The sequence below is a fragment of the Papaver somniferum genome, chromosome 2 (assembly GCF_003573695.1).
Source record: "Papaver somniferum cultivar HN1 chromosome 2, ASM357369v1, whole genome shotgun sequence".
NCBI classification, from domain to species: Eukaryota; Viridiplantae; Streptophyta; class Magnoliopsida; order Ranunculales; family Papaveraceae; genus Papaver; species Papaver somniferum.
The window spans coordinates 45,990,714-46,062,802 of NC_039359.1; the positions used below are offsets into that span (position 1 = coordinate 45,990,714).

At 38.7% G+C, this 72,089-nt stretch overlaps 2 protein-coding genes across 5 annotated transcripts; one reads left to right on the plus strand and one right to left on the minus strand.

The window, feature by feature from the left end:
* Positions 1-26,260: 26,260 nt before the first annotated feature.
* Positions 26,261-30,151, minus strand: LOC113347535 (carbon catabolite repressor protein 4 homolog 2-like). The gene is made up of 11 exons (XM_026591220.1): positions 29,918-30,151; positions 28,829-29,510; positions 28,629-28,715; positions 28,091-28,171; positions 27,933-28,004; positions 27,699-27,779; positions 27,562-27,615; positions 27,379-27,470; positions 27,007-27,121; positions 26,693-26,819; positions 26,261-26,550 (listed from the first exon to the last, which is right to left on the minus strand). The coding sequence occupies exons 1-11, from the start codon at positions 30,034-30,036 to the stop codon at positions 26,411-26,413; spliced, it is 1,650 nt and encodes a 549-aa protein (XP_026447005.1). The 5' UTR covers positions 30,037-30,151; the 3' UTR covers positions 26,261-26,410.
* Positions 30,152-58,693: 28,542 nt separating this feature from the next.
* Positions 58,694-61,180, plus strand: LOC113353183. Of its 4 annotated transcripts, none has more exons than XR_003361130.1 (3): positions 59,341-59,773; positions 60,315-60,634; positions 60,911-61,145. XR_003361130.1 is itself a non-coding variant. In XM_026596869.1 (3 exons), the coding sequence occupies exons 1-2, from the start codon at positions 59,513-59,515 to the stop codon at positions 60,480-60,482; spliced, it is 429 nt and encodes a 142-aa protein (XP_026452654.1). In that variant the 5' UTR covers positions 59,341-59,512; the 3' UTR covers positions 60,483-60,488; positions 60,911-61,180. The 4 variants fall into 4 exon arrangements, 2 of the variants coding, with proteins under 2 accessions (XP_026452654.1, XP_026452653.1); XM_026596869.1 differs by having other exon boundaries at positions 60,315-60,488; positions 60,911-61,180; XR_003361131.1 differs by lacking the exon at positions 59,341-59,773 and adding an exon at positions 58,694-59,018 and having other exon boundaries at positions 60,315-61,145.
* Positions 61,181-72,089: the final 10,909 nt, after the last annotated feature.

The following is a 72,089-nucleotide window of genomic DNA, read 5'->3' on the forward strand; positions in this document are numbered from 1 at the left end:
TATTGTCAAAATGGTGAAACATTTATTCATGTCTGGCTATATGCTAAAAGAAATGAATGTAACCTTTATATCTCTCATCTCCAAAGTGTCAAACCCCACCTCCCCAAGCCAATTCAGACCTATCAGTCTTTGTAACACTACCTATAAAATCGTTTCCAAACTCATGGCCCAAAGATTGAAACCCTATCTCAACAAATTAATATCACCCTACTAATCTGCTTTCATACCTGGAAGACAAATATCTGACAATATTGCTATTGCTCATGAACTTATACACTCTATGAGATTCAAAAGAGGTGTCAAAAGTGAGAATGGAAGTATGGGCATAAAGATTGACATGGCAAAAGATTTTGACAGAGTGGATTGGAATTTCCTCAGCACTATTATGACAAATATGGGTTTCAATGATCAGTGGTGCAACAAGATTATGCAATGTATCACCACCACCACTTCTGTTGTTCTCATAAATGGCTCACCAGACTCCTTCTTCAACCCTTCCAGAGGATTAAGACAGGGAGATCCTCTATCACCTTATCTCTTTCTTCTTTGCATGGAAACCCTTTCTAGAACTCTTATTCATGCTGAAGATTTTGGTATCATCATTGAAATAAAAATTTGTGGAGGTGCCCCCTCTATCAATCATCTACTCTTTGTTGACGATTGCATGGTTTTCTGCAAAGCTAACAAAGTGGAAGCTCAGAATCTCAAGGACATTCTTAATATCTTTTGTGAAACCTCTGGACAACTTATCAACTTCAACAAATCAGGAGTATTCTTCAGCAAAAATACTGATCATAACCTCTTTCTTACCATCGGCAACGTCATGGGAGTTCAAGTTCTGCAATTGGATGACAAATATCTAGGTTCTCCCATGTTCACTCACAGAAGTAAAATCAAGTCTTTCAAACCAGGGGTGGATAAACTAAAACTGAGACTATCAAGTTGGAAAAATGTGCCTCTAAACCCTGCTGGCAGGGAAGTTCTAATCAAAACTGTTACCTCAACAGCCAGCATCTACCAAATGAACTGCTTTAGAATTCCTAAACAAACTTGTCATGATTTAAACAAGCTTCAAAGAGATTTCTTCTAGGGCAAAAATCTGGAAAATCCCAGAGGCTATTATCCAAAGGCTTGGACTGCAATATGTAAACCAAAGAATATGGGTGGATTAGGTTTCATGAATATGAAACTCTTCAACAGCTCTATGATCACAAAAATTGGATGGATGCTTGAACAAGACAAGGACTCACTCTGGTATCAATTTATGGATGCCAAGTATCTTCTAGGAAGAAATGTTCTAAATATGGATACAAAAGCAAAAACTGGAGACTCTTGGATTTGGAAAGGAATATTGGAAGGGATACAAAACATACAACAACACTGCACCTGGAAGATAGGCAATGGAATGAGAATCAACATATGGGAGGACTACTGGTTACCTAACTCTACAACTAAGCTTCTCAAACCCATTCATTGCCCACAACAAATAGAGATGATGACACACCTCATGCACCCTGATGGAAGCGGGAACTCTCAACTCACCCACCATAGTTTCAACCAAAACATCGCCCAAGCCATCTTGTATCTCAATACTCATCCAAGAGAAGAAGACACAATACAATGGAACTTCGATGAAACTGGAAAGTTCTCTGTCAAAGCTTTATATAAGACAAAGATAGACTACCTGTACAGAGATGATACTCTGACAAGGAATTGGGGGGCTATCTGGAGATTGAATACTTCTCCAGCTATCAAAACTTTTATCTGGAAATGTGCTCATGAAATCCTACCCACCAATACAAAGACTGCAAGTATTCTGCACTATATTGATCATATCTGTCAAATATGCAATAGTGGGGGGGGGGGGGGAAACCATGACACATCTCTTCTTAAATTTCCCTGCTGCAACAGAAGTTTGGAATGAAATTATTGGAACAAACCATGGAAAGTTTGATAACACCACAAACTTTATGGACTGGTTTAACTCTTGGTTTGATACTGGAGCTACTTCTAGAAAAACAATCATATATGCTACTACTTGCTGGCACATTTGGAAGGATAGGTGTGACCTGATCTTCAATAACACAAATCCTAATGCTAAACACACTTCTCAGTGTATCTAGCAATATTTATGTGATTATAACAGAATGCACAATATACCAACTCATGCTTTAAATGATCTTTACACATCTATGGATGTGTCAGATACTGAGGCAGACATCATAATTCCTTATAATCTAAACCACACTCCACATGATTTTGGATTCATTATAAGGATTTGTACCATACAAGATCCTGAGAACCTTAAATATTTCTCTGCACTAACTATATTGGATGTTGCAGGAAACATCATTGATAACAGAGGATACTCAGGCCACTTTGGAGAATGGGGAGAAACAGGAGGTGCAGATCTAGCTTTCAGCTGGGCCAAGGAAAAGCAGCATATGAATATTGAGGTACAAGCTGAATCAAAAGAAATCCTATTAAGGTTTCACTATCTCTACCATCAGGCAATTAAAGGAAAGTTCAATATCAATCATTATGATAACCCCAGAAGCAACGCTGAAGACAATAGTTCAAGAATCAAGCATATTCTTTCTTGTTAAGTAGTCTAAAATTTATCCATAAAATGCAAAATTCGGAAACTCTTAATATAACTATTTAATGTAAGAACAATGAAAGCAGACTTAGCACAAGTGCTGCTAACACCTTGTATGGTCCTTAGTTCTTTTGCCTAAGGTTTTTCTATAAAAAAAAATATGAGAAGATTTGGTATACTTCCAACTTTGGGATCATAAGACGATTTAATTAAATAGTTTCGTATCTACCCTCCTAAGTTCCCCAACAAACAATGTTATCAATTAATCCAAATTCAAGAATCCGGTGTAGCATCTAGTGTGATCATTCCATATGCTGAAGACATTGCAAAATTTATATGGAAGAAGGATGTCTCGCCGAAATTGTTAGTATTCCTTTGGTCAGCCTTCTACAAATCAATACCAATTTATAACAATTTGACTCATATAAGAATTCATGTAGCTGATACTATGTGCAAACCTTGTGGTTTGGAAGATGAAGACCACTTGCTCTTTCACTGCCTATTATCAAGAAAGGTTTGGTACTACTTTATTGAAGCCTTCAAAATCCCTTGGATAATGAATAAATCTCTACTTCATAATGGTAGAATCAAATTTTATATTTTTTTAGTTAAGCATTTGGTTTTCATTAGTTTAAATTTTATCAGTAGATAGGAAATAAGTTTGAATGGATTTGCCAATTCAAACCGGTTAGAAAAACGTCTTGTTAGTATTCCCTATTTTTTATGAGTCTTTTAGTCATGAGTTTAGTTCCTAGTTTGTAGGATTTATTGATTAACTGGCTACGTGATCAAGTTATGGTATATCTTTTGTAATCAAGATATGTAAATCAATAAGAAAGATAGGATTGAAATTATCAAATACAAATACATTTCCATTAGTTAAGCTAATGACAACGTAATGTTGGATGAATCAGTTCATACGCTTACTCAATCCACTCCACCTTAAAACACGAAGGAAATTCCCAGAAGTGTTTTCCGTATGTGTCTTCTTCTGGAGAAATGTCCAAATGCATAAAAAATTTGCAACCATGGCTTGAGCATTCACTAATCATTTGTTTTGTAAACTCTACTTCCCTGCAGTGGTCGGATTGTGGCTTATTCAACCGGACTTTAAGTTTCATATTTTTCCACGATGATGCTTCTTCACAGTGGTCGGGTTGTGGATTCTTAAACATGGCATGAAGCTTCAAGTTTCTCTAAGATGTTGCTACCTTTTCATTCTTCTTGCTCCTTCATCACATCAACTAACATTCGTTGTTCTTCAGAACCGTTAGGATCTTGACATTGCAAATACCTGAGATTTTCTGGTTGTGATTCAACGACCATTCTGTTAGCTGAAAAATCAACTTGTGGACACTTAGAATGCATCCAAAGATATTGCATCAGACTGTGGTCATCCATGAAACATAATGGGAAAACCTCTTTTGCTTCCACACATGCAAATTGTTTTCCTTTGCTTTTAGAAATCATGGTGTTGCTTGGGATCATTTTCGGTTGAGAATATTTGTGGATGTGTTTGGAAAATATTGGTTAAAATGTATGCTTTATACAAGGAAATGTATGACCACTATAATGAAGCCGTTATCTCGTCTCACATTGAGCCGATCGGCCTTGGTTGAGCCTACAACGGCTAGTCTCATCCGATGCCTATTATTTCACTCCCTATAAAATTCAACGATTTCATCTCCAAAACCACATATTCTCTGTCTTAATATTTCTTTCATTCACAAACTTTTGTACCAAAATTTGTCAAAAAAAAAATGTCTGCTAGAATTCGTGGTCCAAAATTTACTAAAGAAGAGGATTTAGCTATATGCAAAGCCTATGTTTTCCATAGGGTAGAAAATATTATGCGCGATCAAGACATGTCAGACGCGTCTTTTTGGCAGAACATTTTCGTCTCAGAAACGGGGAACTCTGGAAACCGAGATGATCGTGGTTTGTATCTTCGTTTTCATTCAATTAGTCGAGTTGTCACGCCATTCCTTGATCAGGTACGAAAAATTGACCGAGAAAAATTCATCAGTGTAATTTGGTACACGCCCGTTGCAATCTTCCATAATAGATGTCGACCAATATTCTTGAAAATAAAAAATTAGATTCAAAACACGGTGGTATTCGAGACAAGATTTAGATAACTTTTAAGTCATAAATGTGAACAACCTTGCCAAGCAGGATATATAAGAAGAAAAAAAATGGAAACATTTGAGGAGCCCAAGTTAGATTTCTCTCTCTTTCATAAACCCATTATTAAGATGGTATATATATGCAGGCCAAAATATGAAGTCAAGGGTTAAAAATAGAGGTTTTACCTATTTCCCATCCCCGCATTCCTTAAATCCCATCCCAACCACACAAAGCAGATTTTGTATAACCTATTTAAATTAGGTAAACAAAACTTACCCTTTTTCCCCTGCTAATTGACTTTAGTCACCGTCTTCCTTCTTCCCCTCTCTCTGGAATCTAATCTTAAAGTTCGTTTTAAATCCACCTACCACTGCTAACCTCTTCTTCTTTTTCCGGTTCCATTACTAACCTATGTAGCTTATGATACTGCTATATTTGTACTCATGTGATGATCTAATGGTTTTATACCAAAATTGAAAAGAACGATGACAATAATCAACCATTGAATCGGTAATTAAGTTTTTCTTTCTTTATTAAACTTTTCTATGGATCGAATGGAAACAGTGCGTATAAGTAAAATTGATATGCTAAGGAAACATATAATTGGGTTTTAAGTATTCAATTATCCAAAATCTTAATAATTTTTATTAATGGATTAATTTCCTGTCCTCTCGTTATGATATTATTTACAGAAATAAAAATAAGTTCTCCAATTTAATCTTCAGCCCTTATAAACATGGTGGTTTGATCTATAAAAATGAAAAATAAATGAGTGTTTTTTTTACCCAATTTTAAAAACGTTATACAAAATCTAGTTTGTGTGCGTGGAAAGGAAATTATAAAAAATGGGGATAGAAAATAGGTAAAACCAAAATATAGAAAGATCTAGATCGATTTGTACTTTCACATTTTTAGCATGACTAAATTAACCTTTATCCATTACACGTTATTAACAAAAAGATCTAAAAAAAATAGTCAATTCGTAATGAGCGTAATTTTTATGATCTAGTTGTTACTTTATTTAAAAAATCTAATAATGGACAACAAGAAGACTTTTTGAGAGAGATAAATATGTAAGTCTTTCAAAATTTATGGAACTAAAATTCACCGTTTTAGTCTCTCTCTAAGGCTTAGTCCTATGGTTGCTAATCTAACAGCTAGATTAGCAGTCCGCGTCAGATAGGACTACCTCCCAAGTCTTGTGGGAGTGCATTCTAACAACTAGATTAGCAGTGCACGTCAGCCCAACGCTGTTTGGTTCAGCGCTTTAAATCTCATCCGTCAGATCAAAAAATAAATCGCCCAGCGCTGAACCATTCAGCGAAAAGGTAGTTTTTTTAGCGCTGAACCATTCAGCGCTTCAATCTCGCTGCTAGTTCAACTGCGAGCACATGCTAGGAGAGAGAACTAGTGTTAACAAATAAACCATACTTTTTTTTTTGAACTGCAACACTTTTATGCTAATCTAACAGCTCAATCTAGTCCATAGGACTTAGTCTAAAAGACTTCCATATTTATCTCTCTCAAAAAGTCTCTCTCTTGTTGTCCATTATTAGTTTTTTTTTGTGTCCAGAATTTAGAACCAACAAGTGATAATTTGATGCTTTAAGTAAACAGGTGCAATCGAAGAAGAAATTTTAATTCTTATTATTTCCATGTAATTTGTATAAGCTGATTTCTTTAAAGAAATTATAGTTCTTGTTATTTTTATGTAATTCTTAAGGGTTGATTTGTTTGTTTGATCCTTGCATATGATTCTAATCTAATAGATTCATGGTTGGGGCTATACCCATTTTCCTCAAAGTGCACTAAAACTGAAGACCCGGCTGGAAGAGTCCGGTTATTATGAGGGAAATAATGGATACGAAGACGGAAGAATTTTGGCCAAGCTTCGGTCAACATGTATTCAAAGTCAAATTCAAATTCAAATTCAATGAATACAAGTAAATACTATCAAAATACCCATCGTATCCTTAATAACCTATTCTCGATCCTTAACTTCCTAAGAATCAGTTGTACCAGTGTTTATTTATTCATCTAAAAAAATACCGAATAGGACCAAAAAAAAAGTAAATACTTATTGGATATTTTTTTACTGTGGTTACTAATGTTTATTGATCTCATCGTTGATCAAGTTCAGTAATAGACTTTCTCTTTCCACTTGCGTTAATCCAATATGTTATGTGGTGCTGCCGTAGCCCACATACAGGTATTGAAGCTTTTGGTTTTTCTAAAATGGAGTTTTGTTTGTTTAATGATTCCCTGTATCTCTCAGAATCGCACTTCATATGTTGTTGTTTTCTATGTATAACAATTGATTTTCAACTGTAAAAACTACTCATCAAGTTATTGATACTAGAGATAAGTTTTTGCAATCAAGGATGTGATCTTGTTATGGGAAATCCAGAGACCAATGAATGTGGTTGACAATCATATATGATTTATCATACTTACAGGAATGCATAAATATGTTGTCAATCATAAGATCTGTAGGGAGGAAGAGGAACTGTATTTTTCTAGTTGTTTGCTTCGAAAATCCTAACTAATTAACACCAAGGATATCATTGGCATTTCATCATTTTCTGAAAATTCAATCCCTCCTCAAAATTTTTACTTCCCTCCACGTATCCATTCCTTCACTCCCAATAACAGGACTCGGCTGGAAATGGTTTCAAACGTGCACTTGTAAAAAAAGCTGTCTGAGCATTTTATGTATGGCTTCCACTCCAGGATTTGCAAAGCTACGTGTGTATTTTCTATACAAGGCTTCCACTCTAGGATTTGCAACGCTATGTGAGCATTTCTTTTTTTTTTTTTTTGATAAAAAACTATTATTACTTGAAACGTTAGTTGTAAGCCTAACAAGCTAAACTCCAACAACGCACTACTTTTAACAGGTTACCGTGCTAGTCTACATTATTTTTTTTATTTTTTTATTTTTGCCACACAATGAATCAATAATTGTGCAACTAGATTGGCAAAGATGCATAAGTTCTCACTTACTCTGCTAAATCTACAACAACGAAACCTCTATTAATGTCTATGTATATAGTATGTTGTTCGTTTTTTACGTTTTACATCTATATCAATTTTAAACAAAACCTCATATGGATGATTCTATTTAGCGAATGATTGATAGTGAGCCGGTTTTTCACGTTTTTACATCTATATCAATTTTAAACAAAACCTCATGTGGATGATTCTATCTAGCGAATGATTGATAGTGAGCCGGTGTAAATATTACTCGATGATCATTAGAGGTAATAACCGAGATTTTTACAGGTGACGGAGTGTGAAAAAAGAATTTTCTTGAATCTAGCCTAAGACTAATTATGTAAAATTTTCCACCTAACGTTTTGTGAAAACTAGAATTTTCACCAATTTTATTATAGTGCTAACACTATTATGGATGAAAATCAAAAAATTTCACCTGATATTTTGTGAAAATTAAAATTCTCACCAATCAAATTACCGTGATGTTTGAGGATGAAAACAGTTTCTGCTGGTTTCGGCAATTTCGTGTGATGTGAGTGAGAAACAAATCTAAACCATAAACGATGTACTGCAAGGGAGTAATTTAGATTCGAGATATCAATCTGTACAAGTCCGGCCTAAACCAAGAAATGACCGTTCCATACTTGCTTCGGTCACAAAGTGGAGGAGAAGGGTTGGTTTTGGGGAGGGAAGCGAAGAGAGTGTTGAGACCAGAATAGTTGATTCTGGAAGAGTATGGGAAGCTAACAGATGGGAAAGCTAGCAAACATTTTCTGAGTGTTGTATGCTCCTGACCAGAACTTGTTGTTCGGTTGAAATAGGTAATGCCTATTTGTACAAGTCGAAGTGAAACGTACTCTGGTCTCATTAAGAAATGGAAAAAAGGTGAGTAAATGAGAGGAGGTGGTAACCGGTAACGCCTGGAATTGATGTTCCATAAAAGAAAGCGTTTCACCATTACTCCCTGTATTTACTAACCGCCTCATCCTTATGACACTTTCTTATAACGGGCGTAGTGTACGCCGCATGCTGTAAACCGCCAAACCAATACCCAATGAGCATTCCCTAGTTTGTCACATGCGTTGATGTCTCGGGTGTTTTCGTGGAAAACATGTAGCGCGTTGTTGTTGTCTGGCAAGTTGAGCTTGGGAGACTTGTCGGCTCGGTGGTGACCTTCGACGGTCGAGATTTTGCATCTTAAGAGGAAAGGTAGCCGTTGATTATTGCAACCCTTCATTTGGTAGCCAGTGGCATGAAAGCATGATCAATATGGCTTTAATATGTCCTAGTTTAGGCGCGGCCAAAAGTTAGGGCCAAAGGTTGCCATGCGTTAGCTGGTAACCTTGGACGGCTAAGATATGCACCTTAGATGAAAAAGTAGTCGTTGATTGTTGCAGGCCTTCGTTTTGGTAGCCGCATAGGGAAAGGCGACATGGTATGGCGCGGCAAGGTGGTTGGCATGTCATTGGCACACGTGGCATGGCATGCCTTGGCGGGGTTTGGCGTGGCCAAAACTAGGGTTTTGGGCCAAAGGTTACCATGCGTTGTTTGGCGACCTTGGACGATTAGGATTTGCATCTAGGATGGAAGGGTGGCCGTTGATCGTTGCAGGCCTTCGTTTTGGTAGCCGCATAGGGAAGGTCGGCATGGTATAGCGCGGCAAGGTGGTTGGCATGTCATTGGCACATGTGGCATGGCATGACTTGGCGCGGTTTGGCGTGGCCAAAACTAGGGTTTTGGGCCAAAGGTTACCATGCGTTGTTTGGCGACCTTGGACGGATAGAATTTGCATCTAGGATGGAAAGGTGGCCGTTGATCGTCGCACGCCTTAGTTTTGGTAGCCGCATAGGGAAGGCCGGCATGATATGGCGCGGCAAGGTGGTTGGCATGTCATTGGCACATGTGGCATGACATGCCTTAGCGCGGTTTGGCATGGCCAAAACTAGGATTTTGTGCCAAAGGTTACCATGCGTTGTTTGGCGATCTTGGACGGCCAGGATTTGCATCTAGGATTGAAGGGTGGTCGTTAATCGTCGTACGCCTTCGTTTTGGTAACCGTATAGGGAAGGCCGGCATGGTGGGTCAAGGAAAAATGGCGCGGACGTCTTGGCATAGTGGGGCCAAGGGTTTGGCACAGACGGCTTGGCATGGTGGGTCCAAGAAAAGGTGCGGTTGGCTTGGCATGGTGGGGCCAAGGGTTTGGCATGCCATTGGCGCATGGTGCGGCTAGCATGGTTGGGGCCAAGGCAAGGTGCGTTTGGCTTGGCATAGTGGGACCAATGGGTTTGGCACGGGCGGCTTGGCATGGTGGGGACAAGGCAAGGTGCGATTGGATTGGGATGGTGGGTCCAAGGGTTTGGAATGCCATTGGCGCATGGTGCGGATAGCATGGTTGGGGCCAAGGCAAGGTGCGGTTGGCTTGGCATAGTGGGGCCAAGGGTTTGGCACAGATGGCTTGGCATGGTGGGGCCAAGGGTTTGGCATGTCATTGGCGCATGGTGCGACTAGCATGGTTGGGGCCAAGGCAAGGTGCAGTTGGATTGGCATAGTGGGGCCAAGGGTTTTGCATGCCATTGGCGCATGGTGTGGCTAGCATGGTTGGCATGCCTTGGCGCGGTAGATGTGGATGGCATGGTTGGCATGCCTTGGCGCGGAGATGTGGCTGGCATGGTTGGCATGCCTTGGCGCGGAGATGTGGCTGGCATGGTTGGCATTCCTTCTCGCGGAGACGTGGATGGCATGGTTTGCCATTGGCACGGTGGTGCGGCTGGCATTGTTGGAATGGTATGGCGCGGAGACGTGGCTGGCATGGTTTTCCATTGGCACGGTGGTGCGGTTGGCAGGGTTGCCATGCCTTGGCGCGGAGACGTGGCTGGCATAGTTTGCCATTGGCACGGTAGCGTGAGAATTAGGGTTTGGTATAAATGATATCGGTCAATGCTAAGGGTTCTGCCATGGAACATGACATATGTAGAAAAAAGGTATCCTGGTAATTCTTACGTAGGCATGTTGATTGGTTCAATAAATGCGCTAATGGTCATAGTGACGTCATGTCGGATGTGCAGTTTTACGATTTTAACCCTAAACTAAAAACCACCATCAATACGTGAAAATTAGAATTCTTCACAAATTGCACACGTGAAAAAATGGAATTTTCTTTGAAAATCCATGATAATTTGAAAGTTCACGAATTGCACTAGTAAAAAATAAAATTTGAAAAAATAAAAATTAAACTGAATTTTCACAAAATCTCATATACTTTAGGGAGATATTATATATATATATATATATATATATATATTACTTTTTTGAAGCATGAAATTTATTATTAAACTACTAAGGAACTATTACATGAGGGTATATAATACCCCAAGATTCACCGATTATAATAAGATTGGTAAGCCATGAATCTACAGTAACATGATATTGGAGTAAATTTACAGACTTCGAATCATGGTTGCATCGGGGGCGGATGTTGGTGTCGAAGGTGTTTGAGCATGGCTCGGTTGAACCCACCAAGCGTTGGTATGTCAAGTTTGGTTGTCATATTTTAGTGAATCAAAACTCATTTTAAGAGTCGCTTGATTATGTACTAGAGTCAACTTCGTATAAGTTAGCTTGAAAGTATTAGGATATGAGACATTACAAGTATTGTGAAGACTTGAAGAAGTGAAGAAGTAAGAAGCTACAACGACAACATCATCCTTCCACTTGAGGTTAGTGATATTTGACTTGAACTATTTCATTCCTTAACATATCTTTCAAGTCGTGCATATTGAAAACGAAATTGTGAAGCATGAACACTCTAGATAGACATAGTATTAAGGAATACAATATGAAGTTTATTGCTTAACCATTAAACTTTGAAGATAGGACATAGACATAATCGTTTAAATGCTATTGTGATTATGTATGGGTATGAGGTGAGGATTTCACCCTAGGAAACAATGTTTTTACATGTGTTTCAAGGAAGTAAGTTCATAAACTTGTTTATGAATCGAAAAGGAAATCGCCAGGCGTTATTGGGATTGTTATTCATTGCATATCTTGTGAACATCCAATATGTATGATTTAGTATAACCGCTCACGACATTTTTTTGTTCTTGGTAAAACTATTCACAAAGGCTTGACTTATGTATTGGTATGACTTTTATTAGTGAAACCGATCTTAAGTAATCACCTGAGATGGTATGATCGAGTTTGTGATTTGTTGAACTGAATCTGGGTAAAGGGGAACCGATCCTATGAAGAGGTGCAACACATCACAAAGGGGAATCGATCCTTGTATGAGGTGCAACAAGTTTGTAGCAGAAAGGGAACCGATCCTACGGACATGTACAACACGTTTTTAGGCTAAGGGGAACCGGTCCTATAGACATGTGCAACACATATAAGTTAGATACCATATATATGTGGGGAACCGATCCTAGTACCTAGTTAACCGAATTTTGGAAAGCAAGTGTGACTATGCACAGTACTCACATGGAGGTAGAACCGAAACTTGTTTTGGTAGAACCGTTAAACCCATGATTTGTAATTGAGTGTTCTTGATCAATCACATAGTTCTTGAAAGTCAGATGAACCAATTCTAAACTTGTTTGGAAGTTTGGAAAATCGGTTTCAAGGTTGTAAGTATGAAAGAGGACTTACAAAGTAAGGATGTCGACATACTTTGAACACGTACAATAATGTTTACCTTTTATTGTTCAAAGTTATTCCTTAATAGGTAGAGGAAGAAAATCCCAGGATCGAAATACAAATAAGTTAAGAATCTTTTAGTTAAGGTTGTTAATTTTATTTTAGGAAAATGAGAATTAGTAATATGGATTTACTAGTTGAGATTTTCCAAAGAGATTTTCGGTCATTATTTTGGAACGAGCATTTCCAGGAATTATGGGAACCGAATTTGGAATATACCGAATATCTTTGAGAATATATTGAATATCTTTAAGACTAAAAACTTTGTTCCTTTCAATAAGCATTGCTATTATTGTAGAGATAAAGGTCATATGCAACGAGATTGTAAAATTTGAAAGATACAAAGCGCTCTATCTTTTGTATCTAAAGAATTGAATAGTGTCATCTCCAAAAATCTCTTAGATCATCACTGTCCTGTGAGACAAATGAATTTTTACAAAAATTCAAAATCATATCCTAAAAGAAACTTTTCCAAAAGGAAAAATGATGGAAGAGGTGATACCTTTTTCAAAGGGGATAAGAGATATGATGTTTCGAGATGGAATGATGTTATGTCACAAGAAATGAAGAACCTTCATTAAAAATCCACCTACAAGTTGATACCAAAATCTGAGAAGGTATCCAAAAGGAAGTTATCTAAAATAAATTCTAAGAAAAACAATCATGTTTTAATCTTAGACAAAGATGACTATGAAAGTCTAGTGCTTAGACTCAAAAAGATCTAGAGATATCCACTGATATCAATGTGAAAGCATCTTTTGATGATTTGCTAAACTCTAGAAAAATAAAAGGGGATTTAACCTTAACTCTATGACTACTCAGAACTTTCGGTAGTAGCTTTGTAAGTATTAGGCTAGGTTTTTGTTTCGGTCGTTATGTAGAAAAACTTTCTTATTTTGAGTTGTTACCTTGAAAAAGGAAAAACAAGGGATTACAAATAGGTGCAATTATGCTCCTATGATATCACAACCCTGTGATACAATGCTTTAATCTTATGAAGGTAGTGAGGAAGACTTAATTGAAGAACAGAGAACCAATCTATGTATGGCTGCTCAGCATCGTGACTGGCTCAAAGAAAGAGTTATTCAAACAAAAGAAGTTCTTGTTGAACTTAAGGTTCTAATTGAAGAGCTTGAAAAACAAGAAGTGGTTGCTGACAAGTCTCTTGAGACATGCTTTAAAAGTTTGAACACTGAAGAAACCTCAGTGAACAACAAGAGCACCACTAGAGATTAAGTTATATGTTGAAATACTTAATCAAGAAAAATATACATCAATTTTTGATTTATTTAAATGATTGTATTAGGTCTATTATGAATAAAAACTATTATGAATAAAATTATTTGATTTATAATTTTTCTTGTGATAGTTTTGATTTACATAGCTTGTGATTTAATGGTTTATTATTTCTATGGATGTTTATGGGATGGTTGATTTCGGTTTTATTAGCTTGATATTCGACCTCATAATGTTGTGAACCCTTACGGTTTGGGTGACTTTTTGATATAGCAGGATTAAGTTCTAGTCCATGTTGGTAGGCTTTTTAAAGGATCATGAGGGGTTCTGGTAGAAACAATATGTGAAAAAGTCACAATATGTTGAATCGGTTTTGGTTTAGCATAAAAGCATATGTGTTTCGACGGTTTTCAACTTTTGCTTGCAATTGTTAAAACCGGTTTTCAACCTTTCTCTGGTAAAGGTTGGTTGTTGTTATTCTTTTGTTTTGCATAAGGATGACAACATAATGATATTTCGATAACAATTCTCCCTGAAAGAAGATGCAAACATATTGGAGAAGTGGATACGAAATTTGAGGTAACAATGTTGTTAGTTAATTGTTTTCCTGTTTAAGAAAAGCCTGATTTTTAGTTCATACATATTTTGCTTTTGCTTAACAAAATTTCGGTACAATTGATGTTTTATTCCACGATGTGTGTATGCATGTGTGTGTGATTCAATTGGTTCCATTTAAGAAAAACTATTGTTATCTTGCTTTATTGTGTGGTATTAATTGTTTAGGCTCACAAAATTTCGGTGCAATTGCGGTGTTTTAATGCTTATGTTGATTCAATTGCTTCCGGTTGAGGTGAACAATTATGCAAGTTGATTTATTTGGTTTGTATGAATTATTTATGGCTTAACGAAAGAAAAGGTTTACGGGATGAGTTGTTTAATCCAATTCGATTCTGGATAAGAGAAGCTAAGTTTATCTTAGTTAAACTTATCATAGTGTAGGTTTAGGTTATTCAAGTATAATCGAATGCCTTAGAAAGAAATGCTAGTTAACTAACCTGTCTTGTTTAAATAGAAAGGTCTACGTTATATGGATAATTAGAATCTGATGAGAGAAATAGAGTTATGTTTATTTTGGTCTTATCGAATGAAGCGGTTGTATTTGTGCAATCGTTTTAGCAAAGGAACTAAGTTGCTTAGTTGATTTTTGGTTTGCTAAACTAAATTGGAAAAATTGCTTCGGGCAATTGTTTCCTTGATAACATATCAAAACAATTTACTTTGTTTCGGTTTTGATATTGGTTATCAAAAATGGTGTGTGGAACCCTCGTGCTTAACTCCATAGGTTTGCAATTCTATTTTGAGATTTGTAAGATTCTTTTCGTGTTGTCCTTTATTTTTTTCGTTTCTTTGTCATTTTGTGACAAAAAGGGGGAAAAATATATGGAGTAAACAAGTGATACTGGTATTGATTTTATATTGATTGGTATCACTAAGGAAAAGAACATTTGTGCTTAAACATTTATCTAACGAAAGAGTGAAAGCATAGACTAAGGGGGAGTAGCATATCATATTAATTGGTATAACAAAGACGTGCAGATTGATGAAATCTACATATCTCACCTTTAGGGGGAGTATTAGCTTTGTTATTATAATGTCAACACGGCATTTAAGGATTGAATTAATGCAAGTTATTGTGTTGTTGAATTCTGGAATCAAGCGTATGTGTAATGAATTCTTGTAATTTGTTTATCCATATGATTGTAAGAGTTTTGTCACTAAAATTGACAAAGGGGGAGATTGTTATAGCATAGATAGGTTGAACCCACCAAGAGTTGGTATGTCAAGTTTGGTTGTCATATTTTAGTGAATCAAAACTCATTTTAAGAGTCGCTTGATTATGTACTAGAGTCAACTTCGTATAGGTTAGCTTGAAAGTATTAGGATATGAGACATTACAAGTATTGTGAAGACTTGAAGAAGTGATGAAGTAAAAGCTACAACGACAACATCATCCTTCCACTTGAGGTTAGTGATATTTTACTTGAACTGTTTTATTCCCTAACATATCTTTCAAGTCGTGCATATTAAAAACGAAACTGCGAAGCATGAACACTCTAGATAAACATAGTATTAAGGAATACAATATGAAGTTTATTGCTTAACCATTAAAATTTGTAGATAAGACATCGACATAATCGTTTAAATGCTATTGTGATTATGTATGGGTATGAGGTGAGGATTTCATCCTAGGAAACAATGTTTTTACATGTGTTTTAAGGAAGTAAGTTTATAAACTTGTTTATGAAATGAAAAGGAAATCTCCAGGCGTTATTGGGATTGTTATTCATTGCATATCTAGTAAACATCTAATATGTGTGATTTAATATAACCGCTCACGACTTGTTTGTGTTCTTGGTAAAACTATTCACAAAGGCCTGACTTATGTATTGGTATGACTTTTATTAGTGAAACCGATCTTAAGTAATCACCTGAGATGGTAAGATCGAGTTTGTGATTTGTTGAACCGAATTTGGGTAAAGGGAACCGATCCTACGAAGAGGTGCAATACATCACAAATGGGAATCGATCCTTGTATGAGGTACAACAAGTTTGTAGAAGAAAGGGGAACCGATCCTAAGGACATGTGCAACACGTTTTTAGGCAAAGGGGAACCGATCCTATGGACATGTGCAACACATATAAGTTAGATACCATATATATGTGGGGAACCGATCCTAGTACCTAGTCAACTGAATTTTGGAAAGCTACTGTGACTATGAACAATACTCACATGAAGGTAGAACCGAAACTTGTTTTGGTAGAACCGAAACTTGTTTTGGTAGAACCGTTAAACCCATGATTTGTGATTAAGAGCTCTTGATCAATCACATGATTCTTTAAAGTCAGATGAACCAATTCTAAACTTGGTTGAAAGTGTGGAAAATCGGTTTCAAGGTTGTAAGTATGAAAGAGGACTTACAAAGTAAGGATGTCGACATACTTTGAACATGTACAGTAATGTTTATCTTTTATTGTTCAAAGTTATTCCTTAATAGATACAGGAAGAAAATCCCAGGATCGAAATATAAATAAGTTAAGAATCTTTTAATTAAGGTTGTTAATTTTATTTTAGGAAAATGAGAATTAGTAATGTGCATTTACTAGTTGAGATTTCCAAAGAGATTTTCGGTCATTATTTTGGACAGAGCATTTCCAGGAATTATGGAAACCGAATTTGGAATATATTTAATATCTTTGAGAATATTTTTGGTTTTGGAAATTCCTTGGTGTCCAAAATTCCTTGTCTATAAATACTTGAAGTTTGCATTTCTAGCAAACTAATCCTTCGTGACAGCAAACTTCCTCGGTTGCGTTGTTACTGGTGTAGCCGCCTATTCGTAGAGGAGAGTAACCTAATTAGGCAAAATTTCTTACGGCCTCTCAGTTTAAAGTCTTCTTTAGGATTGAGAATCTCTACGAGTACCGATGATGGGAAACTAGATAATTGCGGTTTATCTTGTGTTTTCGATTGATTTGATTGAACTTTGATTGCACCTCGTTTGTTTATGCTTGAAAATCTTCTATTCTTATATAAGATTCACTCAAACTAGATCGAAGTTTCGACATGGATCTTTAGACTGTTGTTAGTGCTAAAGACGATCTTGTGATAATCCATTGTTAACAGACTCTGTTCTGTGCGTGATTGATCACAAGAGATTCAAGTTGTTGTGTGAAGGTATTTATTGAAGATCTAAGAAGATTTGAAGACAAAGAAGATATTGAAGATTTCTGATTTGGCGTTCATAATCTTTGGTTTGCACAATCCTTCTTTCGCTATAAGAGGATCCAACTATAATAAGTTTATCCTTGTGGTAGATTGGATTGATTAGTTGTGTAGATCGGCATCAATACAATTCTTTGTGATTAAAAGTATTGATTGCAAAATCTTAACACTTACTTCGGTGATTGAACATAAGATAGATCTAAGAACCTGACGAAGGAGTTTATGTTAAGATACACAGAAGAGCCTTTGTCCGACTCATATCACTTGGTTGAATAGAGTTGATACCAAACAGATTTTTTGTTCCTTTACTGTTTGGAATATGAACCAAAGGAATTGTTCCAAGTACGTGACTTATTCATAAGTTGGAAGCATGGGAATACAGACGGAACCAGGTGAACTATAGTTTTAGTTGCTTGGTCTCAACTATAAGAAGTTGGTGTAATTTCGTGTAGCGTCTTAATCCTGAGAGTATTCAATTATGTACAAGGTCCCGGGGTTTTTCTACATTTGCGGTTTCCTCGTTAACAAAATCTTGTTGTGTCATTTACTTTATATTTACGCATTATAATTTTTTTATTATAATTAAAGTAAATTACACAAACGTTAATTCCTATTTACTTGATAAGCAATCCTATTGTGTTTGGTTAAGTCCGAACCTTTTTATCAAGTAAACATATTTCGTTGTTGTATTGTATCGATATCATATCCACAGACGATCACACGAAGTGTGAACCAATTAGATGCATTGTCTCGACTCAGTCTATAGACAATCACTTTCGGAGAAAGGACTTATACGTAGGAAAATTTTTAGCTTAAGGTATATTTGGGTACCCTTGCCTTTTCAATTGGTATCAGCGCATGAAAACATGAAAAGATCTAACAATCTTTGTTTGGTGCGATCCAACCTGTAACAATGAATCTAATGTGTGATTCAGTTAATGTAAGTCAAGATGAAAAATCTGCACTTGAAGATAATATCTTCTGTGAATCTACTGAACAGGCTGACTCCTATAATGTAGACTCAAGTGATTGGAAAACTTGCCTACAAAAGAAACTTGATGAGATTTCTGAAGATGGTGACTCAGAAATTGATCAAGATGTTGAAGATGATCTATCTGAATTTTCGGCAGTACTAGGAGCAGTCTCCACAAAAAAACTGTCTTCCTCAGATGTAATTGGACTCGTTGCTCCTCTCAGCAGAGAAAATAGGAAACTAAGAAAAATATTTTCTGGTTTCTTCTATGGATATCAGAATACCAGATATCTACTTAAAGACTATAAAAAAGTCTACACTCAAAAACTCTTGAGTTTGAGAATCTCAATAGGAAACATTACTTGTTGAATAAGAAACTTGTTAAGTTAGAAGCAAAGTTTAATTCTCAATAATCAACAAGTAACGAACAACGATTTCCCCATAAAAATCCTCTTAAGGATCAACTAACTGAAGCTCTTGAAAGAATCAAGGTCTTAGAAGAGGAAGCTGTAAGGCTAAGAAGACTCAATAATAGCACAATCAATTTATCTTCCATGTTGGATGCGGGAATATTTCATGGCGACAAACGTGGATTAGGGTATGATGGAATTGATACATTATCAATCAACAAGGAAGTAAAATTCGTAAAGGATGTTAGCTCATTCACCCCAGAAAATCCACCTGAACAAACTTGTACGGCTGAGATATCAAAGTGCTCAATTGAGATTCCAACAGAAACCATCTCCAGAAACAGTCAAAAGAAAACTCCAACCAAGGACCAGCATAGTAGCCAAACATCTCATAAAGGTAATACTAAAAACTTTGTTCCTTTCAATAAGCATTGTTATTATTGTAGAGATAAAGGTCATATGCAACGGGATTATAAAATCTGAAAGATACAAAACGCTTTATCTTTTGTATCTAAAGAAATGAACAGTGTCATCTCCAAAAACCTCGCAATCATCACTGTCCAGTGAGACAAATGAATTTTTACAAAAATTCAAAATCATATCCTAAAAGAAACTTTTCCAAAAGGAAAAATGATGGAAGAGGTGATACCTTTTTCAAAGGGGATAAGAGATCTGATGTTTCAAGATGGAGTGATGCTATGGCACAAGAAATGAAGAACCTTCATTCAAAATCCACCTACAAGTTGATACCAAAATATGAGAAGGTATCCAAAAGGAAGTTATCTAAAATAAATTATAAGAAAAACAATCTTGTTTTAATCTTAGACAAATATGACTATGAAAGTCTAGTGCTTAGACTCAAAAAGGATCTAGAGATATCCAGTTGTATCAATGTGAAAGCATCTTTTGATGATTTTCTAAACTCTAGAAAAACAAAAGGGGAGTTAACCTTAACTCTATGACTACTCAGAACTTTCGGTAGTAGCTTTGTATGTACTGGGCTAGGTTTTTGTTTCGGTCCTTCTGTAGAAAAACTTTCTTATTTTGAGCTGTTACCTTGAAAAAAGAAAAACAAGGGATTATAAATAGGTGTGATTATGCTCATACGATATCACAACCCTGTGATACAATGCTTTCATCTTATGAAGGTATTGAGGAAGATTTAACTGAAGATTAGAGAACCAATCTATGTATGGTTGCTCAGCATCGTGACTGGCTCAAAGAAAGAGTTATTCAAACAAAAGGAGTTCTTGCTGAACTTAAGTTTCTAATTGAAGAGCTTGAAAAACAAGAAGTGGTTGCTGACAAGTCTCTTGAGACATGCTTTAAAAGTTTGAACATTGAAGAAACCTCGGTGAACAACAAGAGCACCACTAGAGATTAAGTTATATGCTGAAATACTTAATCAAGGAAAATAGACATAAATTTTTGATTTCTTTCAATGATTGTATTAGGTCTATTATGAATAAAATTATTTGATTTATAATTTTTCTTGTGATAGTTTTGATTTACATAGCCTGTGCTTGAATGCTTTATTATTGCTATGGATGTTTATGGGATTCGGTTTTATTACCTTGATATTCGATTTCATAATGTTGTGAACCCTTAGGTTTGGGTGACTTTTTGATTTAGTAGGATTAAGTTCTAGCCCATATTGGTAGGCTTTATCAAAGTATCATGAGGGGTTCTGGTAGAAACAATATGTTAAAAAGCCATAATATGTTGAATCGGTTTTGGTTTAGCATAAAAGCATATGTGTTTCGACGGTTTTCAACTTTTGCTTGCAATTGTTAAAACCGATTTTCAACCTTTTTCTGGTAAAGGTTAGTTGTTGTTATTATTTTGTGTTGCATAAGGATGACAACATAATGATATTTCGATATTAGTTCTCCCTGGAAGAAGATGCAAACATATTGGAGAAGTGGATGCGAAATTTGAGGTAACAATGTTGTTAGTTAATTGTTTTCCTGTTTAAGAAAAGCCTGATTTTTATTTCATATATATTTTTCTTTTGCTTAACAAAATTTCGGTACAATTTATGTTTTATTCCATGATGTGTGTATGGATGTGTGTGTGATTCAATTGGTTCCGGTTAAGAAAAACTATTGTTATCTTGCTTTATTGTATGGTATCAATTGTTTAGGCTTACAAAATTTCGGTGCAATTGCGGTGTTTTAATGCTTATGTTGATTCAATTGCTTCCGGTTGAGGTGAACAATTATGCAAGTTGATTTATTTGGTTTGTATGAATTATTTATGGCTTAACGAAAGAAAAGGTTTACGAGATGAGTTGTGTAGTCCGATTCGATTCCGGGTAAGAGAAGCTAAGTTTATCTTAGTTAAACTTATCAAAGTGGAGGTTTCGGTTATTCAAGTCTAATAGAATGCCTTAACAAGAAATGTTAGTTAAATAACCTAGTAGTTGTCTTGTTTAAAATTGAAAGGTCTAAGTTATATGGAAAATTAGAACCTGATGAGAGAAATAGAGTTATCTTTATTTTGGTCTTATAGAATGAAGCGGTTGTATTTGTACAATCGGTTTAGCAAAGGGACTAAGTTGCTTAGTTTATATTTGGTTTGCTAAACTAAATTGGGAAAATTGCTTCCGGCAATTGTTTCCTTGATAACATATCAAAATAAATTACTTTGTAGTTTCGGTTTTGATATTGGTTATCAAAAATGGTGTGTGGAACCCTCGTGCTTAACTCTATAGGTTTGCAAGTCTATTTTGAGATTTGTAAGATTCTTTTCGTGTTGTCCTTTATTTTTTCGTTTCTTTGTCATTTTGTGACAAAAAGGGGGAGAAATATATGGAGTAAACAAGTGATACTAGTATTGATTGGTATCACTAAGGAAAAGAAAATTTGTGCTTAAAATTTTATCAAACGAAAGAGTGAAAGCATTGACTTAGGGGGAGTAGCATATCATATTAATTGGTATAATAAAGATGTGCGGATTGATGAAATCTACCTATCTCACCTTTAGGGGGAGTATTAGCTTTGTTATTATAATGTCAACAACGGCATTTAAAGATTGAATGAATGCAGGTCATTGTGTTGTTGAATTCGGGAATCAAGCGTATGTGTAATGAATTCTTGTAATTTGTTTATCCATATGATTGTAAGAGTTTTGTCACTAAAATTGACAAAGGGGGAGATTGTTAGAGCATAGCTCAGTGGAACCCACCAAGCGTTGGTATGTCGAGTTTGGTTGTCATATTTTAGTGAATCAAAACTTATTTTATGAGTCGCTTGATTATGTACTAGAGTTAACTTCGTATAGGTTAGCTTGAAAGTATTAGGATATGAGACATTACAAGTATTTCGAAGACTTGAAGAAGTGAAGAAGTAAAATCTACAACGACAACATCATCCTTCCACTTGAGGTTAGTGATATTTGACTTGAACTGTATCATTCCCTTACGTATCTTTCAAGTCGTGCATATTGAAAACGAAACTGCGAAGCATGAACAATCTAGATAGACATAGTATTAAGGAATACAATATGAAGTTTATTGCTTAACCATTAAAATTTATAGATAAGACATCGACATAATCGTTTGAATGTTATTGTGATTATGTATGGGTATGAGGTGAGGATTTCATCCTAGGAAACAATATTTTTACATGTATTTTAAGGAAGTAAGTTCATAAACTTATTTATGAATCGAAAAGGAAATCGCCAGGCGTTATTGGGATTGTTATTCATTGCTTATCTTATAAACATACAAAATGTGTGATTTGGTATAACCGCTCACGACTTGTTTTTGTTCTTGGTAAAACTATTCAGAAAGGCCTGACTTATGTATTGATATGACTTTTATTAGTGAAACCGATCTTAAGTAATCACCTGAGATGGTATGATCGAGTTTGTGATTTGTTGAACCGAATTTGGATAAAGGGGAACCGATACTATGAAGAGGTGCAACACATCACAAAAGGGAATCGATCCTTGTATGAGGTGCAACAAGTTTGTAGCAGAAAGGGAACTGATCCTACGGACATGTGCAACACGTTTTTAGGCAAAGGGGAACCGGTCCTATGGGCATGTGCAACACATATAAGTTAGATACCATATATATGTGGGGAACCAATCCTAGTACCTAGTCAACCTAATTTTGGAAAGCAAGTGTGACTATGCACAGTACTCACATGGAGGTAGAACCGAAACTTGTTTTGGTAGAACCGTTAAACCCATGATTTGTGATTAAGTGTTCTTGATCAATCACATAGTTCTTGAAAGTCAGATGAACCAATTCTAAACTTGTTTGAAAGTGTGCCAAATCGGTTTCAAGGTTATAAGTATGAAAGAGGACTTACAAAATAAGGATGTCAACATACTTTGAACACGTACAGTAATGTTTATCTTCTATTGTTCAAAGTTATTCCTTAATAGCTACAGGAATAAAATCCCAGGATCGAAATATAAATAAGTTAAGGATCTTTTAATTAAGGTTGTTAATTTTATTTTAGGAAAATGAGAATTAGTAATGTGCATTTACTAGTTGAGATTTTTCAAAGAGATTTTCGGTCATTATTTTGGACAGATCATTTCCAGGAATTATGGAAACCGAATTTGGAATATATTTAATATCTTTGAGAATATTTTCGGTTTTGGAAATTTCTTGGTGTCCAAACTTCCTTGTCTATAAATACTTGAAGTTTGCATTTCTAGCAAACTAATCATTCGTGACAGCAAACTTCATCGGTTGTGTTGTTACTGTTGTAGCCGCCTATTCGGAGAGGAGAGTAACCTAATTAGGCGAAATCTCTTACGATCGCTCAGTTTAAAGTCTTCTTTGGGATTGAGAAGCTCTACGAGTACCGTTGGTGGGAAACTAGATAATTGCGGTTTATCTTGTGTTTTTCATTGGTTTGATTGACTAACGGTGGTTGAACTTTGATTGCACCTAGTTTGTTTATGCTTGAGAATCTTCTCTTCTGATATAAGATTCACTCAAACTATATCGAAGTTTTGATAGGGATCTTTAGACTGTTGTTAGTGTTAAAGACGATCTTGTGATAATCCATTGTTAACAGACTCCGTTCTGTGCGTGATTAATCACAAGAGATTCAAGTTGTTGTGTGTCGGTGTTTATTAAAGATCTAAGAAGATTTGAAGACAAAGAAGATATTGAAGATTTCTGATTTGGGGTTCATAATCTTTGGTGTGCACAATACTTGTTTCAGTATAAGAGGATCCAACTATAATCAGTTTATCCTTGTGGTAGATTGGATTGATTAGTTATGTAGATTGGCACCAATATAATTTTTTTTGATTAAAAGTATTGATTGCAAAATCTTAACAATTACTTCGGTGATTGAACATAAGATAAACAGAAGAGCCTTTGTCCGACTCATATCACTTGGTTGAATAGAGTTGATACCAAACAGATTTTTTGTTCCTTTACTGTTTGGAATACGAACCAAAGGAATTGTTCCAAGTACGTGACTTATTCATAAGTTGGAGGCGTGGGAATACAGACGGAATTAGGTGAACTATAGGTTTAGTTGCTTGGTCTCAACTATAAGAAGTTGGTGTAATTTTGTGTAGCGGCTTAATCCTGAGAGTATTCAATTCTGGACAAGGTACCGGGGTTTTTCTGCATTTGCGGTTTACTCGTTAACAAAATCTTGCTGTGTCATTTACTTTATATTTCCGCATTATAATTGTTTTATTATAATTAAAGTAAATTACACAAACGTTAATTCTTATTTACTTGATAAGCAATCCTATTGTGTTTGGTTAAGTCCGAACCTTTTTATCAAGTAAACATACTTCGTTGTTATATTGTCTCGATCTCGTATCCATAGACGATCACACGAAGTGTGAACCAATTAGATGCATTGTCTCGACTCAGTCCATAGACAATCACTTTCAGATAAAGGACTTATAGGTAGGAAAAGTTTTAGCTTGAGGTACATTTGGGTACCCTCGCCTTTTCAGAAGGTCGAAAAGCCTTCGGTCAATGCTTTCCACAAGAAAAGCTGTATTTTTGATGGACACTGCAAATCCCAGAGGAACTCGGATGGAGGTAGAGGTTTCCGATGCGATTGATTGAGGTTGCTAATCATGCCTTTGTATCTTGATGTTGCGGTAAACTTCCCGAATGATATATGTTTACTCCTTTGTTTTTTGACTTGATCCATAACTTCAGTTGATTTTTTAGCTTTGATTGAGTCTTGAGGTAGAATCTAATCTGCCCTCGAAGGAAAAGTGCTAAAGCTAGTAATGCTATTACAATGACTACTAAAACTATAACTGAGACACAAACGAATTACAGACTCAAACTAGATTATACTAATGTTCTAGAAAGTAATGAAAACAATTTGGTTGCAAAATAAAGTACAACAAACACTGAAGAAAATGGTAAGTAAATGCGTCAAGTTCACCGGCCAATTCACATTTCAAATAGGATTTGCTTGCTGCTGAGAGATAAGAGAAAATGTAGTTGTGATACAATCTTAGGAAATCAGTATCCATCGTGCGACAATTGTGATTATGCTGCTTGCGGAGAATAATAAATCGTCTTGGTCAAGACATAACAGTTGATTCTAAAGTCTCCCATACTTTAGGGATTTTGATTTGCAAGAACTATAGAGTTATTTTAGGAATTATTATTTGTAGGAATTTTCACCAAATCTCCCATATTTTAGGGAGGTATTTTAGGGATTCTGATTTACAGTTTTGGGAGGTATTTTAAGGATTATGATTTTATCATTTTTTTATTATTTAGAAATAATTTTCTTAGTTAAATAAAAGGTCATTTTTGTAAACAAATCTTATTATAACGGGTTTTGATTCATGCTATCATGTTGGTGGGTGTCTTACGTATAACAAAAAAAAGTATTGGGCTAGAAAAAAAAGTTCCCCGAAGAGAAAAAAAGAACTGCTTCAAAAATAATAAAAATAAAATGCACACCCATCTTTTCTTTCTTTCAGTCTGTTCTCTATCATCAGAGTATGGTATGCTATTGAGTCATTGACTGTAACAGCGCCTTATTGTAGATGGACTTTGATCTAGTTTGTGTTCAAAAAGTGGGGCAGGGTAAATTGGCAGCCATGCAATAGATCATATATAAATGTTTGATCACAGGATTCACAGCCATAAACTGTGATGTAACTGCGTGCCTAAGAAGATATCAATTCGACTTGTAATGTGCCCAAAGATCAGACAGTCTGGACAAGAATTAATCGTTGCACAAGAGGAGTTTTAAGGAAAGAAAAAGAAATGCATATCAAATGCACCCAAATTATTCTTTAGCTCATGAGAGCACTGATAGCCTGAGACTATTTGACTGACTAATGAAATGTGCTTCAATTGGCCGTATATATTTATGTTCAACCCCCGCTCCTTTTTATTTTTATTTTTTTTTTGAACGGGGCATACACTATTTTGACTGTAATATCTTTGGTAATGTCATCCTCAAACACTGGTGTAAACAACAGCGGATGTCAATTCTACATTTGAAGTTTAGAATAGTTCCTCTTTTGTACAGAACTCCGTGACAATACAACTGTTAAGTTTACCATACACAGAAAGATACAATGGCAAAACAAAATTTGAGGCACCACGAGTAAGTTTCATCTTAGCTTGGACTCTTCCATGAGAATTCAGCCATTAATGCAATATGATCTGATGACCACAGCGGTGAAGGAAAAGCTGTATGTTTGATTGCAGACTCCTCGTCAAGCAGTTCTAATAGACTTATCACTGTCAACAAACCCTCTGTAAAATCATAAAAGAATTCGAGCTCAAAATCGCTATCATACATGAGATAAAAATTAACTAGTCACAGCTAATCACCAAGAGAAATTAACTGCAATTTCCTTGAGCAGATTTGACTATGTCCACAAGAAAAGGCAAATACCTGAATAGAAAATGTAATCTATTGTATTACGGAAATAGAGTGTAGCAGTGGTGAATCGAGGCTCCTTTGTATCAGAATCCATCATATCGCCTTCTTTAGTTCTTGAAAAGGATGAATATGCACTAGCCTATAAACAACATCCAAATGTCATCAGTCATGGGTGTGGAAATCCATGATGTTTTCATCCTCAAAATGTTGCATTTCCATTGAACATCATATTGCTGGCCTTGAAACTTTATCTTAATATTTTGAATAATCTCCACGAGAAAAACACGGAACACAGAAAAGAGGAAAAGGAAAAACATTATTCCTACCAGAGGTAGCAATTTATGTGAAAGCTTGAGATGTTCAATTATTCCATCAGGAGTGTTCACCAATTCTTCATGTTTAAGGTCCACCGACCCATTAACTACAAGAGTATGAGCAGCACTAAAACATAAAAGAAAATGTCAATTATAAGTCGCTGGTAAAGTAACTCCAGTAACTGAAGCCTCCTTCAGCTTTAAAATAAAACAGCACCAATATTTATGGAATTGAATTCACTCTTTGTTTAGCAAATGGAGCATTTAAATTAAAATAATATGTTTCAAAAAAGAATACCAGGGACTTTCTGTACCAAGAATTACAGCTAATACTAGTAAGTTTTGAAGGGAAAATAACTTCATTAGCAGACAGAAAAGAACAACCTTTTAGGGATAGAGTTAAGATCTGCACAGATGAGAACCGGAATATTTGAATGAGCTACACTTCGCTCCAGATCTTCAATAAGGGTTCCAACCTGTTGCGGTAACAAGTTCTTGAAAAAATTAGTTAAGCTTTCTTATAAGAAGCTACGAAGGGGATACAATATGAATACCAAAAAAAAATACCTGCCATAGTTTTACATCTGTGTTCTCTGGATCCGCAGATACATGAACATTAGCCTGATATTACCGATTTAAACATATCAGACACCTAAAACTAATAGATGAATGATTATGCTTCAAAGTCTTGATGGATGCCATACCACACAAATTCGATGATTTAACGTGTCAGAAACCGGCTCAGCTTTAATTGCCTCCAATATTACTGTAAGTGCAATATTGTCCTGCAAAAAAAAACACAACTTAATGCCAATATGAAGACAAACAAAAGAGATTAACCATTGACAATTCTAAAATCTGAATTGGAATGAATGGAAGTGGATAAAACCTCTACATCCAGCGCAACAAAAGGACAACAAACTAATAGAAACAATCACCTTCATCATACTACGGCGCTTTTCTGCATCAAGTGACCAGGCTATTTTTTGTGCAGTATTTTTGAACTCGAGCTATAACAAAAAAACACTAAATGTTTTAAATCTGGTGAATCGTTCAAAATGAACCAATAATGCATATATAAAATCAAGGTTCCTACCTCATATTTCTTAATTAGTCTGAATTTACTGAGGCGAAAAAATGTTGCACACCCTTCAAATACGTATTTAGAAGTAAACAGCTGTAAAAAAAAACATAAGAAGAAGGATTTATTTATTTTCACATAAGTACAGTTCAAATGATTGACCCGAAACCACATGCATCAGTTTGAGGTGTGTGCTTATCTGATTGTCTTAGAATTAACCCACTTTTGTAAGAAAAAATTTATGGAGCTCCCACACATTTTGTGACTAAAATTGCAGCAGGTAAGCAAGCTATCTTATCTGATTGACATACTTCATTTTCGTTTAAAATTGCAGCAGGTAAGCAAGCTATCTAACCATTTCCTATGTAGTTTTCAGAAGCAATTTTCAAATTTGTTTCTAAAAGATGGTTGACGTACTTCATTTTCGTTCTGAGATCCAGATAAAGTTGTAGGATTAGAAAAACCTTTTCCAAACACCCTATATAGAACAGTATAAGACTCAAAGTATCAAAAATTACAACTTCAAGAATACACGTGGATATGAGATATATACCGCGGATGTCTTCGACTTATGTATACCAGAATAGCCAATTTCTTTAAGCTTGGGCATAAAGAACTCCTCAAAGTGATCATGTTGTACCTAGTTAACAGAAAACAACATATTATACAGATGTCAACTAGGTAAAGAAACAACAGATAAACAGTAACAGTGACTTCCCCTTAACAATGATAACAGATACATTGAAAACGCACCTCCTGAAGACAAATGACATCTGCGTCATATCTAATAATCTCACGGAGTAAATTTTGGCTTCGGTATTCCCAATTAAGAGCCGAAGCAGGACAGTAGCTGTATCTACTAGGATTAGCGCACAGATCAGCGAGGATATTGTATGAGAGCACGCTAAAAGACCTAGCCGAACAAATTTTTGATTCCAATTTAAAGTTACTAAAACCATCCAGTGGTGTGACTGGAATCATACAGCGACGAGGAGGCGGAATGATAACATGATTTGTCTTTACTTCAGTTTGCACCCGAGGTTTTCCCTCACTAAAGAATGTTGCAACAGCTTCTAATTTTAATCTATATCCAAAATCCTTTATTGTGGGTAAGTAGGTCTTTGAAGAACCCACCTTAACCCATGATCCATGCACTATTTCTGCATTCTTGTTAACCAATGAATCCTTATCAAAAGCTGAACAATAGGAACAATCACAGTAACTCTCATCATCAACAACATCTGCAGTCGTCTGTGACGGGGCAGCTATATGACGTTTGCGGTGGTTCAGCCATTGATCATGGTAACACTTCAAAGAGCAGTGAAAACTCTCTTTAACATGTTTCTCTAACACTGAACAATCTCTGCACTGGAAAGTAGCTATTTGAGTAGGGTGCACACAACAAATGGGCCTCTCTTGGTTCTGCAGTCTATACCTGCTTAGTTAACATATAAAGAAATGAATTATAAGCGATTGGAATTTGACTAACAACCAAATCAATTATCGATTTAGGATGACTTAAACATGATCGAACGCATTTACCAAAAACCAGTGCATTCTAAAACTTGTAATCCACATCTAATTATCGAAATCTAATTCTAGGTCTTGTACATATCTGTGTTGTCCACTAAAAAAAAAACCTAAGTAGTAAGTACACGATCTACATTTGTTTCTCACAAAGAATCCGACAAACTAAACTCAAGATTTCAAAGATGATGATCCAAGAATACTTTAATTTGTAAATTTTGACTGAAAATATTCAAGAAATCAACGACACAATCACATCTAAGACTTGAATAATGAACAGAAATCATAAAGATGTAGGTAATCAAGTAAGCTAACCAGTTGAATTTCAATTTGTCGTCAGGAATGACTTTGTTGCCTTCTTTAGAATGGAGGGAAACAATTGGAATGATTTCGCAACCAACAGATGGAGTTTCAAGATTCAGTTCTGCTTGCATCTCGATTTCAAATTTCTGTAGTAATCATTTCAAAATCAATCATGTCACTGTTCAATAGAAACCAAGAAAGAGAGAGAGAGAGAGAGAGAGAGAGAGAGAGAGAAAAAAAAGTTCAGTGAAGGTTTTGGGTTTTGATCTTTCTTTTTGGTCAATATGCTTTTTTACTTCTTTTACCCCAAAATGTAAAAACAAGGTATCTAAGGAGGGGTGTCTGGGAATTGTTTTGAACTTTTAAGAAGGTATCTAAGGTATCCAAAAAAGGGGCTGTGTTTGATTTTAAGAAGTACTTCAAGTTTTCAATTACTTTTTTTTTTCATAAAAAAGGGCGAACTTCAGATATATTGCAAACTCCGATTTTGGAAATTGGAAACCTTACAGCAGATTTTCAAGATCATGTTACATTCATCAACTCTATTGTAGCTCCATCAGTTCTTGAACAGTTCAATCCTTACAAACATTAGTACCATTTCAAAGTTCCCAGAGGGCCAAGTAACATCAACAGGCCAAATTGATTTTGAAATAAAATCAATATGAATCACTGAACAAAGCAGTGATTGGATCAAGTCCAACCAGATGTTTTCAAGAACATGTACATTCAAGTACCATGAACTACGGTTTTTAAAACACCGGTATTTATAGAAATTAAATTAACGGGATTCAAAGTAACATGGGTCTTCTGAATAGGTCTTCAGTGGTCTGAATCGGAATGAATCGGACCGAATCGGCTTTGGAGTCTTGGTAGCAGTTGTGTTGATTGAAGAATTTGTTGATGATCTTGGTTTAGTTACTGTTGTTGTTGTCTTAGTTTCCTTGATTAGATCTGATGATGCTCTTGCTGTTGCTGGATTTGATTTTTCACCATAAATAAACATTATCATCCCCTTCAGCAGGTCAGGTCTTCAACTGAATGAAGAAGAACAAACAAAAAATCCAAACCACAAAAACCCAAATCAAAGAAAAAAGTTAAAATATCTTGTATCTATTCCTCAAATCAAAGCAAAGGGAAAAATCCTTGAATTAATCATAAGAAGAAAACAAGGAAAAAGTTGATCGGTCTAAACCTAGAAACGGATGAGTTTGAATCTAAATCAATCAGATTCAACCTCAAAAAACTGAAATAAAAAGCTGGAAAAAGCAAAGTACAGAAGATTAAGGATGGGTTGAGCTTCCCCTATTCAGATCTGCTCTAATAGAGCCAATATGTAACTATCTTTGGATATAAGCATATATAGTGTGTTTGCACATTAGTGTATAATTCCATAAACCAGGAGCCAAGTGTATGCATATGTGTGTATACGAAATTGGTGAAGGAGACAGGTTAAGTATGCGTACCCGTACGCATACTGGCGGAAGTTTTCGAACCGAGAATTTCTGATGAGTTTGGTTTTTACAAACTCTTAACTAGTCACCTGAAGTATGCGTACCCGTACGCATACTGGCGGAGGTTTTCGAACCGAAAATATCTGCTGACTTTAGAAACCAAAACAAACTCAAATCCGGTTGCTTAAGTACGCATACCTGTACGCATAGTTAAGCTGGTTACTTTCTCAAATCGGTCAGCTCATGAACTTAAACATTTAAATAATAAGGAATGCATTGTTTGCAAACCGTGGCTATAGTGTTCATAATTGATTCGAGTAAATCAAACCGATTTTGTTTCAATTGTGTTCGTGTATACTTCTATGAGAATAAAGCAATTGAACAACTCTTTAACTAGTTTCGTTTGAGTCATTTGAACTAGTTATGAATAAGATGAAAATGGTTGATATGAGAGTTATCATATGTCTAACCTCGGTTAACTATTATTGAGCCAACATGGGTGTATACGTTTGGGTACGGTTACATAAACCTAAATGAGGGTACATTTCATTTGGGTATAACAAGCTAAGTTCGATCTAACGGTTTATATATATATTAGCTTGGTTGAATCAGGTTTTCATCTAACGGTGAATATTGAATGCTTTGTTACCAAGGTAACTTAGATTGCAAACCCTGATTTGAGAAGCTATATATAGGAGAACTCTAACAACTGGGAAACCTAATCCCCGCACTTATGTGTGTTACTAGTTGCATAAGTAGAGTCGATTATCCTTTAACCTTAAGTTTTCCTAAACCTTGTTGGTTAACGGATTGAAAGACTTCATTGGGATTGTGAACCCAGACCCAACTATTTTCTCTTGTAGTTGCGTTTTCTAGTCTTGCCTGATTCTATCGTTTGAGTACTATCTTCTCTAAGATTTTCTCTAGATTAATTTCTCCGATAGGCAATATAAAACGTGATCACAAACACCTTCATTTCATTGTTCGTGATTCCACAATATCTTGTTTCGCCATCATACAATTTAGATTATTGTGAGGTGATTGATAATATTAGGTTGTTCTTTGGGAATATAAGACCGGTTTATCAAAATGTTCATGTTCACCTGGATTTATCAAAATACGGAACAAAAACTCTGGGGTATTTTTGTGGGAGACAGATTTATTCAATCCTATAGACTTTTCTGCGTGAGACGGATTTGTTTATCAAGTCTCCGACTTTGGGTCGTAGAAACTCTTGGTTGTGGGTGAGATAAACTAAGGGAATCAAGTGCGTAGTATCCTGCTGGGATCAGAGATATAAGGAGCGTAGCTGTACCTTGAATCAATGTGAGATTGATTATGGTTCAACTACAGTCCAGTCTGAAGTTCATTGGTAGTAGGCTAGTGTCTGTAGCGGCTTAATACAGTGTGGTGTTCAAACTGGACTGGGTCCCGGGGTTTTTCTGCATTTGCGGTTTCCTCGTTAACAAAATTCCGGTGTCAATGTTTTTTTTCTCCGCATTATATTTTTTCAGCGTTAGCTTCTCTGCTCGATAGCCAACGCACCAACAACTTGCATCCTTCTCAGCGCCACCTTCGCCCTTCCAAGCCAAGCGTTATCTCTGCACTTCGACCTAGCCGACTTCAATCTTCACTGTTTGATAGCCAAAGTTCAAGGTGTTGTTTTCACTGATTCACGGACATCACCAAAGCGGCGCCATCTTAGCCGTCAAAGACGCATTATTCGTCTTTCCATCTCCTTCAGCCAAGGAAGCGCCATCCTGGCCGTTCAAAGCAACACTATCTCCATACATTCCGTGACCTTGCCAACTAGCGCCATTCACCGGTTCGCGGACCAAATTGCAGTGTCATCTCCGCCAATCAGTGGCTAAAGTTTCAGCGCTGACGCCAACACCTTGCGGCCAAGTAAGAATTACATAAAGCCGTCAACATAAGAATCACGGATTCCTCATGCCTCCAACCAAAGGTTAGTTGAATCTCCTTGGCGATATCTTCACGTCTTTCCCTTTCGATTTTACTCTTGTCTGTCACCATCTCATGCTTACCCCGCAACATTGCCACTGTTACGTGCTAAGCAGGAGACTTAATGTTGATGGCGGTTTTTAGATTAAGGTTATAATCGTAAAACCTTGCATCGGATGTGACGTCACTCTGGAAGGAAACGGTGTCATGAGTGCTAACATCTCCACCAATATATTTATTGAGTCGCTCAATATACTTACATAAAATTTATCCATACTAGCGAATGTAGCAACCATCCCAGATGTTCTGTAAATTTCGGCCCCTTGCCCATATTCACTTAATATAAGTTTCTTTGAATTCCTTTTATGATATGTTCTCCAGCTGAACTCTTAATGTTGATATGGCATGACGATCTGTGTTCACTCGCAGCAGAGTAGCACGAATCTCCAAATATCAAGGATAAGGTCTTTGCATAAGGTATTCAATCAGAAAAGTATGCTGCTCTCTGGCAATGAACTTAAAAGAGCTCTGTGTCAAAACATAGAACTCAATCAATTGTCCTGGCTAACTTGCAGAAGTTAGGTTTTCGCGCCTCGCGTAGTATATCATACCTTGCTTGTCAAAATTAAGCCTAGGCAAACTAGGTAATTAATCCGCCATGGATTAGCAGGTGCAAAACCTCGCCCAGAATCAGAAAAAACAGGGAGCCGAAGCATCAAAGGGAGGCGTGGACATGCCTTAGGCCAGCTGGCGCCACTGGCCATGGGCCACGCCCCATCCTAAACCGGCCCTATTTCCCTCGACCAATCAGGTCGCTTTAAACTCGCCACGCGCACATAAGTTGTGGCTGGGCCCATGCTTGCTGGCCCCACTTCTAATCAACCAATCAGGTCGCTTTAAAGCCACCACACTCTCACCAGAAGTGTAGTCGCGCCTTATGTTTGGCCGGCCCCCTTTTTGCGGCCAATCAAGTTGCTCTAAACTTGCCACCATACATTAAATGCCAAACGCACCCTGTCGCGCCACCATGCTAAACTTACAAGCCAAACACGCCCTACCACAACAACATATTGACCGGCATGCCAACATGCCTCTGTACCGCGGTAACATGCCAACATGCCACTTTGCCGCGACAACATGCCACTTCGTGGCAACCTTACATAAATAGCCACCCACGACAATTCCTACTGTTGTGGACGTTTCCACACTATGACATTTCCATAGTTCCTTTGACATAGCCATGGCGCCATTTTCACAAAAATAGTGTCATGTCGCAGCCGCATGCCACTCGCACTAATTAGGGTTTCGACATGCCAAACCCTAATTTGGGCAAATTGCTACCAAAGCCAAATAACATTTCCCAGAGAAATGGGATTGACGTGGAAACAGTGCCAATGTTGCCACGCCACATGTGGGTTCGATACCACGGCGCCAAAACCAATCCTTGGCAACACCAATCCCCAATTTTACCACGGCACCAAAACCTAGCCTTGCCGCCAAGCCCTAACTTTGGCCACGGAGCCAAATCTTAGCTTTAGCCATGTCGCAACACCACTGGCATGCCGCTATGCCACGGCTACTAGCATGTCGCTATGCCACGGCTACTAGCATGATACTATTCCACGGTTACTTGGATGTCGCTATGCCACGTCTATGCCACGGCCACGCAATTAGCATGTTTCTATGCCACGGCTACACCATTATCATGCCTCTATGCCTTGGATCCACCATGCGCCACTATGTCAATGGCTCCACTCCGCTACACAACAATATGCGACCATAATCAATGGCCATCCTTCCTCCTGAGATGCAATCTCAGCCATCCAAGTTCGCCACCGAACTGATGGACTTGTGGCAACTCTTAGGCGACCAGCCGCCTAAACCCAGCGGCCATGGCTACGCCAGGCACCACTTGCACGAGCCATTCCAACCACGTCGCAATGCAACTGGCATGCCCTAAAATGCTATTGCGCCATTATTAGGCGCCAACAGAAGGTAGCCATAATCGACGGCTACCTTCCTCCTGAGATGCAATCTCATCCATCCAAGTTCGCCACCGAACTGATGGACTTACGTCAACTCTTAGGCAACCAGCCGCCTAAATCCAATGGCCATGGCTACGCCGAGCGTCACTTGCACCACCGTGCCACTGGCATGCACAAGCCATGCCGATATGCCACTGGCGTACACCAAAATGCCACTACGCCATTATCAGGCGCCAACACAAGTTATCCATAATCAACGGCTATCCTTATTTCATAAGATACAATCTCGGCCATCGAAGTTTTCCACCGAGCCGGTAAGCTCGCGACAAGTTTTAGGCAACGATCCTAGCATCACATGCTATTTACCTGCGGCAAGCTTCTCAATTTTGACTTTCCACACGTAGCAAAGTGCTACATGTTTTCCAGAGAAACACTCGAGACATCAATATATGTCACAAACTGGGGGATACTCATCAGGGTATTGGTCTAGCAGTTTACACCACGCGGCATGCAATACGCCCGTTACAGGAAATTGTCATACAGAGGGGCGGTTAGTAATGGCAAGAAATAATGGTGTAAACGTATCCTTCATTATGGAAACATAAATTCCAGGTTGTGGATGGGGAAAAACGAGCCGCCGGTTTTTTGGGAAAGTGAAGAGTCGAGCGTGCTGTCGAGACTCCTCAGCCAGGCGAGATGTTAATCCTCACACAGATGCACCGCTGCAAAGGGGGTGCTTAGATTCGGGAAATCAATATGTATGACTCCGGCCTAAACCAAGACAATGGCCGTTCCAGAGTCAATTCGGTTGCAAAGAGGGAGATGGGTTGATCTGTAGGAGGGAAGCTGAGAGTTGTGTGGATCAATGATGATCAAGGATTGTAGGTGTGTTGAAGGTTTCTGCAATATTGTTGAACTGCTGAAGTTGAATTATGTGAATAAGTTTATATCGAGTTGTTGACGGATAATGATGATAATCGATGATTCATGATATTCCATTGATCCCCTCCTGATGTCCTCGATTTAAACTTATTTATATTGCAAGAATGATGTACCACTGATCCCTGTAAGTGTGACGGTTTCTTGAGTGAAAGAGTGGAAAGTGGGAGATCGTGGTAAAGTCAGTTCCATGTCGTGCGGAGACTTGACTGATCGTACACCCACTACTTTACTAACTCCTCCAACCGTTTACACGACTTACACACATTTCTCGTTGCGGATGAATCCACGTGCTGTAGACCGCCAGACCAAAACCCTAAGTGATATCCCCCCATTTGTGACGTGATTGATATTTCACGAATCGTGGAGTCTGCAAGGCAGGCGTGTATTAGTTGGTCAGTTGTTGACTGATTTAGACTGTGATTCTAGTTTTATTGAATCGAGCATAATGGTGAATGCTCAGCGATTCATGGATTGAACATGTAGTTCTCTGAGATGTCAATGAATTACTGACTAGAGCGACTGAGCAAGTATTGCTCAACTCGACGAATTTCCGAATATCGAGAGTTTGTCGAGCAACTGAGCAAGTATTGCTCAATTCGACGAATTCGATAATTTTGGTGCGCAACTGAGCAAGTGTTGCTCAATTCAACAAAATACTGAATATTGGTAATTTGACGTGCAATTGAGCAAGTGTTTCTCAATTCGACAAACTACTGATGAATTACCGAATATTGATGGTTGGATCAATATTCGAGCAACTGAGCAAGTATTGCTCAATTCAAAGAATTATTTACTTGTACCGTGAACCAATAAAATATTAATCAAAAATATTGGTGAATTACCGAATATTATTAATTTGGATGTTGATTGCTGAATCATCATAATTTTGTGTTTGAACTTGCTCAGAATGGTGATTCGTGGAGCGTTTGTTCGAAACCCTAATTTTTGATCAATCCTTCAACAATTGGTGAATTGCTGAAAATTAGTCATGAGTGAAGAGGGACCGACCACATGGGATGATGAGCGTCCATGTGATGCCCAGTGCTCGAGTGAGTACGCACTAGGGTTCTCAGTTTGAGAGTTGGTGAAAGAACGATGATTAAATGCAGGTTTCATCATTTATTGAAATATTGCTGGATTCAACATTAGGTGACAAAACCTAGGTATGAGACATGAGGACCGACCAAGAGTTGATGGGACCGGTATTGGTGGTCACGGGACCAGTTGTTGGTCATTTGAAGGATTCTCCAGTTGGTTGGAGAGAGTTCGGACGCAGTATGAGCAATTGAACAAATTAGGTCAGAATTATGAAAACATGTGGGACCGGATTTGTGCAAGCCCTAGGAATGACTCTGGTCGGTCATGGAGGCATGCACGTGTTTCCGTGGTGTCCGTGTTTCCATACTGAGAGTTTCAGTATTTTCTAATGCGCGTTCGAGCAACATAGTGAATTTTCAGAAGAGTTTCATCTTGACTGAGAATTTTCGATTTTTGTTGGAATGAGCATGTATGCTCAATTCATCAATATTTTGAAAATATTAAAATAAAAATGTTTTAATATTTAAAATTGTCGTGAGAGGCTAGCCAGTCGTGCGACTATGTTGGCTTTTGGTTTTTCGTGATTTGAGCAATATTTGAGAAAATATGGAGAAATCATGAATTTTGCTCAAACCTAGGAGTTTCATGAATTGAGGAAAATTATAATTATGCAAGATTAGGGATTGCAAGTTGTGGGACCGACCATGGCTAGGGCATGGCAGGACGGCTAGGTTTCCCGGTCCCGCACACCTTTCCCTATCTTATTATTTTTCATGAATCCTTGAAGTTATGGAGAATCCTTGAAGTTATGGAGAATCCACGAGTTTTTGTTGAAACGGAGGAGTTTCGTGAGATTAGGGAATAATAATTATAAAAAGCTAAGGATTGTGAGGTGTGGGACCGGCCACGGCTTAGGCATGACCGGCCGATTAGGTTGCCCGGTCCCACACACCTCTCTTTATTTTATAATATTATTTCATGAATCCACCAAGTTATGGAGAATTCAAGAGTTTTGCAAAAACAAGGAAAGTTGCTAAAACCAAGGAGTTTTCGTGAGTTCACGAAATAACAAAAAATAAGGAAAATAATGGGAGAGGCACAGACCGACCATGGCTAGGGTACGGCAGGACGGCCGGCTGGTGGTCCCGGCCCTGGGTGTCTCTTATTATTTTATTAATATTTATTATTTTCTCCTGTTTTGCGAAGGATTCCTCATTATTTCATATTTTTGGACACTCGTTTGTGCATCCGGGTGCTCAGTCGTGCATCATTGTCGAGTACACTCGCACCATTTTTGTGGGGCTTACTCAGTGATGGTCCAGATGCCCGGTTTTTTGGGTATTTATTGCTGATTTATGAAATTCAGTGGAGAATAATTCATGAAACTGAGTAATTATATGCGTAGTTATTTATTACCAGTCCATAAAATCATCAGCGGATTGGACTATGGATTCAGAATAATAAAATGATAATTTCATCACCATCTCATGGAATCGCAGATTTGAAATGAGCGGTGATATTACCATTCCATGGGACCGTGGTGATTCGACCATGAAATCGGAGTAATATCTATTACCATTTCATGAGATCACCCGTGGATTCGATCATGAAATCGGAGTAATAAAATAAGTGGTGATATTACCATTTCATGAGATCAGCCATGGATTCGACCATGAAATCGGAGTAACATCTATTACCATTTCATGAGATCAGCCGTGGATTCGATCATGAAATCGGAGTAATACATTTATCTATTACCATTTCGATCATGAAATAGGAGTAATGAGATAAGATAGATTATCTTCTAGGAATTCAGTGGTGAATATGACTTAGAATTTAATCTCTTGCGTATAGTCAGTAAATCAGCGAGTGTTGCTAACGTCCCGAAGACGTTTTTCCCTCTCAACATTTCATATATGGAGGACCGCCTGAGTCTATACACGGGTCTCTCTACATAGTCAGGAACAGTGAGTATCACCGTCCTGAAGACGTTATTGCTCTCAATCTTACGGAGAACCGCCCAATTGTCCTTCTATGTAGAGGCGAATTCCTCTATGTAGTCAAGGAACAGTGAGTGTCACCGGCATCCTGAAGGCGTTAAGCTCTCAATCTTATGGAGAAAATCCCAATTACGTTATTCTACATAGAGACTATGATGAAATGCCCGGTGTCGAACGCTCCGGAGAGGCCTTTCGAGCGACATATGCATCATACTTCGTAAAACACGGATCGATACGTGGATCCCTGAAGCCGTGTCAGAAACATATAGTATCATGATTTTACGGTTTTGACCTTTGTTGAACATCCACCATCTACATTAAGTCCTCTTCTTAGTGAGGAACAGTCGTGTTCCGCAATAAGCATTAAATGGTGATTTTCAGTCGAAGAGATCAGTGGTTGAACTCCGTCGATGAGATCAGTGGTTGAACTCAATCTACAAAGGTAGTTTTAGAATCCTCGATTTACCCCAATGATGTCATATACGAGCAAATGCATAGATGAGAACCCTGATAGTAAGATAGAGTGTCATCTCGTGAGCATGGATAGATGAGGCACTGTTGATTTGGGCGTTCGGAAGGTTAGTTATGGTCGGTCTAGGATTCACGGGCCCGAGCCCCAAAAAGGAAACCCATGTTTTATTAGGTTTTGGGAATAAATTTGATATAAAAGGGAATAACCCTAAAAAATTATTTTATTTTTTGGTCAACCAAGCTTCATCACCAACTTCACGCGAGTAGCAGCAGCAGGGAGGAGGAAAAAAGTTCCGCCGCAGAACCAGCGCCGATCACCGCCGCTGATCAACGTCCGGCCAATTTCCGGCTGGCGACAGGTCAGTCCATTTTTTTTTCTTTTTGCTGTTAGTTTTATGATTCATGGGTTGTTCGCAAAACGATAAATCCCCTAGTTGCATGCATGCGCAGGATTTATGAAGGGTTTTTAGAAAACCTATGTATATCCCCGTTTGTTCGTTAGTTGAAGGAACGAGCAAAAATCCCTAATATGGAAGATATACATAAAACTTTGAATAGACATGGTCTATTTGCAGTAGCAAAAGTTTTGTTTATTAGGTTTCATGAAAACCCAAGTTTGTTTTCGAAGCATGAATTTTGTAAATACTTTTAGAAACGTAGGTTTGTTCGTAAACGTAACAAATAATAATCCTTAGGGTTAAAGGAATTTTGAAAAGACCTGGAGTTCATGATAAAATTTTGTTTATGAACTTTCAAATTTTTTTTGAAATATGTAGACTTTTGCAAAAATAGAGAAGACCCTCTTTTCATAGACGGATGCTCGATTGAGCAAAAAACGGGACCTGTTCATGTTTTATTGATATAAATCAAGTTTTGATTTATGAAAATTATTGAAAGAATATAATTCATGATTCGATGAACTCGTAGTGTATGTGTGAGTTTAGTGATTTTATAGTGTATGTACACGTAAAAATCAGCGAATGTTCACATGGAAAGTTATGTGAATTATTCATAGTTTCTCGAAAAGTCAGTGTTGAATCTTGAATAATATGTTTTATGCTTGACTTTGTAGGTTTGAAAGAATGAGCAAGTTTTGGGGTTTTACGCTGTTATCACTAAGTTCGTGAAATCGTAAATAGGTAAGAGTTGAGGATTACCATTTTTGTAGACGTCGATATGAGCATCATAATTGTCTTGTTGCTTCAATTCTGTTGTTGAAATTTGTGTATAGACGTAACAACAACTTTGCGAAAATAGCTCAGTCCCGTAGCGCTTCTGAAGATGATGCTTCTTCGAGAGAGGATGTTTCCACAGACGCCTCTTCCAGAAGTGACGGTTCCTCCAGAAATGATGATTCTGAGATTTCCAAGGAGAAAGAGGGAAGTCCCAAGACTAAGAACATTCCAACTGCTGAGGATAAGTTCTTTACATATCTATATAGACCTGAAAAGCGTCCCTTAGGCTCCTCGTTTGGGTTTTTAATAAATCCCAGGAGCACTACTCATAAATTGGTATCTCCTCAAGCAGTAATCCGGTTTTGTTTGCAAGGAAAACACTTTTCAGCTTCTCATGTGGAGTTCAAGCTTTCACGAAAGCCCCTGATGCATTTCTATGGATGGGCAAGACACATGTTGGGTCATAGCCGTGTTAGGACCATATTGGATAGTGCCTAGGTAACACGATCCATTCAAGCTGCTGGAGATTTAATCATCAACCATGATATACAAGGTATGGTAGCCTTTCTCGCCCGTTGGTTTGTTCCTACTCACACGTTTATATGCAGATGGGGAGAATTCACCATTACTTTAGAAGATGTAGTTGCTTTGTTGCACCTTCCAATTACTGGTAATTTCCCTGAAGAGATTTCGTCAGAGGAGAAGGAGATATCTAACATATTAGAGGCCAAGATGCACGAATTCAATGAGTCACCCGCATCCTGCTATGCTCAATGGTTATCACATTGGTGGTCGAGAGATAGAATTCCTGAAGAACCGGTTGATGGCGCTTTAACAATTGCTGCTTTCTTATGCCTGTGGCTTTCCAGGGATATCTTTGAAGATTGTGGACACTTGATGAAGCCGTTTGTGATTCGCTTTGCCATAAAGATGGCAAAAGGTGAGAAAATTCCCATTGGCAGTCTATTCTTGGGTTCGTTGTTCGCCAATTTAGACTCTCTAGTTATAGACTCCAGTATTTCTGATGGCTTCGTGAAAGTCGAGACATATGCCAATACCATGTTCCTCCAAGCCTTGATGTGGGAGCATCTCGAGAGTTACGCTCCAATTCCCCACAGTATTTTGCAAGACCCCAAGGTCGACACTCGTCACTCCTTCCTTGAGAAGAATAACTCCAGGATCATGCGATGGTCTAGAAATAAACCACAATACAAGATATTCATTACTGACGTTTTGTACATTGAGTCTGAGTTCAATTTCTGCCCCTGGGTGTCGGTTCCTTCTCTTTTCTCACAGTTGATCACTTTCAATACTACTGACGAGAATATCACGTTGAGTACTGGTGCTGGTCTGAGTGAAGGAGAGAGATCTTTTGTCTTGAGTTGTACTCCTGGTTTCTTGATATCAGTAATGAATGGAGAATTCCGGGTAGAAGAATACAATATTGATAGAGCGGCTCGACAGATGGGTTTTGATCAGTGTATTCCGGGTCACCGAATGAACAAACCATCAATTGAGTATTTGAAGACTAATCTGGACTGCACTCATGTGGAGGGAAGTGGGTATTTATTCCCATACTTTGACCGTGCTAATTTCGTGACTCCGGGTTACATAGACTTCTGGCGTCAGCAACTTGAGCGTGTGTATGAGTTTGCAATGGATGTTAAGTCCCCAGTTCGAGAGTTCCCTTCCTCTAAAATGATCTTTGATCGACCCAGGCTGAGATATCTTTCCAGTGGAGACAAAAGGAAGACGTATCCAAATGCGACACAGATGAGTACCTTTTTCATGATTTTAGCCAACATACGCCAATCACGCTTTTTGATTGTATTGTGGACTCCATGCTAGGACGGCCGTGCTGTGAGATTTCGAGTTGATGTAAACTCTCCAAACCTTCAAGAAAGTCCTCAAGGAGGAGAAGGCAGGAGCAAGACATCTCATAGGATGATCCCGAACGATATACAGTCTCATGTCGCTTCTTTGGTGAGTTGTTAATACTTTTATTCATTGTTGCGACTTTCTCGTCACTGTGATCAGGATCTTAAAAGAATATTGTTAATTCGTTTCAGAATTTTGCTCCATCTGTTATTGATGGTCTTATTTTTGCTCCTGGTCGAATAATCCAGGGATACAATACTGACGAGGAAGTTGACGTAAGTATTCCCTCCTCAAGCTAATCAGTGTAACACGCCTTTGGATGAATTAATGATGATCGTTGTTGATGTATCCAGGAGGAAATCATTGTAGATGAGCAACATGTTGATGAAGCACACTCTTCTTTGAGTTATGGAGATATGGAGAGTTCCCGAAATCTCGAACCGAATGAAAATAACGAAGTTGCCAACGGAGATTCCAACACCGCCGAGCCTTCAAATGGTTTAGAGACTCCCCTAGTAAGTATACCTCCTGTGACCTCTTCATAGATATATGATATTGCTGATTTATGAATGAATGAGTGAAAATCCATGCGAGTATACGAGTAATTTTGCCGAAATACGCCACCAGGAAATTTCAGACTTCAGCTTTTAGTAAAAACACCGTAGAATCCTCGTTTCGAGTCGGATTTTCAATGTCTGCATATGTATCTTCAAGCCCAGGAAATTTCCAAGTTTTAAAACAGCAGATTTTTGATTTTTAAGCATGTTTAGGGCCTTAAAAAGGCGAAACCATAAACTTCCAGGAGATTTTCAGAACTTTTCCATATTGCATGTCGTCCAATGTTTTGGACACATCTCCTTGATCGTTCATCCGATTGTTATAAAATTTTGACATGTTGTATAGGACTTCCATACTAAGAGAATGGTATATGACCCAACCTAAAATTCTTTACCAATTTCTCCCAGTTCGTCGTTTAATACAGGAAAGTGTAGAATCTCTTCAGATGAGCTTGTTTGAAAACGCGTTTCATGGATTCTACACCATTTGCCCATGTTTTGGGTGCAAAATAAGGAACTTAGATGATGTTAGTTCACTTACATTCTGAATTTTATGGTTGCCTTTGATTTTCCTGCTCTAATCTCATGTAATCTTCGTATTAGGTACCAAATAACGAAGTTGAGAATAACGGAACCAATGTTGAAGATTCGAGCAATGTGGTGAATCAAAGCAGTAACATCACCAACTCTCCACCTCCAGATTATGAGAATATCATTGTTGAAGCCTTAGAGGAAACTGAGACTCCAGTTTCTATTGAAATCGAGCAAAGAACAGAAGAGACTGTCCCAGAAGAAGATGATGTAATGACAATGGAGGATGCTCCAGTAGTTGAGAATCGTGTAGTAATACACGAGTATCCCAATGCTGGGACTGTTTGTGAGCCTCCATTTGGTGCTCAACTCCCGTATCATGTGTATGTTGGTGGATTCAGTGTTCCTACTGGGTATGCCAACATGTATGAGAAGTTGTGGAAAATGTATGGTCATATTGTTGTTGCCAGGGATCCTGATCGTAGCTACTTCTTGACAATGCAATTGGGAAACATATTGCGTGTTACAGATGACATACGAACCAGGGCCAGAATTACTGTTACTCGAGATGTGCTCTTTGATTGGGAGTAGAACATGGAGAATGTTGAGAGACTTGGCTTTAACTTGAAGTGGCTTCGTCAGAAGATCAACATTATCAAGGATGCAGTAGTGAAGAACATCCCTTTTACTAGTAACGCTGTGATTGAGAAAATGACCAAGATTGCTGAGCTGACCAAAAAGCTGGAGTTGGAGAGAGCGGCTTTGCAAGTCTTGGAGAATGTTGAGAAGCATAATCATACTTCGATGGCTTCCTTTAATTTCCTTTCCATAATCTCATGAACATTAAACTTCCGAGAGATGTGAGGTTTTATTTGGGTATTGATTTTTCGACAGGTTTTGAATGACTGAGGATTTTCTTTCGGATTTTGGATTTGGTAGAGATTTTTCTTAAATAAAGAACTTTTGTAAATTGCTGCATTTTCAAATACTGAGTGCAATACGCACACGTTTTGGAGGAATTGAAAAATACAAGTAAAAGAAAATCATGAGGTGTGAACGCCAGATGCTTTGAGCGTTTTCTTTGGATATAAGACATCCAATGTTGAATGATTCATGCGTTGAAAGTCTTGAGCCAATTCTCATGAATCACTAGTACACTTGTCTTGCCTTTGATGTCAGCCAATTTGTAGTATCCTCCAGCAACTGACTTAGCAATCATAAAAGGTCCTTCCCGATTAGAACTCTTTGTGGAGTGCAAATTGCATCTGGTTGCTTTAAGAACCAAATCTACTTCATGAAATTTGTGAGGCTTGGTTGTACGTGCTTTGAATATCTTCTGCTGGTTTGGAATTCCTCGTGGATTCCACGTTGGTGGAGCTTTCCAATTTTGCGGCACATGTGGACATTCACGTAGAGGAGAGTATGTTGGATAATGCTTGTGGAACCGAGCCAAATCTTCAGTGATGAACCTTCCAATGGGGTCCTCAGTTCGGAGAGATTCTAACCATTTAGTGTAGTACTGCTGAGGCGAGACTACCCACTCATAGCATTTGATGATAGCTTGGTCATGAGTATGATTGAGTCCCCGGATAAAGGTAGCATATTTGAAAGTTGCTAATATGGAATTATGAGGGGGAATATAACTTGCCTGCGTGCGGAATCTCCTGATAAATTCATGTGTGATTTCCTCGGGATTTTGTGTGAGTCCTGTTAAGGTTTGGACCTTCTCCAAATGATCGAAAGGTTGATCATATTCCGAGTCAGAACTTTCTTCGACGGAGAATGAAGAAACCGCAGCAATTCTTCCATCATGAATCCATGCTCGCCCAAGAATCATGTCATATCCCGGATCCTCCTTAATTATGAAGAATTTAGTTTCTATCCAGGTTGAATCGTTTCTTATGTTGAGAATGATGTAACCGTAAGCCTCCCTGGAGATTCCTTCGTGGTCTCTGACTGAAATAGGAGCATGAGTCGCTTCTTGTCGAGTGATGCCAGCAAATCTGAGGGTTTTCAAAGGGATGATGTTAACAATAGTGCCAACGTCAACTAATGCTCGTTTGAATTTATTTACCTTGAGATGCACCATAGTGAGAAGTCCCCAGTCGTACATCTCGTTGTCTGTTACTGGAGGTTCAGGAAGCGTCTGCTGGATTGCTAGCCGCTTTCTAGACACAATATGGTTCAGCGCAGCAAACATATCATCTCTCTAGGCCTTTGACAGGTACAACAACTCGCATACGTGCTCAATTAAGGATTGAACCACTTCCTTGACCGGCTGCTCGGAGGGTGCGAATGTTCTTATTGGGAGAGGATTTCTGTGCACTCCTTCAGTCCTCAGTTCTCCTGAGTCGGCCTTCTCTTTGAATATGCGTTTCAAATTTCTACAATCACTTGTTGGATGACTGACGTACCTATGGAAATGGCAGTAACGTGCGTTTTCCATTTGTTCCGCAGTTGGTTCCTTCTTGACAGGAGGTAGTTTGATTGCACCATCTTGGACACAGACTTCTAATAGTTCAATCACTTCTTCAATGGGAAAAGGGAAGTCAGGTACTTCCTGATCATCCTGTTGATTCGGTGGTTGTGCATTTCTAGTCTGGTTGTCCTTCCTTGGAGCTTTCGGGGGGTGAGGCATTGAAGAAGCATTCTTATGTTGTTGTGCCTCAGCTTTTCTCTTGCTCCCTTCAACAACATTCATGGAGGCTTCAACATTGTACTATTTGTTGATCAGACGCCGGGCATTGCTGCTTTGATTGTATTTCGATTCCTCTACTTTGACAGTTTTCGTTCTTTCTAGCAAGGCGGGAGAAGTAGTCGCTGATCGCTTGGCTGCTTCATGAAGTTCTGAAAAGGTATGAAAGCGAAGATTCTACAGCAAATCCCTGTAAACTGGGATCATGCCATTGATGCACAAGTCCACCAGTTGTTGTTCAGTAACGTTTGGATTATGACAGTCTAAAGCTTGAATCTTGAAACTCTTCACATAATCATTCGGATTTTCGTCATCCTTCTGAGCCATCCTTCCTAAGTAAGAAAGAGTAATTTTCTCAGAGACAAATAAGTACTTCCGGTAGAAAGCATTGATCATTTATTCCCAATTAGCTATTCTCCCTGGTGCAATGTTGTTGTACCAAGTATACGCTCGACCCGTCAGGGATTTTGAAAACTCTTTCAAGCGGAAAACATGGTTATGTTCATGCTCTCCTAATGCTTACAAGAATCGAGAGACGTGTTCTCGAGCATTCCCCGTTCCGTTGTAGAGTGTGAACGTTGGAGAAGCGTAACCTTTTGGGAGAGGAATTCTTTGTGTAGTAGCGGGATATGGAGGTTGGTGACAGTGCACGGATGGTGCATGTCCTTTTCCTCGATTCTCCATAAAACGTTCCAGGTCTTCACGGGTGATGAAACTGGCAGTTTCAGGTTCTGCAGCTTTGCGGGTTTCATCATCGTCAGGGACTGGAATAACTTCAGGATCCGTTCTTGGAGATGTTTCCTTGTCTTTCTCCTGAGTTTGTCTGATATCTTTTCAGTGAGAGTTTTGAGATAATTGCATAGCTCTTTCGGTGTTGCAGCCATGTCAATCTGATTTTTGGAAAGAGTCTCTTGCACCTTCATAAGATCACCTATGGTAGGCGGATTTTCTATGATTTCCTCGGGAGACCGGCCGAAGATAGGATGGTTTTCCACGTTGGTTCGAGGAGGAGTAGTGTCACCACCATTGTTGGAAGCAGGACTGGTTTCTGGAATACCACCATTGTTGCTAGTGCTAGCGATGTGCGCGTTAGGATTTGTAACTGAACCTGACCTAAGATCAACCATTTTGCAAAAATGTGAGATTGCAACCGAGAGATTAATCTCCCACTGTGGTCGCCAATCTGTGGATGGGGAAAAATGACCTGCCGGTTTTTTGGGAAAGTTAAGAGTCGAGCGTGCTGTCGAGACTCCTTAGACGGGCGAAATGTTAATCCTCACACAGATGCACCGCTGCAAAGGGGGTGCTTAGATTCGGGAAATCAATCTGTATGACTCCGGCCTAAACCAAGACAATGGTCGTTCCAGAGTCAATTCGATCGCAAAGAGGGAGATGGGTTGATCTGTAGGAGGGAAGCTGAGAGTTGTGTGGGATCAGTGATGATCAAGGATTGTGGGTGTGTTGAAGGTTTCTGCAATATTTCTGAACTGCTGAAGTTGAATTCTGTGAATAAGTTTATATCGAGTTGTTGACGGATAATGATGATAATCGATGATTCATGATATTCTATTGATCCCCTCCTGATGTCCTCGATTTAAACTTATTTATATTGCAAGAATGATGTACCACTGATCCCTGTAAGTGTGACGGTTTCTTGAGTGAAAGAGTGGGAAAGTGGGAGATCGTGGTAAAGTCAGTTCCATGTCGTGCGGAGACTTGACTGATCGTACACCCACTACTTTGCTAACTCCTCCAACCGTTTACACGACTTACGCACATTTCTCGTTGTGGATGAATCCACGTGCTGTAGACCGCCAGACCAAAACCCTCAGTGATATCCCTCCATTTGTGACGTGATTGATATTTCACGAATCGTGGAGTCTGCAAGGCAGGCGTGTATTAGTTGGTCAGTTGTTGACTGATTTATACTGTGATTCTAGTTTTATTGAATCGAGCATAATGGTAAATGCTCAGCGATTCATGGATTTAACATGTAGTTCTCTGAGATGTCAATGAATTACTGACTAGAGCGACTGAGCAAGTATTGCTCAACTCGACGAATTGCCGAATATCGAGAGTTTGTCGAGCAACTGAGCAAGTATTGCTCAATTCGACGAATTCGATAATTTTGGTGCGCAACTGAGCAAGTGTTGCTCAATTCAACAAAATACTGAATATTGGTAATTTGACGTGCAATTGAGCAAGTTTTTCTCAATTCGACAAACTACTGATGAATTACCGAATATTGATGGTTGGATCAATATTCGAGCAACTGAGCAAGTATTGCTCAATTCAAAGAATTATTTACTTGTACCGTGAACCAATAAAATATTAATCAAAAATATTGGTGAATTACCGAATATTATTAATTTGGATGTTGATTGCTGAATCATCATAATTTTGTGTTTGAACTTGCTCAGAATGGTGATTCGTGGAGCGTTTGTTCGAAACCCTAATTTTTGATCAATCCTTCAACAATTGGTGAATTGCTGAAAATTAGTCATGAGTGAAGAGGGACCGACCACATGGGATGATGAGCGTCCATGTGATGCCCAGTGCTCGAGTGAGCACGCACTAGGGTTCTCAGTTTGAGAGTTGGTGAAAGAACGATGATTAAATGCAGGTTTCATCATTTATTGAAATATTGTTGGATTCAACATTAGGTGACAAAACCTAGGTATGAGACATGAGGATTGACCAAGAGTTGATGGGACTGGATCTTGGTGGTCACGGGACCAGTTGTTGGTCATTTGAAGGATTCTCCAGTTGGTTGGAGAGAGTTCGGGCCCAATATGAGCAATTGAACAAATTAGGTCAGAATTATGAAAACATGTGGGACCGGCTTTTTGCAAGCCCTAGGAATGACTCTGGTCGGTCATGGAGGCATGCACGTGTTGCCGTGGTGTCTATGTTTCCATACTGAGAGTTTCAGTATTTTTTGATGCGCGTTCGAGCAACATAGTGAATTTTCAGAAGAGTTTCATCTTGACTGAGAATTTTCAATTTTTGTTGGAATGAGCATGTATGCTCAATTCATCAATATTTTGAAAATATTAAAATAAAAGTTTTTTAATATTTAAAATTGTCGTGAGAGGCTAGCCAGTCGTGCGATTATGTTGGCTTTTGGTTTTTCGTGATTTGAGCAATATTTGAGAAAATATGGAGAAATCATGAATTTCGCTCAAACCCAGGAGTTTCATGAATTGAGGAAAATAATAATTATGCAAGATTAGGGATTGCAAGGTGTGGGACCGACCATGGCTAGGGCATGGCCGACCGGCTAGGTTTCCCGGTCCCGCACACCTTTCCTTGTTTTATTATTTTTCATGAATCCTTGAAGTTATGGAGAATCCACAAGTTTTTGTTGAACAGAGGAGTTTCAGGAGATTAGGTAATAATAATTATAAAAAGCTAAGGATTGTGAGGTGTGGGACCGGCCACGGCTTAGGCATGGCCGGCCGGTTAGGTTGCCCGGTCTCGCACACCTCTCCTTATTTTATAATATTATTTCGTGAATCCACCAAGTTATAGAGAATTCACGAGTTTTGCAAAAACAAGGAAAGTTGTTAAAACCAAGGAGTTTTCGTGAGTTCACGAAATAACAAAAAATAAGGAAAATAATGGGAGAGGCATGGACCGACCATGGCTAGGGCACGGCCGTCCGGCCGGCTGGTGGGCCCGGCCCTGGGTGTCTCTTATTATTTTATTAATATTTATTGGTTTCTCCTATTTTGCGAAGGATTCCTCATTATTTCATATTTTTGGACACTGGTTCGTGCATCCGGGTGCTCAGCCGTGCATCATTGTCAAGTAAACTCGCACCATTTTTGTGGGGCTTACTCAGTGATGGTCCAGATGCCCGGTTTTTTGGTATTTATTACTGATTTATGAAATTCAGTGGAGAATAATTCATGAAACTGAGTAATAAGATGAGTAGTTATTTATTATCAATCCATAAAATCAGCAGCGGATTGGAATATGGATTCAGAATAATAAAATGATAATTTCATCACCATCTCATGGAATCGCAGATTTGACCATAAAATCGGAGTAATGAAATAAGCGGTGATATTACCATTCCATGGGACCGTGGTGATTCAACCATGAAATCGGAGTAATATCTATTACCATTTCATGAGATCACCCGTGGATTCGATCATGAAATCGGAGTAATAAAATAAGTGGTGATATTACCATTTCATGAGATCAACCGTGGATTCGACCATGAAATCGGAGTAACATCTATTACCATTTCATGAGATCAGCCGTGGATTCGATCATGAAATCGGAGTAATACATTTATCTATTACCATTTCGATCATGAAATAGGAGTAATGAGATAAGATAGATTATCTTCTAGGAATTCAGTGGTGAATATGACCTAGAATTTAATCTCTTGCGTATAGTCAGTAAATCAGCGAGTGTTGCTAACGTCCCGAAGACGTTTTTCCCTCTCAAAATTTCATATATGGAGGACCGCCTGAGTCTATACACGGGTCTCTCTACATAGTCAGGAACAGTGAGTATCACCGTCCTGAAGACGTTATTGCTCTCAATCTTACGGAGAACCGCCCAATTGTCCTTCTATGTAGAGGCGAATTCCTCTATGTAGTCAAGGAACAGTGAGTGTCACCGGCATCCTGAAGGCGTTAAGCTCTCAATCTTACGGAGAACATCCCAATTACGTTATTTTACATAGAGTCTATGATGAAATGCCCGGTGTCGAACGCTCCGGAGAGGCCTTTCGAGCGACATATGCATCATACTTCGTAAAACACGAATGGTCACATGGATCCCTGAAGCTGTGTCAGAAACATGCAGTATCATGATTTTACGGTTTTGACCTTTGTTGAAAATCCACTATCTACACATGCGTTACCCGTTACTTTTTTCTTCCACCACTCAATCGTTTCCACTTCCTACGAGACCATGGTACGTTTTGTTGCGACTTGTATAAATATGTCTCACCTATTTCCACCAAACAACAAGTTTTGGTCAGGAGAACAATACCACATCCATAAATCATCTGATAGCTTTTCATTCAGCTAGCAAGTTCAACTTTCTGATGCAAGTCACAAAACACCCACACTTCCAGAATCAACTATTCTGGTCTCAACACTTTCTTCGCTTCCCTTCCTAAGACCAACCCTTTTCCTTCACTTTGTGACTGAAGCAAGCCTGGAACGGCCATTTCTTGGTTTAGGCCAGGATTGTACAAATTGATCTCTCAAATCAAAAGTACTCACGTGCAGTACAATGTTTAGGGTTTAGACTCGTTTCTCATCCACACACACAAAATTACCGGAAACAGTAGAAATTGTTTTCACCCTCAAACAATTGGCGACCACGGTGGAGATTAATCTCTCGGTTACAAATTCAACTCTCATTTCCATCATCCTACCAGCGAAAACCATGCTTTGAAGCGCATCGTCCAAGAAAAGAGGGGTTCAGGAGAATTGCGTATGGGGACTAGAGATTCTCCACCTTATTACGGATCGACATAAAGATGTTCCATCGACAATAAAGAACGACCGGGGACTTCTCGTGGCAAGAAGGGCATTACATAAAGACTCAAATTTACTACCTGAAGACTCAGTTCTGGTGAAAGACCCTAAAACAAATTTTGACATATAGATTGATCAAAGTGCCATTATTCCAAAAATAATCCTAAAACTCTTATAAAAAGAAATCATCTATCAATCCAAAAACCAGAAAACCATACCATAAACTAGGCGTTTCTTTTGCCTTTAAAAAAAATCTAAAAAAAGAAGTTCAGAAAATAAAAATATTTAAAGAAAATTGCCTGACAACGGCTCGTTCTTCTTGGAGAAAATGTCCTTCATACTTTGAAGAGATGTCTGCTTCAGCTTCAACTCCTGGGACAACTTCTCGACTTATACCTTCTGTTGATTAATCAAATTCGTGGAAAGACCATCAACCGCTTCAGCCTACAGCCTTTGGATCTCGGAAAGTACCTCACAGAACCAGGAGGCGTTAAAATCAAAGTTTACAGACATATCCTGGTGGAACTCCTAGTTTGAGATTGCATCTCCAGAAACGGTGTGACCAGTCACCTTGCACATATCACGAATTGAAGATAATATTTCTTCCACCCGCTTAACCAACGCGAACCGTCTAGTGATCTTCTTTGCTGTTGTGATGTGTCCATATCTCTCACATATTCTGGTATACAACTCCTTATGCTTAGCCTGTACACTGAAGCCTCAATCAACACGTGATCTTCATGAGGAGTCAAGAATAGAGGGTCGAAAGTCGCGTCTGCAATCGATTCCGCAACCAGCAAGGATTCCTTGGCTACAATCGCGCCCGCAACCATGGGGGCGTTTTCCATCATCTGAAGCACATCAGCATCTTCACGACGATCAGTCTCCAAATCCGGGTTGCCAGCCGGTACGATTTCCATAAGAGACAAGGCAGCATCTTCATCATGACGAACCTCCATCTCAGAGTTATCTTTGATGTTTCCTTCCTGTAATAACACCAATTGAGTATTTATTCCGAATAAATAAATGGCCTATAAAAAAACATGGAAAACTCACCGACTCATTTGTGGACCCACCAGAAGAAGACCCGATGTTATATTCGGAAGCGCTCCTCTCGCCATCGGATCTCGAACTCTCTTCCTCTTTGGATTCTTCTTCAAGAGATTCAATCTTATCGCTTTCTCCCTCGAGAGGCGCCGTCTTTTTTCCGTAGGAAAGTCTAGCAAAAATATTCGAGTCGCCAAGGCCCTGAGTCAAAAAGAAGAGTCAGTGACGAAGCGGAAAATTTATGTAATTCAGCCAAGTCATAGAATCATACACACCTGCGTGTTGAAAGAACTGAAGGTCACAAGGGCAGTCGAATCCAATTGGAAGTCACCTGCACGATTATTCGACTTTTGATCCTTTTTCTGGGGACTGTCTGCATCCAAGCTGGATATTTTTGCTTGCCCGAAAGAAGCTCTTTCAATAATTTATGCTTTGCTAGAACCATAGAGGAAGGTTTTCCACGTGGTTTTGTCACAACATCCTGCACGAACTGATGGATGGCGAGGAACTCATCTTACCAGAAGACGTTATATTTTGGAGTCGTCGCAGGTTTTCGTTCTGAGAGCAAGAAAGGAAGACTTTTACCCGGTGCAAAGACGTTGTAATCAAGAATAGAGGGTAACGATTCATCTGGAGATGATGGCCGATGGAATGGGACTCCCTGATCAAAGACCATATGTCGAGCAGCCCTATCAATGTTGTAAGAGACTACTCACAAGATCCTCTGAAAAATAATGGCACATACCCAGATGTGCAGCTTCGCAAGAACAAAACTTCCCTAGTGCTCATATTCTCGTCAGCAGAATGCAATATCATGTTTGGTGCGGAAGCAATAGTGTTTGGTTGAACTATGGAGTCGTGGACCGGAACCCAGGGACGAAAGTTAACTGCATGCGAGTTGTCAAGAAATTCAATGAGCTTTGAGCCAGGCCTTGGACGCCTATCCAACCAACGTAGTATCCTGGAGCCACCATACGTATCAGGAAATGAGGTTTTTGGGTTAGGAGAATAATATTTGAAGTTCTCCCAAAACCATGCTTGGAGAAAGGCGACATGGACATACGATTCCACTTTCATGTACACATTAGAGATGTACATGTCCGCCGCTAAACGATCCAGATGAGTATACAAAGAGCCAAGAAACAAACTGTCGACGGGAAGGGCGACGCCTTTCGCTAATTTGATAGAAAATTTAATGAGCTTCTGCCTTATCTCTTTCTTGCCAGAACCATCATCAAAAATGTCTCTGGATAACCACGGAGATAAAAATGCAGCAACATGGATTGCATCATCCAGCACCAAACCCAACTCCGGCTCATCAGGGAACCACTCAGACACCCACCAATTATAGAAGCACCTTTCCTCATAATTCTTTTGAACATATCATGTTGCTTTCGTGACCAAGGCGGCGTGTATTTCTTCTTCTTCCTCAGACAAGACGACGTCAAATTTTCCAATAATTTGAAGACTCAACAGAACGGCTACGCTTTCCAAAGAAATAGTCACCTCACTCCACCTACATATAGCCGTGTGAGTTTTCGGACACCATCTGGAGATGAAATAATCAAGCCTGCAGCGTTTTTTCTGATTTGAAGTGTTGCAGAAGCCATGACAGCATTCACGATTTGCGCCCCAGTCAGATTAGCTCTTACATGTTTGTGGCTTATCATGAATTTCATCCATTTGTCGTAAGAACGTAATGGACTATGACGGATTTTGAAGTATACGGGAGAAGCTATATACTCTTTCTTCTGGAGGAAAAACCTCATTATACGCCTCGGAGTGACTGATTGAGCTTCTCCATCATTCTCTGAATCAGTCAGAAGAGTTTCCACGAATTTGGGATGGGTCCTTTTAATCATAGCAGACTTCGTAAAAAACTCATCATTTGTGTTCGGCTTGGAGTTGTTGGCACTTCTCGACGCGGCGGCGGAACTGCTTTCAGGTGACATCTTAACAAAGTTCCTTATGCTTTTGAAGTAACTACAACGAAGCAAAACAGAAAAGTTACTACCTTGGAGAAAAAACCGTGCATAAAGGTTTTGTCAGAATCAAGCACGATGGTGAAAATCCACGGCAAGTTTTTATGGGAAATTTTGTTTGGTCACAAGTCATAAGCATGCATAGACAAAAGAAACACACATCGCCAAAAGAAGTGGGGAATGATACTCGCTTCGACAGGTCATTTTTTTGCCGTGGGAAACGTCCCCCTAGCCAAGACTGTGTCTCGCAGCGGGAAGTATGCCCTCGGACAAAGGGAGAATGTGTTCCATCACGAAAACTGTGCACACGACCACAAAAGGAAAAGGAAACCCAAAATCTAGGTTTCCATGGTAGAAGAACTAATGGCAGCCACCCATACGTGCACGCCTACTTTTGCATAATAATTGGCTTCATTACTATCAATGTGACGGCTAATATTACTACGATACTGCTAGCAGAGAAGAATCATTCATACAAAAGTATCTCTACGGGTTTATGGGGGATGTTTCTATGGCTAGGGTTTACACCAAAAAAAAAAGGAAACATATAAGAAACGTTGGAACACATACCTGGAATACGCTCGCCTACTCCTATGCTTTGCTGCTAGCGCGTAGACGTGGAAACAAAGCGAATATTACAAAAATAAAAGATGTGCGACACCTTTTATATACATATTATTTTTTGAGATTGGGTAGAAGAAGTTTTCCTTTTATAAGCACAACACTTTTGGAATTAGAGTGGAGGAAGGTTTCTTGTTTAATCTATGCACGTAAAAAGGCAACGGGACCGCGGAGACAACGCTCCATGGCACCACCAGCTAGCAGCCAAGACAACGCCAAACAGTACGCCTCCAAGCAGCCATCTCTACCGCTCCACGCAAATGCCAACAGTCTGCGTTCAATCCCCAAGAGCCCGCTCCTAGCCAGCGCCATCTCCACGTCGCAGCCAATCCCTAACCAGCGCCATACTCTCCGCGTCGCAGCCAGATTAGTGCACGCCACCCCCAAGATAAGCCAGTAGCGTCACGGCCAAGATAAGCCAAGCCAGCAGCGCCAACGGCTCCACGTCCTAGCCAGCACCAACAGCTTGCATCCTTCCAGTGTTAGCTTCTGGCTCAATAGCCAATGCATCAACAACTTGCATCCTTCTCAGCGCCACCTTCGCCCTTCCAAGCCAAGCATTGTCTCTTCCCTTCGACCTAGCTGGCTTCAATCTTCATTTTTTGATAGCCACAGTTCAAGGTGTTGTTTTCACTGATTCACGGACATCACCAAAGCGGCGCCATCTTAGCCGTTCAAAGCCGCACCATTCGTCTTTCCATCTCCTTCAGCCAAGGAAGCGCCATCCTGGCCGTTTAAAGCAGCGCTATCTCCATACATTCCGTGACCTAGCAAGATAGCGCCATTCACCGTTTCACGGACCAAATTGCAGTGCCATCTTCGCCAATCAGTGGCTAAAGTTTCAGCGCTGACGCCAACACCTTACGGCCAAGTCAGAATTACATAAAGTCGCCAGTACCAGAATCACGGATTCCTCATGCCTCCCACCAAAGATTAGTTGAATCTCCTTGGCAATCTCTTCACGTCTTGCCCTTTCGATTTTACCCTTGTCTGTCACCATCTCATGCTTACCTCTCAACAGTGCCATTGTTACGTGCTAAGCAGAGGACTTAATATTGATGGTGGTTTTTAGATTAAGGTTAAAATCGTAAAACCTTGCATCGGATGTGACGTTACTCTGCAAGGAAACAGTGTCGTGAGTGCTAATCTCTCCACCGACATATTTATTGAGCCGCTCAATATACTTACCTGAAATTTATCCAGACTGGAAAATGTAGCAACCATCCCAGATGTTCTGTAAATTTCGGTGCATTTCCTATATTCACTTAATATAAGTTCCTTTGAATGCCTTCTATGTTATGTTCTCCGGCTGAACTCTTAATGTTGATATGGCATGACGATTTGTGTTCACTCGCAGCAGAGTAGCACGAATCTCCAAATATCAAGGATAAGGTCTTTGCATAAGATATTCAATCAGAAAAGCATGCTGCTCTCTAGCAATGAACTTAAAAGAGATCTGTGTCAAAACATAGAATTCAATCAATTGTCCTGACTAACTTGCAGAAGTTAGGTTTTCGCGCCTCGCGCAGTAACCTGACCTTGCTTGTCAAAATTAAGCCTAGGCAAACTAGGTAATTAATCCGCCATGGATTTGCGGGTGCAAAACCTTGCCCAGAATCAGAAAAAACAGGGAGCCGCAACAGCAAAGGGAGGCGTGGCCATGCCTTAGGCCAGCTGCCGCCACTTACCATGGGCCACGCCCCATCCTAAACCCACCCTATTTCCATCGACCAATCAGGTCGCTTTAAACTCGCCACGTGCACATAAGTTGTGGTTGGGCCCATGCTTCTGGCCCCATGTCTAATCGACCAATCAGGTCGCTCTAAAGCCGCCACACTCTAACTAGAAGTTTAGTCGTGCCTTATGTTTGGACGACCCCCTTTTTGCGGACAATCAAGTTGTTCCAAACTTGCCACCATACATTAAAGGCCAAACGCACCCTGCCGCGCCACAATGCTAAACTGACAAGCCAAACGCACCCTACCACATCAACATATTGACCGACATGCCAACATGCCACTCTGCTGCGGTAACATGCCAACATGCCATTTTACCGCGACAACACGCCAACATGCTGCTTTGAAACATGCCACTTTGTGGAAACCTGACATAAATAGCCACCCACGGCAATTCCCACTCATGTGGTCGTTTCCACACTATGGCCTTTCCATAGTTCCTTTGGCATAGCCATGGCGCCATTTGCACAAAAGTAGCGACATGTCGCAGCCACATGGCACGCGCACTAATTAGGATTTCGACATGCCAAACCCTAATTTGAGCAAATCGCTACCAAATCCAAATACCATTTCCCAGAGCAATGAGATTGACGTGGCAACAAGGCCAATGTTGTCATGCCACATGTGGGTCTGACACCACAGCGCCAAGACCTAATTCTTCCACGGCGGCAAAACCAAGCCTTGGCCACGCCAAGCCCTAATTATTCCACTGAGCCAAAGCTTGGCCACGCCAAGCCCCAATTCTACCACGTCGTCAAACCCTAGCCTTGCCTCCAAGCCCTAACTTTGGCCACGGAGCCAAATCTTAGCTTTGGCCATGCCGCAACACCACTGGCATGCCTCTATGCCACGACTACTAGCATGATGCTATGCCACGGTTACTTGCATGTCGTCATGCCATGGCCACGCCATTAGCATGTCGCTATGACATGACTACGCCATTCACTACACCATATCCTGGTTTTTGCAACGCCAGAAATTTTAGATGCGCAACGCATATAAAGGTTGCAACTAACCGACGCTAATATACGTTGCACAATAAAATATCCGTTGCATCATTTATATATTAATTCATAATAATTGAAGTAATTCTTGTACCGTTGATATAGGTTGCGATCCTACGGTTAGGATAAATTGTATTATTATCAAGAGTTTTTATTTATTTATCTTTTTTTGTGAAAGGGTTTTATTTATTTATATCTTGTTTTTTTCTCTCTTATCTCGATCGAACTATCTCTTGTTCATACAGACTCTACTCTTCCTATCAACTCTCTTTTCTCTCTATCAACTCTCTTATTATCAAATTCTAATTCTATCATCAACTCTCTCAGGCAGATTTCAGATGAAAAGAAATGGCAGGTTCAATTGAAGATTGAAAGTAGCTGAAAAACCCTATTTCTAACCAGAGAAGAAACCCCAGAATTGGGCTTTAAAACCTCAAATCAAAACCCATTTATTTTTTAGATATGTATCCTAATCAAAACCCCTAAATCGGAAAGTTCAATCTATCGACTACTAACCCTAATTTTCAAAAGAAGGTATAAACCCGAATTTCTGTTTAATTTTAATCTTTTTTTTTTTTTTGGTTGATTGAAACGTTGTTTGATGATTTCTATATCTTATTCATCTATTTATTTCTTGTTATCTCATTATTTCAATTTGGTTATCTTCTTCATTAGGATTTAATGAAAGTTTGGTTAATTTCTTCACTGCCTGCTTTGTGTTCAGAAACCATATGGTTTCACTTGAAATATGCTTTTTTACAGGCTTATTGTTGTTGTTTTGGTTTGATTTCTATTTCAATATGTTTTGTTTAAGCACATGGTTCACTATTAAGTATAGATTGCAAGATGTGTATGTTTATGAGTTGTGTTAGAAAGCATATATTAGTGACTGGTTGTGTATGTCTTCATGAAAGGTTATATCTTCGGAAGTTAAGTTTTACAAGTTAAGTTTTGTGCACTAGATATTTGATTTGTGTTGATTGATTCATTGTGTTCAAATTAGTAAAGGGTTTGTCTGATTTTGTGTAATGGGTTTGCTTTTTACAAGATTTTATCAATTAGTCATTGTTTTGGCCAGACACAGAGGGAATCTTTTCACAGCTACAGGGCTTGAAGGGTTCAGTAACAAGGACAACCATATTATCGAGTCCAGTCCTTTCAACAAGGACAAAATGTTTCTATCTACTAAGAAGTTTGATGACTGGGAGAACTCAAAAACATTTGTAAATGCATTGGAAAAGATTGAAGCTTGGATTTTCTCTCAAATTATCGAGTTTTTATGGTGGCAGGTCAAACTTCTATTAATTATTCTTAACCTCTCTTATTTGCATTAACAAAATTCTTTCTTTAACTTCTCTCCCATTTTGCTATCTCCGGATTTTTACATCATTTATGCAGTCTGCTCCTAAGAAGCCAATCAAAGAACAAAATAAGGTTTGTTATGAAATGATGCCAAGTATTCATTAGACCTGTGGAGAAATACATTCAAGGATGCCTACGAGAGACTTACTCCAGTACGAGCTGGTGTGAACGACTGTGGTTGCGTGCATGTTCTACCTATAATTATGAACTCCAATTATCTGTCTATACTCAGGCCCAAGACCTATTTCCCTAGATAATTAGCAGGGTACATGGGCATGGAAACTGGACTTATCGGTGCTTGTTTATCTTTGTATTGCGATGTGTACATTGTATATTCCTCTTTGTACTCCTTGGTGACATGATTGGACTTCTAAGAACTAAATTTTTTTGACTGGTACCAAAGGATGGGGAATAGCGTTTGACACCCATATTTTTGATGTAAATTATTTTTTTCGTGTATGTGTGCAGGTAATGGAACAGTGTGTGGGTAGACTGGATATGGCCATGTTCAATGCCATTCTTCGTGAATCAGCTGGTGACAACCCAACGGATCATGTCTCTAATCCCATTAGTGATTCTCGCGTTCTTACTGTTCCAGCTGGGAACTCAAGCTTTGGTTTGGGTGCACAACTTTAAAATGTTGTAAGTTATAATACAACATTGGTTGTAAGTTATTTTATTTCTCCAGTTCAAATAACTCTGTTCAATATATACTTAGCCGATCTAAGTTATTCGATTACTTGCTTTCGGGACTTGGTGGCAGTTGTGATATCCACTCTGTAGATGAGGTAAGTATCTCTCATGTATTGCGTGCATTACCACATTAATTTAGAGCGTTATGTTTTGTCTGGTTGTTTCATAACAGACTTTTGAGGATGAAAGACCAACGTTAACATTATGGGTCACCTGTGACAGTTCCCACAATGAGGATGTTAAACTCATTTTGGTTTTATCTCAAACTCTATTGTCCGCTAGTTTAGATGATAGACCATTTCCCTACCTTCTATGGTTTAAAAATGAACTATGCTCTCATTTATGACAATATTTGTAAAATTACTTTGCAGGAATGAGCAAAAGAGGAGTACAAACTCATTTCCATATATCGTTCGTTGTTATGTGTCACTGTCTTCATATGATGCCAAGAAACAAAGCTTGGTCCTGGCGGTGATGATGCATATGCCAAATTGAATTGAAGTATCAACATTTTGGTTTCATCAATAAACTATGAGGCTTATGTATCAACTTTGGTTGCATTATAATTCTGTCTTGTACAATGGTATGTGAAGGTGCAGAAATCTGCCGAAATTATCGTCGGAATTTATTTATATTACCTATATTTCTTCTTTTTTACCTGTAAATGGGTTTGCAACGTATATAAGTGTTTCTCAAATTAGAGTAATACGTGCCTAAATTATTTTAAGTGTTGCACAACAAACGTTGGTTAACTGGTGACCAACGTTTTTATACATTGGAAAAATTAATTTTCCCAACGGATTTTCGCGTTGCACAAAACTTTGCTACTCCATATTTCCAACGGATATATGTGTTCGTGAACATTCATTTGTAACGTGTATATCCGTCCCAAATCGGATGTTTTGTTGTAGTGATTAGCATGCCGCTATGCCTTGGCACCACCATGCGCCACTATCCCAATGGCATCACTCCGCTATACAACAAGATGCGGCCATAATCAATGGCCATCCTTCCTCCTGAGATGCAATCTCAGCCATCCAAGTTCGCCACCGAACTGATGGACTTGTGGCAACTCTTAGGCGACCAGCCGCCTAAACCCAGCGGCCATGGCTACGACAGGCACCACTTGCACGAGCCATGCCAACCACGTCACAATGCATCTGGCATGCCCTAAAATGCTATTGTGACATTATTAGGCGCCAACAGAAGGTAGCCATAATCGACGGCTACCCTTCCTCCTGAGATGCAATATCAGCCATCCAAGTTTGCCACCAAACTGATGGACTTACGTCAACTTTTAGTCAACCAGCCGCCTAAATCCAATGAACATGGCTACACCGAGTGTCACTTGCACCACCGTGCCACTGGCATGCACGAGCCATGCCGCAATGTTACTGGCGTACACCAAAACGCCACTGCGCCATTATCAGGCACCAACACAAGGTAGCCACAATCAACGGCTATCCTTATTTCATAAAATGCGATCTCGGCCATCGAATTTCTCCATCGATCCGGTAAGCTCGCGACAAGTTTTAGGCGACTATCCGAAATGATCCAGCATCACATGCTATTTACCTGCGGCAAGCCTCTCAATTTTAACTTGCCACACGTAGCAAAGTGCTACATGTTTTCCATGTAAACACTCGAGACATCAAAATATGTCACAAACTGGGGAATACTCATCGGGGTATTGGTCTGGCGGTTTACAGCGTGTGGCGTGCAATACGCCCGTTACAGGAAAGTGTCATAAAGCGAAGCGGTTAGTAATAGCAAGAAATAATGGTGTAAACGTATCCTTCATTATGGAAACATAAATTCCAGGCGTTACCCGTTACTCCCTTCTTCCACCACTCAATCGTCTCCACTTCCTACGAGACCAGGGTACGTTTTGTTACGACTTGTATAAATAGGTCTCACCTATTTCCACCAAACAACAAGTTTTGGTCAGGATAACAATCCCACATCCAGAAATCATCTGATAGCTTTTCATTGATCTAGCCATTTCAACTTTCTGATGCAAGTCACAAAATACCCACACTTTCAGAATCAACTATTCTGGTCTCAACACTTTCTTCGCTTTCCTCCCTAATACCAACCCTTCTCCTTCACTTTGTGACCGAAGCAAGCCTGGAACGACCATTTTTTGGTTTATGCCAGGATTGTACAGATTGATCTCTCGAATCAAAAGTACTCATGTGTAGTACATTGTTTAGGGTTTAGACACGTTTCTCATCCACACCCACGAAATTACCGAAAACAACAGAAACTGTCTTCACCCTCAAACAGTTACCCTGATGATTGATGATTTTTCTGTGGTTGTAGTGAAGGTTTAAACTCTCGGACTTGTGAAGGATAATTTTTTAAACTTAATAAAAAAAATATATACAATAAAAATATCAACACTGGTGCGAGAAACTGAGACTAAAGATTCGTCCATTTTTCATTTTCAAGTGGTTCAGAATTTAATTCTAGACGATTATAGTTCAAAAACAAAACAAATATTAACTCTAGTTTATTGCCAAGATATATTTTATAAAATATTACTTGTATTTTATGAGCATGGCGCATCAAGAATCCCTAAGACTAAGCATGCTCCATCAAATAAAATCACAAATAATTAATTAAAATCTTAATTCAATTAAAATTGGTGCAAAAAGTAAATAAAGAATTAATTTAAATTACCACATGGATGAAACACGGCCTCCTCCGTCGTCCCAGTGCTTGGGTTTAGCTCATCATGATAAAAACACGCTCAAAGTATTTATTTATTGCTCAAAGGGTGTTTACAAGGATGAAAATGGAGATGAAATAATAAAACAGTGAATGTGCGACCCACAGAAAGCGTCCAAAATGAACGACATAGAAGAAGTGCTATTGTTACTGTAGCTCTAAGACCCACACCTAAGACCCACGCCTGTGAGTCTATTTCACTGTTGAAAAACGACTGCTTATGCAGGTCCGTTCTTCGTGTTCTTCATATTCATCAGCAACAGCAGCAACAGCAGCAACAGAAACCGAGTTTGGGAAAACTCGAATTTCTTCTTCTCTGGCTCTCCTCAGTCCCCCAGACTCTCGACATCCCTTCTATGTGATATCAGAAACCTATTTATACTCCTCAGCCTCATTTAATCACGCCCAATTACTCTCAAATATTCTCATTTACTCGGGCAGTAAAGAGAGAATATTTTTGAGATATTTCTTTCCTTTCTTGCCTTCTCACGCTGTCGATTAGTGTTTTCACGCTCCAACATGCTGCAAACTCGTACCAAATTGATTCACACTCATGCAACAAAGTGTCTCCCACGAATTAAACTCGAAAGTGTTGAGTTTTTCTCACCAAATAATACACGACTCTGTTTTCTCCAACTTGATTATCTAGTCAATTGTGACCCAAAATAACACCTGGAAAAGCTTCCTTAATCCTCCAGGAACAGTCTCAACCAATTACAGCTCTTGAATCTCTCTAAAACACGTCCGAAAAATCGATCGAAAATCTGCATGTGCGCTGCCAGTTTTCCCGCCAAAAAGCTTCCTTTGAATTTGAGAAGAAGATGTCCTCCCCCTAATCCTGCACGGGTGTCCCTTTAGCACTTGCTCTGGGGTGCAAATTGTAAATTTTGGGTGGAAATAGTAATTTTTCTGGGTTCCTCCGGGACATTTCTGTGACGCTTCCGGTGCATTTATGGGGTGCCTTTAACACTTTATATTGGGGTGTAAAACACCACTTTTTGAGTCCATTTCGCCGCAAGGGCTTATTTCTCTAAAATTTCCTACAAGAACACAAAATGACACAATAAGTACTTAATCGAGTCTAACAATACAGAAAATTGAGAACAAAATAGACACATAAATGCGTCTATCAAATACCCCCAAACTTATTATTTGCTAGTCCTCGAGCAAAACTAATAAAAAATAAATAAAACCGAGTTAATCTCGGGAGGGTTTACCAGAGGTGTGCCCACAAAACCATTACTCCAGACCCTAGCTTATCTATGCAGAACCTTGGAAGGCACTAAAGAATCTCCTTGGTTGGCATACTTATTGACTATAGGAGGAAGTACCCTGATGCGAAATTCCAATTGATGTACACGAGTTTGCACTCAAGCATACTAAAATTCATATAAAGTGACAGAGCTCTACTAAGATAGTTACACTATGGACATCATATTCGGAGTCAAACTAATCATATGGATAGAAAAAGGAGATGGAAATAGAAAAATGTAGATGGTTTTGATGTTAACCAAATGATCGATGTTTCACATATCTGTCTGAAGGCCACTGCCAGAATGAACCTATCCTAATGGACTGAGATACCGGTCTGACTAATATCAACACAACTGGCATATACAAGGGAACCAGTGGTCAATAACTTAAATCTAGATCAACAAACTGGCAAATACAAGGGAACCAGCAGTTGACTACACAGAACAATAACAAATTTTTTTTTTTTTTAAACTTAACGGCATGAATAGATCTTTTTGATCCAAGCGCATGCTTCTTGTCAGCAGATTACACGATAGTTCCCACGGGTCCTGCATTCCACGCTTGCTTAGGCGACGGAAACAGGGAGAACACACGCATATTGCTATCCAAGTGTTAATATTTATTCCGATTGGTCTAATTGGTCCGGACTCAACTTTTTTTTTTAATTAGTAACTCAGTCACTCTAATTCATCCTATCAGTGGTAACAACTTGAATCGTGTGCCCCACCTAATCACTTAGAGAAACATAGTTTAAAATGAAAAAATAAAATAAAAGAAATGAAAAGGACTCAACGAGATATGGTGCAACTATCATGTTATTTATAACACCTGAGCTCTGTGCTTTTATGAATAGACTCTATAGATGTTTCCATCTAATCAGATTGGTTCCTCAACTCCTATAACCAAGATGTTCCCATCCACTTAGATTGGTTAGTGCAAACCTTAATAGGCATAAATTTCTAGGCTCTGGAGTTTACTAATTGCAACTAAAAATTTTCTCCCATACCCCCAAACTTAAATCTAACATTGTCCTCAATGTTCTAAAGATGAAACTAAAAGCATGAACAAGGAGAAACTGTTACCATTTGAAGCGAAAGAGTTAAGGAAAGATATTACCTGGTTGCATGAGTTTGGGTTACCTCCCAAGAAGTGCTAAGTTTAAAGTCTTCAGCCAGACTTAGAAAAGGTTTAGTCAACTCGAACCGTATAACAGTAGCCGGAATAACTGTGGGTATTTAATACCAAAAAGAGATGACAACAGGAAATTGCAGTGAACCAAGAAAATGGACAAGACCAGCATGCCCTTACCTAGTTTTCTGATAACAATCGATAATTGTGGTTCAGGTTCAGGTTCTATGAAAGGGTCTGAATAGAATATTTTTCTAGGATGCATTTCCTCATAGGTGGGATCCAAATTATTAGGTCCTAGAGTCTGTAGAAACTAAAATAAGAACTTAGGATCACGAAGTAATGACCTAAATAATTGAGTATCCTGTAAGTCAATTAGGTATGACTTACACAGCTGACCACAAAGAGAGTGGTGGTATTCCTTAAACAGATGTGTCGACCCTAATCTCCTAAAGTAATTAGGTTTAGTCTCGAAACTTAATAATTGACACATCTGAAATTTATATGTTCCCACAATTGGTAGAAAAGTTTTTGGTGGGAAAACAAAGTCAATCTTGGTATTATTGCCTGGGCTAACCTCATCAACCAGAGGATGGGTTTCTAACAGTTGAGACTCGTGTTGAATATTATTAAGTTCGAGAAAACGAGTATGAAGATAGTCTTGTAAGATGGTTGAGGCATTGATGTCAAGTCCCACGTGAGGGATTTTTGTTAAAGAACATGGAGAATGATAATCACCCCCAAACTTAGAGTTTTCGGCGTCTCTAGGCAGACTGGTCATAATCTCCCTAATTTCTAGGTCATCAGATTCCTGAAAGTGGGCGATTGATTTTTCTAAGTCAGGTTCATCCTCGCTAATCTCTACGAGTTCATCTAAGACTATTGTTTCTAAATCGTTTGACTCGAAAACAGTACTCTCAAGATAAACTGGTTCCTCTAAACCATCATCGGTTTCGTAATCATCGTCTAAAACGGGGGTATTTCTAGTCAAATCCTCGTCCTTTTGAATAGGTAAATAATTATTAAAATTATTTGGATTTGAACTAGAAATATCGTTATAATCATCATCACCATCCTCCTCATCATCATCATCACAATATAATTTTTGATATTCACGAATTCTCAAGCTTTGTTCCCAACTACATGGTCTATGTTTATAATATTTCTCATAGATCTTTAGAGGTGATTCCTCAATAAAAGTTGGAGTATCCATATATCGCTGCCCACGCATATATTCACCAAGAGTCATTTCCGAAGACGTCTCTTGATAACGAGAATTTCTAGACATATATTCTCGTAACGTCATCTCAGGTGGCGTCTCCTGAAAAGGATTCATCACCGAGGAAACACAAACTACAGAGGAATTCTACACAATCACAAACAAGGCTGACTCGACCAAATCAAACCTATAAATTCTAGCAAACAAAAAGCATAATGGCTCCACTTAGATTGTTTCTAGACCAGCTTCTATCTTTCGAAAGGGAATTCGTTGCAATTTGAGCAAACCCCTCTGGAATCAATCCGAGTCAAAGTAAGTTGAATAGAGACGAGGGAAGCTTAGTAGAGCTTTGATACCCAAGGCCTCACCGCATTAGAAAGCGGCGCAGTCACACATTCAACTCACAGAAACCATCATGAACTTTGAAGTGTGCTTAAAGAGCAACCAATATTTTTCGAACGAGTTTCCTATTAAGCTCGTTACCCTATAGGTCTCGTTCTAGTCAAAATTTTAGGCTTAGGACCGCGTTTGGTTTCGTTTTCCTAAGGCGGGCAAGAAGAGAACGTTGATGAAATCCGAACCCTTATCTTGTATTGGCCAGGCCTTGCCCTTTACTAGGAATTTAAAACAGCCGTATTCAAGTCCTCAGCATATATTCACCTTAAGGCAAACAGTAAACCCGCTTGCAGGAGATTCGCGGGTGTTTAGAAGTTTACCTCCCGTACCAGAAGGGCAAAGAACCGCTGTAGTCGACTCGGGCCACTGACTCCGGTGTCAGTGTGCGAACCCGAGGGGCCGAGACGATATAGTAATCGTCGTCCTTCCCTGCAAATTTTTTTTTTTTTTACTTTATAACCCTTCCGTAGGGTTTTTAAAATAATGTCCAATTTTCAATGTCCGAAAAAATAATAATGTCCAAAAATAAAAGATTACAAAAATAAAAAATTTAATTACAGTTTCTAAAAAAAATTAATAATAAAAAAAAATATCTAAAAAATAATAATAAAAAAAAAAGTCCTTCGTCTTCTTTCCGTTCTTTTTGCTTTAAGCTTTGCTCCTAGTCTTTATGAAATCGCCAAAAATCTTTGATAACTTCTTCTTCTTCTTTTTCTTTTCGATCCAAGCCTCAAAACCTGTATCACATAGACAAATACCCAAAGAACGTAAAAAAGAACAAAGAAAAATAAATCTAAAAAAAAAAATTCTACCTAAACACAATTCCGCGTCGGAGGCGCCAAAATGATTGATGATTTTTCTGTGGTTGTAGTGAAGGTTCAAACTCTCGGACTTGTGAAGGATAATTTTTTAAACTTAATAAAAAAAAATATATACAATAAAAATATTAACACTGGTGCGAGAAACTGAGACTAAAGATTCAGCCATTTTTCATTTTCAAGTGGTTCAGAATTTAATTCTAGACGATTATAGTTCAAAAACAAAACAAATATTAACTCTAGTTTATTGTCAAGATAGATTTTATAAAATATTACTTGTATTTTATGAGCATGGCGCATCAAGAATCCCTAAGACTAAGCATGCTCCATCAAATAAAATCATAAATAATTAATTAAAATCTTAATTCAATTAAAATTGGTGCAAAAAGTAAATAAAGAATTAATTTAAATTACCACATGGATGAAACACGGCCTCCTCCGTCGTCCCAGTGCTTGGGTTTAGCTCATCATGATAAAAACACGCTCAAAGTATTTATTTATTGCTCAAAGGGTGTTTACAAGGATGAAAATGGAGATGAAATAATAAAACAGTGAATGTGCGACCCACAGAAAGCGTCCAAAATGAACGACACGGAAGAAGTGCTATTGTTACTGTAGCTCTAAGACCCACACCTACGACCCACGCCTGTGAGTCTATTTCACTGTTGAAAAACGACTGCTTATGTAGGTCCGTTCTTCGTGTTCTTCATATTCATCAGCAGCAGCAGCAGCAGCAGAAACCGAGTTTTGGAAAACTCGAATTTCTTGTTCTCTGGCTCTCCTCAGCCCCCCAGACTCTCGACATCCCTTCTATGTGATATCAGAAACCTATTTATACTCCTCAGCCTCATTTAATCACGCCCAATTACTCTCAAATATTCTCATTTACACGGGCAGTAAAGAGAGAATATTTTTGAGATATTTCTTTCCCTTCTTGCCTTCTCACGCTGTCGATTAGTGTTTTCACGCTCCAACATGCTGCAAACTCGTACCAAATTGATTCACACTCATGCAACAAAGTGTCTCCCACGAATTAAACTCGACAGTGTTGAGTTTTTCTCACCAAATAATACACGACTCTGTTTTCTCCAACTCGATTATCTAGCCAATTGTGACCCATAATAACACCTGGAAAATCTTCCTTAATCCTCCAGGAACAATCTCAACCAATTACAGCTCTTGAATCTCTCTAAAACACGTCCGAAAAATCGATCGAAAATCTGCATGTGCGCTGCCAGTTTTCCCGCAAAAAAGCTTCCTTTGAATTTGAGAAGAAGATGTCCTCCCCCTAATCCTGCACGGGTGTCCCTTTAGCACTTGCTCTGGGGTGCAAATTGTAAATTTTGGGTGGAAATAGTAATTTTTCTGGGTTCCTCCGGGACATTTCTGTGACGCTTCCGGTGCATTTATGGGGTGCCTTTAACACTTTATATTGGGGTGTAAAACACCACTTTTTGAGTCCATTTCGCCGCAAGGGCTTATTTCTCTAAAATTTCCTACAAGAACACAAAATGACACAATAAGTACTTAATCGAGTCTAACAATACAGAAAATTGAGAACAAAATAGACACATAAATGCGTCTATCACCTGACCACCTTGCTGACGAGTCTGACTCTGAAGTTGAAATGAATACAGCCAAAAAGAGTGCAGTGATTCTGAAACTTGTTAGAATCCAGGCTGATAATGTCAATTGGTTGAAACACAAAGTCAATGTCCTTATTGGTATGGTAAATGAGCGTGACTCCCTTCTAAAAAGCCTTTGTGAGGAAAACGCCTCTGTCTGTCCTTCATAGAACTCTCATGAGGAAAAGGTTACATAGGAAGATTTGGAAACTGAGCTTCTTTTGAGTAAACTCTCTATTCAAGAATGTTTCAAAAAGTCCGATATACCAACGACTTCTGACATAACTGGGAAAATTTCTAGTTCACAGGCAAAACTAAAATCCCTTCCTATTGAGAAAGATGTGCCTGTGAGTTCCTATAATCAAGGAATGTTCTCATCACATGGAAGGAGGAAACCTCCCAACGATGGTGTTGGGTTTTGTTAGAGCACTGCTCGGTCGAACTCGCATGCGTTGCTATATCAAGCATGTTTGTCAATGTTAATGATCAAAACTATAAGTCTTGATTTCTAGTCTATTATAGCTAAGTCTCGGACTAGGATAGTAAGTGTAGTTGAGATCAAGGACTTCATGACGATTCATCATACAAGCGGAAGAACTACTCAAGGAACATGTGGAACTTCTCGACAAAAATGTATGTGAAGACTTGAACCTATCTGTCACTCAAAAGTCTATCTATTATATCTCCTATTTCTTGAGAAAAAAGTTGTATGCTATATATATAGACTTAGATTATACACATTTGATACTTCGAGCCGAGTATACCTCGCCTATCTATATCTCGAAATATGTGTTGGTAAGCGTTTCGCTTCGACCATGTTTTTCTTTACCTAGTGACGCAAGTCATGTATGTTTCAATCATCTTGAAAATTGCTTTGACGAGAAATAGTGTAACAACTATATAATGTCCTCTAAGAATGTTTCAATGATTGGAATGAGAGTTTAGATTACATAACCATAATGGACATATGTATGTTGTGGAAACACATATGTGCATAAGTCCTATACTGGAAATCGGTTAGTAGCCAAGTCCGCGAACTGCCGAAGTTCTCAAACCCAAGAATTTATGCTGAGTTATCAAACTGTGTTGAGCGAACCCAGTCCGTGAACCAGCGAAGCTCTCGAACCCGAGAATTCCTGCTGGGGTTTGAAAACTCTTTCCAGTACTTCAAGTCCGCGAACCTGTCTGGGAACTTGTAAAGGTTATATATCTAAAGATGATTTCTGAACTTAAACTTATAAAGACTAAGGAATGCTTTTGCAAACCGTGATATAAAGTTCATGAAACGATTCATGTGAATCAAATCATCTTTGCTTCAATTGTGTCTTGTGTATTACATGAGATTTACTTGCAATTGAAAAACTCTCTAACTAGTTCACGTGAGTCATTTGAACTAGTTATGGTGAAGAAGAAAGTGGTTGGTATGAAATGCTCAAATGGCTAATCTTTTGGTTAACTATTATTGAACCAACTATGCACACGTTTGGGTACGGTTAACAAACCTAGAAGCGTGCATTTCATTTGTGTATAACAAGATAAGATTTCAATCTAACGGTTGAGATATATTAGCTTGAATCTAAATCAGGTTTTCATCTAACGTTGGATAGTGTTTGCTTTGTGAGAAAGGTGAAACCCTGATTTGAAAGGCTATATAAGGGGGCATCTAGAAACTCTACAAACTAATCCCCACATATTACGCGTGATACTAGTTTGCGTGCTAGAGTCGGTTCTCCTTTAACCTTTGGTTTTCTTCTTCTAAAACCAGGTTAAGGACTTGAAAACTTCATTGGGATTGTGAAGCCAGACCGATACTACTTTTATCGTAGTTGTGTGATCTGATCTTGCATCTTCTGTCATACGGGTACAATCATATTGGTTGGATTAAGATCATGATATTTCTCCGATAGGCAAGATATAAAAAGTAATCACAAACATCTTCTTCTCATCGTTTGTGATTCCACGACATCTTGTTTCGCTACCATACGATTAAGATTGTTGTGAGGTGATTGATTAATCTAGGTTGTTCTTCGGGATTATAAGACCAGATTATCAATTGGTTTCTGTTCACCTTGATTTTATGTGAAAAGACGAAACAAAAAATTTAGGGCTTTTCTGTGGGAGACAGATAGATCCTTTGATAGACTTGTCTGTGTGAGACAGATTTGTTTATTGATAAAGCCTGCGATTTTGGGTCGTAGCAACTCTTAGTTGTGGGTGGGATCAACTAAGGGAATAAAGTGCGTAGTATCCTGCTGGGATCATAGGCGTAGGGGTGCAACTGTACCTTGGATCAGTGGGAGACTGATTGGGGTTCAACTACATTCCAGTCCGAAGTTAGCTTGGAGTAGACTAGAGTTTGTAGCGGCTTAATACAGTGTGT

Coding starts and splice junctions, on each gene's coding strand:
- LOC113347535 (XM_026591220.1), bottom strand. CDS start 30,036: ATGCAAGCAGAACTGAATCTTGAAACTCCATCTGTTGGTTGCGAAATC. Junction 28,172..28,628: donor ATAAGTCGAAGACATCCGCG/GTATATATCTCA, acceptor TTTTTTTTACAG/CTGTTTACTTCTAAATACGT. Junction 27,780..27,932: donor AGCGCCGTAGTATGATGAAG/GTGATTGTTTCT, acceptor TTTTTTTTGCAG/GACAATATTGCACTTACAGT.
- LOC113353183 (XM_026596869.1), top strand. CDS start 59,513: ATGGGTTTGCTTTTTACAAGATTTTATCAATTAGTCATTGTTTTGGCC. Junction 59,774..60,314: donor TCGAGTTTTTATGGTGGCAG/GTCAAACTTCTA, acceptor GTATGTGTGCAG/GTAATGGAACAGTGTGTGGG.